Source organism: Gossypium hirsutum, chromosome A12, assembly GCF_007990345.1.
Source record: "Gossypium hirsutum isolate 1008001.06 chromosome A12, Gossypium_hirsutum_v2.1, whole genome shotgun sequence".
NCBI lineage: Eukaryota > Viridiplantae > Streptophyta > Magnoliopsida > Malvales > Malvaceae > Gossypium > Gossypium hirsutum.
Genome location: NC_053435.1, coordinates 87,190,880 through 87,262,968, shown reverse-complemented (window position 1 = coordinate 87,262,968; position 72,089 = coordinate 87,190,880). Strand labels below are relative to the sequence as shown.

Sequence of the window (72,089 nt, the reverse complement as noted above, 5' to 3'; positions counted from 1 at the left end):
AATAAAATTGGTGCACCCCAGTAAGAAAAAATCGATCTAGGAAAACCTCTATTTTTCAATTCTTGCAACTGAGCTTTCAACTTTTTTAATTCAGTCGGTGCCATTCTGTATGGAGCTATCGATATCAGAGTCGTTCCCGGCACTAAATCAATACTAAACTCTACTTCTCGAATAGGTGGTAAACTCGGCAATTCTTCAGGACACACATTAGGATATTCACACATAACTGGTACTGATTCAATCTTTCTTTTGGTCACTTTACTATCAAGCACATACGCAAAGTAAGCTTCATAACCTTTTCTCACATATTTCTGAGCTAACATTAAAGATATCACTACCGGTAAACCATTCATATCATCTAACTCAATAAGGATAATCTCATTATTCTAACATCTCAAATCAATCATCTTCCATTTGCCATTCATTACAGCATTATGCGTCGTTAGCCAAACCATACCCAGGATTATGTCAAACTCGTCAAATGGTAACAACATCAAATCGGCCGGAAAGCAATTACCCCGAATCATCAATGGACAATTCTTGAACACTTTATCAACTAATATACGCTTGCCTAAGAGGTTCAATACTCTAATTACTATTTCAGTAGACTCTACAAGCAAATTCTTACTGGATACTAAATTCACACATATATACGAATGAGTAGACCCTGGATCTATCAATGCAATAACTTTAGTATCATAAAGAGTAAAAGTACCGATAATAACATCTGGAGATGACGCTTCTTCTTGTGCTCGTATAGCATAAGCTCGTGTAGATGCTCTAGCATCAGATCTCACTGCAATGTCTCGCATCACACCTCTACCACCACTCGTATTTCTTGTGTTTCTCAGTGGTCTACCTCTAGCTGCAGTGTTACTTGGCCTCATATTCTGAGTATTATCTTTCTCAGCTAACTCTAGGTAATCTTTTATGAAGTGATCTCGAGAACCACAACTATAACAAGCTCAGCTACTAATTTTTCCCTAGCACTCTCCAAAATGCAGCCTTCCACATTGATTACACTCAGGCTTTTCATCCTTTCTATTACCAACACTCGATACTGAAGTATTCTGAGCTTTAGGATTAGTATATTGCTTTCCACAATCTCTAAACAGATGTCTCGCTGAAACTATCGATCGATCATTGAAATTTTTAGATTTCTTTGATGAGGAATGATAAGATTTATTCATTGATTGCTTCCTCAAATCTCTAGCCTCTGAATCAGCTTTTCTCTTTTCTTTACTGAGATCTTCAACTTTACAGGCCCTCTCGACCAGTACTACGAATTCTTTTAACTCAAGTATCCTGACTAACAGCTTTATATCTTCGTTCAATCCATCAACAAATCTTTTTTACATAATCTTTTCCGTAGACACGTATTCTCGAGCATACTTGCTCAAACGCACAAATTCTCTTTCGTACTTTGTTATAGTCCTTCGGCCCTATTTCAACTCCGGAAACTCTTTATTTTTCTGATCGAGAAATCTCTGGCTTATGTACTTCTTTCGAAACTCGGTCTGAAAGAATTCCTAAGTAACTCGTTCCCTAAGAACTACCAATGTCAAAGTTTTCCAACAGTGATATGCATTGTCTCTAAGAAAATATACTACACATTTGATACACTCGTCCAATGTACAGCACAACTCATCAAATACTCGAATAGTGTTCTCAGCCAGAACTCAGCCCTTCCAGTATCATCATCAGTCGTAGCCCGAAACTCTTCAACCCTATGTTTACGAATCTTATTAACAGGTGGCTTATTCAATCGAATCGGGTCTATTACTTGTGGCATATCCAGGACTTGTTGAGTAATAGGTCAGGGTGGAGGTTGTTGAGCAGTCGAATTTGTTCGTACGAAATTCGTGAACAACTCAGTCATCATTTGGAAGAAGGCTTGCTTAGCCTCTTCTCCCTGACTACTTGATATCGGTCTAGATTCAACCGATGTTGTCCCTTGAGCAGGAGCAGGCACATTGCTTTCAACATCATTAGCTATTTCTTGTTCGGGATCTATTTTCTATATGAAAAACACATTTCAAAAGGTCAAGAATCATCACACTATCAAATTTCATATATATGTCATGTATTGCTAGACTCACATACGCTATGGTAGTCCTAGAACCGACTAAACCATAACTCTGATACCAAAAAAATGTAACACCCTTAACCCGTATTCATCATCAGAATAGAGCTACGAGGTATTACCAAACCATACACAACATTCATACACAGATTCTATATATATGCATTCATAATCAAATTCCATTCAATCACAATTACATTGTCCCCTATACAACCCTATTAAGCCTTAGAACATACTTAAAAGAGGTTCGGGACTAAACCGACAACATTCAAAAACTTTAGAACTCTTGAAAATTTTTCTCAGTTGCACCTGTCACATGCCCATGTAAACAGGTCATGTGCCTCACACGGCCACCAGACACGCTCGTGTCTTACACCGTGTGGATACAAGGCATACATACTGACTTGCCCACACGACCAGGTCACACGCCCGTGTGACTAGCCCATGTAAAAACTAAGGGGGTTACTGACTTGGCCACACGGCTAGCCACACGCCCGTGTGCCAATCCGTGTGTCTCACATGGCCAGTAGTCACGCTCGTATGTCTAAGCCATGTCAAAACTGTAGGGTATAATGTCTTAATTCGAAAGGGTACCCCAAGGGCCACACGGCCATGTACCAAGGCCATGTCTCACATACGGTCGAGCCACACACCCTTGTGCTCAGCCGTGTGGAGTGAAGTTAGGCTTGGTTTAAGCCACACTTTTCACCCTGAATCAATCATACCTAAACACCACATTTCATACTAATTCCATACATCAATAGGCAACCAATTCAACCAATTCAATCATATTACAAACCATTCAAAATATCATCCAACTCACCACTCAATTTCACAACCAAAACATATCTAAACAATGTATTAAAATCATCACAACTTTCATAAATTTCAAATACATAACTTATTACTTTCTCTATTACCTTATACCACAAAATTAGCCATTTCAACATTTCATAACTAATCCATCACATATGCAATATACAAGCATTATATTAATTACCCATCAAACATATCATTTAGGCTAAAATAAGAGGCCATACATACCAATATTTACAAGCCAAGTCTCATGGCTAATATTCATGTCACAAAACATAGCAAAATGAAACCGATCTATACATGTCATATACCATATATACAACTCTCAAAATGATACCAAAATAGACGTTTGATAGTGTGATGACGTTCCTTGACGATCCCCGAGTCCAAGCTAGCTTTAAATATCTATCAAACACAGAGGGAGCACACAAAGTAAGCTTTTAAAGTTTAGTAAGCTAGTATGATAAAAACTCATCTATATATATACATAAACATTAGCAGTTTAAAATAACATACACATCCTTCGGGATTTCTAACAAACCTTTCACCAACTTATTTTTAAACTTGTACATACCCGGAATTTGTCGTTGCATAATCAATATCCTACAACCAAAGTATTGTTCTCAAAGTTTCGCACACTAAGTGCCTTCACAGATGTATCGCACACTAAGTGCCATCCTGGATGTCTTGCCCACTAAGTGCCATCTTCAATAATTTGCACAGTAAGTGCTATTTCTGGATGTTTCGCACACTAAGTGCCATCCTCAATAATTCGCACACTAAGTGTCGTTTTCACAATCGATATACTATCCACCAATCTAGTAACCAAAAATATACAAATTAACCGTTCTTAAAGCATTAATTATACAAAGAAATAATGCTCTTATAACATACTAACTTACCTCGGGTTTGAAAATGGCGAGACAAGTCAATTAATCGATAACTTTGTCCTTCCCCCGATCTAATTACGAATTCCTCTTTTCTTGATCTAAATGTATTCAAAATTAACTCATTTATTCATAAAATCATTCAATTTCACACAAAACACATAAATGGGCATTTTACACTTTAGCCCTTAACATTTCACATTTATTCAATTTAGTCATTATTTCACAAATACACAAAATACACAAAATTTCATACTTCCCATGCTTGGCCGAATACTCATATAGTCCATATAAGTCCACATATTTCATTATTTCTCATTTTAGTCCCTCAAAATATCATTTTCACAATTTAATCCAAATTACTCAAATTCATCAAAATCCAAAGACAAAACATGTTTATTTATCATCAAGATTTCATATAACATCAATTATTATCACAAAGCTCACTAAAGCATCAATGGAATATTTCAAAATTACCATCAATTTATTAAATTAAAGCATGGATTTTATAAAACACAAAGCAACGATCTCAAAAATGTAAAAATCACCAAAAATCAAGTTAGGAAACACTTACCAATTAAATATGCATTAGCCGAACCTCAAAGAACCAAAAAATGGTTTCTTCTTCTTCAAAATTCGACTCAAACAAGGTAATTTACATGCACTTTCTTTTGTTTTCTTTAATTTACTATATTTATTTCATGATTTACCGTTTTAGCCTGTAGTTATAAATCATTAAAATTCACCTAACATGTCCATAATTGTCCACCATTAACATTAATGGTATAATTGAAATGAAGGACTCTCATTTTGCTAAACCATATCAATATAACACTTTTAACTTATAGAAGGTAACTTTTGCAACTTACGTGATTTAATCCTTTTCTCAAATTAACCACTTAAACGATAAAATTATCACACCAAAATTTCACACATATAAATTCACATATCATAAGCACGGAAAATAATATTAAAATATTTTTCGGACTCAGATTTGTGGTCCCAGAACCACTATTCCGACTCGGGTCTAAATTGGGCTATTACAACTCTCCCTCCTTAGGGATTTTCGTCCCTGAAAATCTTACCGGTGAATAGGTTTGGATATTGTTTCCTCATAGTATCTTCGGGCTCCCACATGGCTTCTTCAACCCCATGCTGATGCCACAACACTTTCACTAAAAAAAATTTATTTATCAATTTTTTAACCTCGTGAGCCAAAATACGAATCAGTTCTTCCTCATAAGTCATATCAGGCTAAATCTCAATCTCTGACGGATTAATCACATACGAAGGATCTAACTGATATCGACGAAGCATCGAAACATGAAATACATTATGGATCTTTCCTAACTCAGGTGGCAATAACAGTCTATATGCAACCGGCCCGATACGCTCAATTATCTCATACGGCCCAATAAATATTGGACTCAATTTGCCTTTACGACCGAATCTGAGTATTTTCTTCCACGGTGAACTTTCAAAAAGACTTTATCCCCTATCTGAAACTCTATATCTTTTCGTTTCAAATTCGCATACGATTTCTAACGATCTGATGCTATTTTTAAACTTTCGCGAATCACTTTTACTTTTTCTTCTGTTTCTCTGACCAAACCAACCTTGTGGATCTTAATCTCACTAAGTTCTGTCCAGTATAACGGTGTTCGACATTTACAACCGTATAAAGCTTCATAAGGAGCCATTTTGATACTTGATTGAAAGCTATTATTGTATGCAAATTCAATCAGTGGCAAGTATCGTTCCCACGTAACTTCAAACTCAAGAATACAACATCTCAACATATCCTCGAGAATCTGAATGATCCGCTCAGATTGACCATCCGTCTGCGGGAGAAATGCAGTACTAAAGTGTAGTTTCATACCTAGTGCATCTTGCAATTTCTTCCAAAAGTGCGATGTAAACCTCAGATCTCTGTCCGAAATAATAGAAATAGGTACTCCATGTAATCTCACAATCTGAGAAACATACAATTCAGCTAGCTTATCAAGCGAGTAATCTGTATGAACCGATACAAAATGAGCCGATTTAGTCACTCTATCCACAATAACCCAGATTGCATCTTTCTTGCTCAATGACAACGGCAAACCAAATACAAAATCCATCATAACTCTGTCCCACTTCCATTCAGGTATCATGATCGGCTGAAGTAATCCAGAAGGTACCTGATGCTTGGCTTTTACTTGCTGATAGATTAAACATTTCGAAACAAAGTCAAAATATGCATCATTTAGCCTAATTTCACAAGCAAATCAATATACACAAATCAACCATTTGATACTCATAATGCCTATTACCATTAAGCATCACACAACCATCATTCAACACATTTCACAAGACATAGACACATATATAAATGTGAATCCAGAAAGATTATTGATACATGTATAAATGTGAATCATGAATGTTTTGAAGATAAACATATTCCTATTTTGGAAGCCAAGCACTTGAATATTCATTTTAAAATGTAAGTATTTTAATTCAGTTATAACTAATTTAATTTTATAATAAAAATGATGATTTAAATTTATATTTAATGCAGAAAGATTGCGGCTATTGAAAATTACACCAAAGGAAAGGTTTTAACTAAAGCGATATGATTGATTGATTGATTTTAATTTTGCAGAAAACTTTAATGGTCATGGCATTGCATGTGTTTTGATTGCCGTCGGAACTTTAATAGAATTAAAATAGCTTAAAGATTATTTTGGAATTTTCGATTCTAAAATACAAGGCAAAAAATTGTTTGCTAGAATAGCATCCTACAAGGTTTTTGGCGATAAGATGACTATTGATAAAAGTGTTGAAGTTTTAAAAAAATTCTTTACTTGATTGTATCAACCCATTTTTTAATGGTAGTGGAAATGGCTATTTTGGAACTCTGTTTTCAAATGATCAAGTCGGTGAATATTATTTAATATTGTTTACGAGCTTATTATAGTTTTTTATTGAATTTTGATATGATAATTTTTGTTAATTGGTTAGTTAGTTAAGGTACAAGTGGTGCGTAACAGAAGTTATTGGTTTTGGAAAATGAGGTATAGAGACCTCGTTTTCATAAACCGAGCTCATAAATATTAATGTTGAATGTCTATGGAGCTATTATAGAAGTGGATTAAAATTTAGTTCAGTAGTTTTGAAGTTGGATACTAAATTAAGGGAAAAAGACTAAATCGTAAAACTTGTAAAAATAAATCGATATTGCTTTTATTAAATAAAATACATGGTTAATGTTTGTTAAAGGGTTTGAAGGGTAAATTGGTCATTTTGTTAATATGGGACGGTTGGTGGACATTTTGGTTGTATTTTATATATTATTAAAGTTAATAAAATAATAAAAATATTTATATTATATTATTTTAATATTTAATAATTTTATACATTTTTTTATTTATTGAAATTTTTATATAGTAATCTTAATATTATTTTAATGTTTACATTAGTATAGTATTATATATTTAGTATGGGTCCATTTTTTCAATGTGTTCTAAATTACATAATATATAAAAATAGTATAATATAAAGTATTATAAACTTAAAAATAGGTTAGGCCAGGTCGGGCCTTAAATATTGAAACTTGAGACTAGCTCATATTTTAAACGAGCCTAATTTTTTTTTCCAAAGTCCGTTTTTTGAGTATAATATCTTTACCCAAACCCTCCCAAATTTCGGGCGGATAACCCAACCCATAAACAGATTTAGTGTGGACCGGATGATATGGATGAAAACCTTTGAATCTACAATTAAACTGTAATGTTAAATTCAAGGGTATTAATGATGTTTTTTTATACAATATTAGAGGTGGAGATAAGATAACACGATTCGAATCCATGCCAAACCTAAAAGTTTTAATCATCACTCCATTTAAGTTAAGATAAAGTATTGGTAATATTTTTACTTTGTTCACACAATAAGAATAATCAAATGATATTAGAGTGGATTCATTATTTCTTATGTTTAAAAGGTGATTCATATAATTTATATACATACATATTTTTGTATAAAAGCTGCTTCAGTTTAAAAAAATTAAAAATTGTAAATGTTTAGATTTATTGAATATAATCTATTAAATATAATTATAATTATATGAACTAATTAAAATAAACTAATATTTATAATATTTTAATATTAAGTGTGTGTAAGGTTGGGACCAAATGGACATTGTAAAACCCACCATAAAAGAGAAGTATTCCATATGACAATGAACAAAAGCAGTCCAACATTCAATCATGGATATCAATTCCATGTCTACAAGGTAGGATAAAAGATCCTGTTTATAAATCTAATATTTGTATCCGGGCATATTTAAATTTAAAGAAAATCATATCATGTCAATGAGAGCAGTACAAGGAGATTCTCTTGATCAAAACAGGAGTATATATCGTTTGGAAAATCATTTCTTATGTTCCAGTATGATAGAAAGTATGATCCTCGTATATATATACATAATATTGGATCCTAAATCTGGAAATTATAGGGTAACTAGTTGCTTCAACTTTGCTACTGATTTTTATTCAATATTTCTGCTTTGAAACCCAATAATAATCTGTTGGTACAAATTGTCTTCTTTTCTAAAAGTCATATCTTTGCATAATTTGCGGTACTTAATATCGACACATATCTTTTGCCTGTGGAGGGTCAGATTTTGTACTATAAATTAGTCCATTTCATGACAAAAATGTTAGGGTGATTACAAAGAAGTTAACAGAAAATGCTATTATTGTCGAGTGAAAACAATGGATTAAGAGGTTAGAGGGGTCTGCATCCACTGAACCAGAGCTGCTTAACTTGGACTGAATCGTTATGACACGTCCAAACAAAGCATTCCCAGTAGCATGCATGGCTATTGCAGCGGTACTCCACACAAGATTGAAAGTCGGAGACATGACTCAACTGTCCCTGTCCCACCTTCAACCATACGCCATAAACCAGTCAGCGATTCCATGAATGATTTGCTGCATGCAATGAAAAAAGGTTTTGCCCCGTCAACCAATTATTCAATAAAAAAAAAGTTATCATATGGCGTGTCTCAAAATAATGCATATGAAAACATTTGATAGGTTCTTATCACTTTACAAATATACTACATCATGTTGTTGATTACAATGATTGCAAACTTTATTTATTCTTTTAGGACAACCAAGCCATACGAAATCGGCGCCGCTGGAAAAAAAAAACCCAAAGTTTTAGCACACCGTGTCGATGATTTTTGGCACATGGCGAAATACAGCGGTGGTCGACACAGCTACAGCATTCGCTTGCAGACGTTCAAAGAGCTAGCTAGCTTCGGCTTGATATTGAGATGTGTTAAAATTAACGTCAATAAGAGTAATATAGAACGATTACAAAATAAAACAAAAAAGAAAAAGAAAAATAAAATACACAAGATTTTAAGTGGAAACTCATTTGAAAAAAAATCACGAGTAAAGAAAAATCTTATTCTAATTAATATAAATAGAATAAATGTAATTTTATATGAATTCTAATTATGTTGCATGGTTCGTACCAGTCGAGGATCTGTTAGGTCCGCCTCAGGACAACTCCAACAGGATGTGACTCTGACGGGCCACTTCAATTTTTATCTTCGATAGTTGGCCTACCATTTTGAAATACCCACACTCTAGCTCTCCACAGCCATGTTCTTTTGACATTTCTTAGGCGAATGTTTGGTTGCGTTGTCACCGAACTAAGGCTTTTGTCTTCAAGTCATGAGCTCACTTTTTTGGTAGAATCCAATTTGAGAAGGTTGAATGCTGAAGAGGCGCATGAAGCAGCTCAAATCACAGGAACAGGACTCCCAATGATGCCAATCTGTGATGATGAGTTGCCAAAGACTACATTGTCATTAATATTTATTCAAATATAATGACCTCAAGTTGTGTCTGAACCCCAGTACACCTTAAAATGCCCCACAACTACGCTCCCAGAGAGGCCTGATAGTCTAAATTCCAAAACCCAAAATTTTGCTGACCTTTTAGATCACCAATATAGCAAGTCAAGTCACTTGGAATACTATTAATATTGTCGTTGTCTTGTCTACAGGAAGACCAAAAGATAGGGGAAAAAAGGGCCTCGAGGATGCTTGGTTTCTCACTTGGGCAAAAGTTGGAAGGGGTGAAGAAAAGTTCAGAAGCAGATGAAATCAATTATCGAAGGGATTGAATACCTTAAATATTAGGACTAGTTTAGTTTTGTGTGGGCAAAATGGTGGGCTCTTTTGTACTGTGTTGAGGGACAAGGTGCAAGATAAGCTCGGATCATTCTGCGCAAAACCGAAAGATTTTATGCATATATATGAATGTAAAGCGGTACATTAACTTGGCTTTTTGATAGTGTTTGAAGCATAATCGACAGCATCACTATGTTTTTCTCTTCAGATTTGCTATAATTTTAGCTCTTGGTATTATCAATTTGCCAATGCATCAGGGATTTTTATACCAATAACCCTAAAGAAAATACATATACATACACTAAACTAACACAAGGGGAAATTAATTTACTGAACTAGTTCCAAAATGTCGAGAATTTTATTTAAAAATATTCTTTTAATTCTTTTTCCCCGTATTTGTGTTATACAATCCATTATTAGAAGCCTTAAAGCCCGAGGCCCAAGAGGCTCCATCACATTAACAAGTGTCCGACAGCTAAGGATTGACACTGTTGTAGTCCTGCCAAACACGTTTGGGCCGTGGGAACGAACCAATTTACACTGCTCCAAGCCAACCCTCAAGTACGAAATAAAAATATATTTTTCCTAGTCATCATCGTTCCCATTATTGTTATTTATTCAAAATAAAATAGTACTTTTCTAGCATAATTATACAATCATTTCTCTTCTTCGATGCTGCTTAGCATTTCAATTTTCCAGCGGTGGTAAACATTACTCTAATTGAATGGTGTAGATTAAGCTGTTTTGAGTGTAAAGCCTATAACGATTCTTAAACACATAAAAATGGTTTATTAATGAATTGGTACCCACGTGTGTTTAAGACGAAAAGAGATTAAATAATGAGAAAAAAATATAAAGTTAGCTTAGTGTGATTTAAGTTTAGAAACAGGTAATGTATTTAATAAAAAAAACAATTAGCACTACAACACTACAAAATAAAAGAGAAGATGATAAAATTTGTTTATGCAATTCATCATCCCTACGTTAGCTTAGTAGAATAATTCATTATCTTCAAATAAATACAACTCCCAGTTGAGATTTCTCACTCTTGCACCTTTGAAGACAAGCTCTTTCACCACTAAATTCCTCCTAATAATTTAGTTTGTAAAATCACAACACAAAAGTTTTTCAATCACAAATGCACCCTCACAAATAATGTTTCCTCACTTGAATAAATGAGTGCTCTCAATAATAAGTACATTAACTTATACAAGTATCTTAAATATACAAGTTTTTGAGACTTACTAACATAATAAAGATCTATCATAATCCTACAAAATAACACCCACACAAGCTTAATACGATATAATAATAACAATAAAGGTAAATAAGGATTGTTGGTAGCTAAGTCTTCAACGTCCTAACATGATTCAACTTTTTTTATCTAAGGGATTAAATAGATTCGATCTGATTCTCCAAATATATTTTTTTAAGTGATATATGGTGTTTATTGATATGCTAGATATAATCCATCATCTCAGTTCAATAAATTGACAATCTCCTAAATATGCAAAATCGTTGTGTGTCGGAATAGAGAAGAAGCACATCTTATTCATTCCATATTTTTCAAAAATTTATTCATACAATTTCATCAAATAAACATTACTCCCTCTAAGGGTATTCCCTTAATTTCAAAAACTTAACTTTGGAAATTAATTAAGTTATTCAACCAGTAATGTGGAGTTTGAAGAATACAATAACCATCATCCATAAAATCATCAATAGTATCCTCTATACAAAAAGTAGCAAATAAGTACATTCCTCCAAAAATAAAATAAATAAAAGTCATAAAAGTTTCAATAAAAAAACTAAGAAATAACGTGATTAGAAAAGCTAAGGCAAAATCTCATAAACGCCCCTACAGCACATGCACCTCCCCCTCAATAACACCACCACAATTTTGATTTTGAGCACGCTGAAAAAAGGAAAAGAAAAGTATGCCTTATTTATTTATTGATCTATGTTATATTTAAAATTAAAAATTTGTAAATTTATTTGGCTTTTGAGATAGGCATTATTATAATTTTAAATTTACTAAATTTATTTTCACTATAAAAGACACAAACCATGTACAACATTAATTTATTAAATTTTCATTTAAATCCTTCAAAAATTACAATGTTTGTAGTATGACCCAATATATTAAAAATTCTTAATTTAAAAACTTATGTACATGCATCCCAATTGTAGTAAACAATATATATATTAAATTAGTGTAAATTGTGAATATAAAACAAAGTAAATGTTAGAATTAAATAACCCGAATTCTTATTTAATAAAATACGATGGAAAATAAAATAAAAGTAAAATCCATATAGAAGTAGACTTCTTTTATTTTATTTTATTTTATTTTAGAATAAAGTTTTTAAACCTTATTAAACTCCATCTATTTTATATTGATTAGGATAAGGTGTTTCAATCCTACTAGAATATGGCTTTACAAGCCTATAAATAGATATAGTCTATTCCTCTTGTATTGAATTCAATTTTTCGATATAGTAAATTTTCTTCTCCTCTGCTCGTGGTTTTTTCCCGAAAGGGTTTCCATGTAAAATTTGTGTGTTCTTTATTTTTTTTTATTTTTTTATTTTTCACAAATTGGTATCAGAGCTTTCGGGTTGTTCATCTCAATCATAGTAATGGCATCTTTGAAGTATGAAATTCCGCTATTGGATCACAATACTAGATTTGCATTGTGGCAGATTAAGATGTAAGTAGTTCTTGTGCAGATGGATTTGGAGGATGCCCTGCTAGGGATAGATAAGATGCCTTCGACATTAACAGATGAAGAGAAGAAGCGTAAGGATCGAAAGGCGTTAACACCATTACACCTGCATTTGTCCAACGAAATTTTGCAGGATGTGATGAAAGAGAAAACTGCCGCTGCATTATGGAAGAGGTTAGAACAAATATGTATGTCGAAAACTCTAACAAGCAAGTTGCATATGAAACAGCGTCTTTATGCTCATCGTTTGGAGAAAGGTGCGTCTGTACACGAACACTTAACAGTGTTTAAAGAAATTCTCTCAAACTTGGAGGCCATGGAGGTTTAGTATGATAAGGAAGATCTTGGGTTGATTCTACTTTGTTCGTTGCCCCCGTCTTATTCCACCTTTAGAGACATGATTTTATATAGCCACCAGTCTCTCACAATTGATGAGGTTTATGATTCTTTAACCTCGTATGATAATATGAAACATCTTGTGGTTAAACCCGACTCTCAGGAAGAGGGTCTCATTGTTCGTAGGAGACAAGATCGGAATGCTGATGATGATCGTGGTAGGACACAGGAACGAAATCCTCGTGGTAAATCTAAGGGTAGATCAAAGTCTTCAAATAGAGGTAAAACTTGTAACTTCTGCAAGAAGAAAGGGCACATTAAATCTAAGTGTTATAAGTTACAAAATAAGATTAAAAGGGAGGCTGCGAATCAAAAGGGAAAACAATCAGAAAATTTCGGTGAAGCTGATGTTGTAGAAGGCTACAGCGATGGTGAACTTCTAGTCGCTTCTGTCAATGATTCTAAAGTAAGTGAGGAGTGGATATTTGATTCAGGCTGCACGTTCCACATGAGTCCCAATCGGGATTGGTTTACAACTTACGAAAGAGTGTCTGAAGGTGTTGTTTTGATGGGAAATAATGCTTTGTGTAAAATCGCAGGTGTTGGAACAATTAAAGTTAAGATGTTTGATGGAGTTATCAGAACACTTAGTGACGTACGGCATGTTCCAGAATTGAAAAGAAATTTAATTTCGTTGAGTACTCTTGATTCAAAAGGGTACGATACACAGCTGAAAGTGGGTTTTAAAGATTTCCAAAGGGTCCCTTGTTGTGATGAAAGGGCAGAGAAAAATTGCCAAGTTATATGTTTTGCAGGGTTCTACTGTTACTGGTGATGCAGCTGTCGCTTCCTCTTCCTTGTCAGATGATGATATTACTAAACTTTGGCATATGCGCCTAGGGCATATGAGTGAGAATGGCATGGCAGAATTGAGCAAAATAGGACTTCTTGATGGGCAAGGAATTTGCAAACTGAATTTCTGTGAGCACTGTGTTTTTGGGAAGCAAAAGAGAGTTCGATTCACTAGAGGAATCTATAACACGAAGGGAATGTTAGAGTATATTCATTCTGATCTGTGGGGGCCATCCAAAGTGCCTTCGAGAGGTGGAGCTAATTATATGCTAACCTTTATTGATGATTTTTTTAGAAAAGTTTGAGCGTTCTTCCTGAAGCAGAAAAGCGATGTGTTTTTCGCATTTAAGTCTTGGAAAATTATGATTGAAAAATAGACGGGAAAACAGATAAAATACCTTCGTACAGACAATGGCTTAAAGTTCTGTTTAGATGAGTTTAATAGATTGTACAAGTCAGAAGGGATCATGAGACACTTGACAGTTCGTCATACTCCATAGTAAAACGACATTGCAGAATGAATGAACAGAACGATAATGGAGAAGGTTCGATGTATGTTGTCAAATGCCAACTTACCAAAGTCATTTTGGGCAAAAGCAGCCTCTACTGCATGTTTTTTGATCAACCGATCTCCATCCGTTGTTATTGAGAAAAAGACTCCACAAAAGGTATGGTCTGGTAATCCTGCTAATTATTCTGATTTAAAGATTTTTAGGTGTCCTGCGTATGCTCATGTTGATAATGGAAAATTGGAACCGAGATCTGTTAAATGCGTTTTTCTTGGTTATAAAGCTGGTGTAAAAAGGTATAAGTTATGGTGTCCTAAAAATAGAAAAGTTGTGATTAGCATAGATGTTGTTTTTGATGAAACTGCTATGCTACCTAACTTATCTCTTAAAGACTCTTCCAATAAAGAAAACCAAAAGCAGGTGGAGCATCAGATTAATACAAAGTCAACTCCTCAGGCCATAACAAAAATTGAGAATAGAGTTGCTTCTTCACCACAATACTCTATCGCCAAAAACAGAACTAGAAGAGAAATTAAACCTCTAAAGAAGTATGCCGAAACTAATTTAGTTGCTTATGCTTTAAATGTGGCTGAAGATATAGATGTGAATCAAGAGCCATCTAATTATTCTGAGGCGGTTAGCTGTGAAGACTCAGAAAAGTGGATGTTTGCTATGCAAGAAGAGATGGAATCACTCCACAAAAACAGAACATGGGACCTTGTGAAACTTCCTAAAGGTAAAAAGGCTGTTCGTTGTAAATGGGTGTTTAAAAAGAAATAAGGGACTTCAAGAGTTGAAGAACCCAGATATAAAGCAAGGCTTGTTGCAAAGGGTTATAGTCAAATTCCAGGAGTGGACTTCACAGATGTGTTCTCTCCAGTTGTTAAGCATAGTTCGATTCGAGCTTTACTTGGTATTGTGGCCATGTATGATTTGGAGCTTGAGCAGTTAGATGTAAAAACTACATTTCTGCATGGAGAACTTGAAGAGGATATTTACATGCAACAACCAGAGGGTTTTATAGTCTCAGAAAAAGAGGACTATGTTTGCTTGCTGAGAAAGTCCCTTTACGGTTTGAAACAGTCACCAAGACAGTGGTACAAGAGGTTTAATTCCTTTATGACTTCTCATGATTTCAAAAGAAGTAGTTTAGATAGTTGTGTTTACTTTAAGAAAAACAGTGATGGTTCTTTTGTGTATCTACTTCTTTATGTTGATGACATGTTGATAGCAGCAAAAGATAAATGAGAGATAAGAAAGGTCAAAGCCCAACTAAGTGAAGAATTTGAAATGAAAGATTTAGGACCAGCAAAGAAGATACTTGGTATGGAGATTCTCAGAGATAGAAAAGTAAGTAAATTGTACCTAAGTCAGAAGGAGTACATTGAGAAAGTTTTTTGTAGGTTCAATATGCAGAGTCCTAAGCCTGTTAGTACTCCTTTAGCAGCCCATTTCAGACTTTCATCAGCTTTGTCTCCACAATCAGATGATGAGATTGAGTACATGTCACATGTTCCATACTCTAGTGCAGTGGGATCTCTCATGTATGCTATGGTTTTCTCACGTCCAGATTTATCATATGGAGTCAGTGTAGTTAGCAGATACATGGCAAATCCCGGTAAAGAACATTGGAAAGCAGTTCAGTAGATTTTAAGATACTTACGAGGCACTACTGATGTTTGCTTACAGTTTGGAAGAACTAAAGATGGAGTCATAGGGTATGTTGATGCTGATTTTGCTGGAGACCTTGATAGAAGAAGATCTCTCACAGGTTACGTCTTTACAATCGGAGGTTGTGCAATTAGTTGGAAAGCCACTTTGCAAACTACAGTCGCTTTGTCTACCACTGAAGCTGAGTACATGGCGATTACTAAGGCTTGTAAAGAAGCTATTTGGTTGAAGGGACTATTTAGTGAACTCAATGAAGACCTTCAAATCAGTACAGTATTTTGTGACAGTTAGAGTGCCATCTTCCTTAAAAAAGATCAAATGTTTCATGAGAGAACAAAACATATTGATGTTCGGTATCATTTTGTTCGTGATATTATTGCTCGTAGTGATATTGTTGTGAGCAAAATTAGTACTCATGAAAATCCTGCATATATGATGACTAAGTCACTTCCTATAACCAAGTTTGAACATTTCTTAGACTTGGTTGGTGATCATTGTTGAAGTTAAACCCTTAAGGGGTTTTATGGAAGAGGTGGAGAACTTGTTCATTAAAAGTTCGCGATGAAGAACTTGTTCATTGAGAATTTGTGTCAATGTGGATATTGTTAGAATTAAGTGACCCGAATTCTTATTTAATAAAATACGATAGAAAATAAAATAAAAGTAAAATCCATATAGAACTATACTTCTTTTATTTTATTTTAGAATAAGGTTTTTAAACCTTATTAAACTCCATCTATTTTATATTGATTAGGATAAGGTGTTTCAATCCTACTAGAATATGGCTTTACAAGCCTATAAATAAACATAGTCTATTCCTCTTGTATTGAATTCAATTTTTTGACATAGTGAATTTTCTTCTCCTCTGTCCGTGGTTTTTTCCCGAAAGGGTTTCCATGTAAAATTTGTGTGTTCTTTATTTTTTTATTTTTTTTATTTTTCATAGTAAACAACTTCGAAAAATTACAAATGGACATAATCATCGATCCCACAAATGTGTGCCACAACCAGGTGCGTGTAGGGTTTCGTCGCACTGTTTAGGTTGACGACTCCATTGGGACTTCGGCCTTGTCTTCATGTGCATGTCGGGGTTGATCTTTGGCCTCGTCTTCATGTGCACATCGAGGTTGATTGGTGACCTCATCTCCTCCCTCCGTGGATGATTGCGACTGTGTTACAGTAGCTCATAGTGCATCCCCTTGACTGAGCCGGCGATTGCAAGGACAACCTTTCTTCACATACATAGTTGAAAGAGAAGAGGCATGAATATTAATTTTTTGCAGGCCAAGATAAATGCACGTTGTTGGTTATGGCCGCTACAGTTTGGTCCAAGGTCTCATTCAACTCCAACATGTTTTGACAGAAACAATTCAAGACCTTTCTTAACATTTGAGGGTTGAATTCATACCACTTTCCACACACAAACACCTTTTGACGCAGCTTGTTGTGTATATCACTAACACTTCGAAGCAAATTAACATAAAATTCCATGACAACATTATGAACATATGGCTTAACATAACTCACTAAACCTATTAAACCATCATTCTTAATAAGTACATCTATTTTATGATAAACAAAACTGTTTTCCTCCATATTATGTTCTTCTATAAAACTCTTTTTAATCAAGGAAACATACCTTTTGGAGCAAGCAACATCCAGAGACCTTTATTTTTCATTTCTATCATCCTTTCCTCCTGTTTCTTGGCTGCTTGGGTGGCTTCAGCAAGAAGTTTTTGGATGTCCTCATCAGAAACAGAATCAATAATGGTTTTCGACTGAGGAACCTTTACCCCCTCCCCCCAAACTAATTGAAACCGTAACACCCCTATCCCGTAACCGTTGCTGGAATAGGACGAGACGTTACCAGAAATTAGGAATCAGATCAGAACAGTAAAATTTTGAACCTTTTCTTAAATAAAAGATCATTTATTTATATAGCTAATAGACACAAACAAAGATCGAATTTAAAACTTATAAAAGTAAACTTCCATAAGATGTCATATTCGCATGGCTTATATACAATAGTCAAAATATCATTCTACTTATAGTCTATCCTATACATGCCATAAGCTAAGTCCAAATCACATGATTACCACAATAGTAGATAGTGTGACGAAGTGCTGATGATCCCCGAGCTAATAGTAAGAGTCAACGATCTACAAAAATAAACAGAGAAACATAACATTCAAAGGAAGCTTTCATAAACTTAGTAAGTCTTAAGCAATTTAAACAGTTGAACTTAAAAAAAAATAAATAAACCAAATGTTCGAAATCATATAACACTTTCTGAGTACAATACTATTTGGCCGATTATGCACAAACACATATCATTTTACTCCGTTTATACTCAAACTCATATAAACATAGTATTTACAAGCTTCCGGATTAACTTTAATTATTTCAAATTTCACTAGTGTATCACTTCTTACCCACACTTACTTTCAACATTCATAGTTAAATGGCATATCGAAAACTATCTTGTAACTTTGCATAATAACTGAATGCACACATATACAAATATACATATGAATTTACAACATCTTTTCATATGCTTCTCATTACACATTCTTAATTCCCATCAGATCAATCTCACATATATAATATATATATCACATACCTGAATCACTTAATGTGTAATACGAGTTTAATTTATCATCTTAGCATAGGATCTCATAGTCATATACTTTATCAAATTCACTAGCACTTGGCCTGCGAGGTATAAAACCCGAACATAACACCAGCACGAAGCCTACGGAACTTTAAACCCGGATACAATCTCAGCACAATTTATTTTATATAGTTTTTACTAACTTTGGCCTCATCAAATATCTAATAATACACACTTTTCACAATTGGTCATTCGGCCACATTATATACACATAAACATATGTACATTTCACACTTGCCCATTCGGTCACACCACATACGCAAGCACATATATAAGATAATGCTTTTATCATTACTTGCTAATACATCATATACTTTGCTTTAATTTAAATAACCACTCAGCCATATTACATTTCTAAGTAACCATTCGGCCTCACTATACAAAGAAGATAGCACACATTTTCATAAAGGCCATTCAGATAACTTGCACACATTTAATAATAGCCATTTCGGCCTCACCACATATACATATCTTGTACATCAATTTCATCATATCAAAATCGACTAGGTATACTAGTCATTCATGGCTTATAGCCTCATTTTAATATGGATTCGGTACTTTGATTACCAATATTTAATCAAACATGTTCTTAATTACAATTATTTAACATTTTATTTTACATTCGGCAATGACATGTTCATCTCCAATAATTCAATACTTATAAACTTATAATTTCACAAATTTTAACATCAAAGATCCATCTAACACTCATATATCATTTCCTAACGTCACAATTCAAAATTCACATATGGTTTTAATCAATATCTTATAAGCAACTCAAACAGTTTTATCAATGTTTACAACATAATCACAAATTCACTACAAGCTGTATTCCTGAGCAACAGTCATTAAATTATTTATAATTGGAGCTACGAAACTCCAAATAAATTATCGTAAAATTTCCCTGAAAATAGACTCATATATCTTTTATCCATAAAATTTTCAGAATTTTTAGTTTGGCCAATCAATACCAGATTTTTCTTAAAGTTTCCCCTGTTTCACTGTTTGACTAGTCTGACCACCCTTTACTACGAATCAAATTTCTAATTGTACAGAATTCAAAATATGTTCTCATTAATTTCATTAGAAACTAGACTCATTAAGCTTTAGTTACATAATTTTTCAGCTTCTAACTCCACTCCCACAATTTATGGTGATTTTTCAAAATCACGTTATTGCTGCTGTCCCAAGCAGATCTATTACAATTTACTCTTAAATTTCCAAAAGTTCAAACACTTAAGAACTTACTAAGATCTCAATTTCCCTTCTTCAATTTCCTAATCACATTAATAGTTTCACTTACTTTGTAACATTAATCCACAATCCATCTCATAATTCATTCGGTAATTTCATCACATAATTTATTAAAATACCATTTCCTTATATTGATTTCAAATACATTCAAGAATTTAAAGCATAATTCCATAGCCAAATGTATTCACTATTCGGCATTTACAAGAAATTCATAGTATTTTATTCACGTCTTAACTCATGATGCTTTCGGTTATTCCATCTTATCTCATGTATTCAAAATACCATTCACACATATTAGTTCATAAGACATTTGGCTATCACACATAGTCCTCACTAAATTCATACTCATTCTATTTACCATTACTTAACCGAAACACAGAGATCATATATCATTCTCTAAAACTCTTTTAGCATATACCGCATTTCCATGCACAATTCAATCGAGTAAGCTAGCCATTTTCGGCTCATATTATGAACATTATTAATCATTCGAAAAAATATATATTTATATATCACATATACTAAAACTTTATTCTATATTCATTTAATCTTTAAACACATAAATTCAACTTAATCGTTTAAGAGCTTACCTCAAAAGTTATCGTACGGCTATATCGACTACACGACTACCTTCGTTTTTTCCTTGATCCAAGTTTGTCCCCTTAAGCTCTTGATGCTCAATCAATAATTTTAACTACTCAATTTACAAACGGCAATGTCATCACTTTACATAACAGAAATTAAATTTCATTACTTAAACTATCCACGGCAATCACCTTCCGAGCACCTTAATTTTCTTTAAGCTAAACCACCTCATAGCATACATATACACATTCGGCTAATTATAAAACAAAATCAGCACTCATAACCGAATCATTAACTAAAATCACATTTGGTAATATGCTTAAATAATCTTCAATATTTAATATCTAAAACTAATTTGCTTGAGGTGCCATGAATTATTCAAATTGGCCGAATATCATTGAATTTCTAAAATCATGCTTATAACCACTTGGCCAAATTTCACATATCAAAGCCACTTATATATATTATTCAAAGTATTTAACAACACTTAAAAGTCCAAAACCGAATGTTCATTATGCATTTCCTTAGTTCTAGATTCGGCAAACACATGTATAATTACTAAAACTTTATTATTATTATTATATATTTAAAAAAATCCAAAACCATAAAACTCAATTCATATAACACCAAACTCAATGCTAAATCACCCGAGGCACATTCAGCACTAGCACAAGCACACACACATTTAACTTTTATAAAATTCAACTTTTAACAAGCTCTCTATGCTTCCATGATAAAAACCGAATGCTCATCTTACCACCAACATGCATATTTAATTATCTCAAGCCTCTCTTAATCAATTTTATTCATAATAGCATGAACTCAACAATCCATTACTCATACAAAACAAACATAACCGAAAATCCCTTCATGAACTAATCACTCACATGTAACATACTTTTCAAAAACAAGCTTATAAACATATGAATTTTGGTATCAAATTGTCCATTGAACATTCGTTTACTATCTTCTATCCTCAACTCAAATTTCCTCACTCATTTTCACTAAGGCCGAATCTAAAATGTCTCATAAACTAAATTTATCAAGTGGGTTTCGGCTAGAAAAAGAAGAGAAACACAAATTCATCAACAATTTACAAAACCACATCAAATTACCTTCAAATTTGCCTCCAATTGACCGAACGGTCCCAAAACCATCCTTCACTCTTCTTCTTTTTATGAATTTCAGCTAGGTGAAGAAACAAGGATGAGTTCTTGTTTTCTTCACCAAATTCTTATTTTATTTTTATCAATAAACTATATAATAATGAATATATCAATAAACTACTTAAAAAAATATCAATTCATTATTATACATATAAGATATGCTTATTTTGCTCATCAAAACCATCATGGCCGGCCACTAACATTAAAAGTGGCAAATTGACATGCAAACCCACTTATTTGCATCATTCAATAATTAATCACTTAAAATAAGCCACACATATATTCAAAGCTTTTCACATAAGTCCTTTTTATTTAGAAACACATTCAAATTGACAAAAATCAAAGCATTCAAATTTCACACATGCATGATCACATATTTTAGACATAAAATATTATATTCAATTATTTCTGTGACTTGGTTTAGCGGTCCCGAAACCACTTCCCGACTAGGGTCAGAACAGGGCTGTCACAGAAATATTACACACAACCAAAAAAAAAAGGTTTTTGACTCATCAGACAAGTCATCAAAACTTTCTTATTGGATCTTTCTTTTCTTGCTCGGATTTACAACAACTGGGGCTTTGCCCTTGTCCATCTTCTTTGAGGCTGCGAGGTTTGCAAACTCGTCTGCCACAATCGAGTGTGTATGCATTTTTCGAGCCTGCACTTGGCCAGAGGAAGTGGGCCTTTCTCTAGTTATTTCAACTTCTGGGTCAAAGGCTCTTGTCTTGCTCACTTCTTTATCAGTTTGAACATCTTTCTTAGTATCTTCTTCAACCTATACTCGTTCTACCACATGTTCTTGGATGTTTGTGGTAAAAGCTTCTGTTGCCATAGTACAATCTAGATACGATGGTCCACATTCACTAATGTGTTGTCACTAGTTGGGATTTGTTCACTCTAATTTGTGATTACTTTGATAAAAATTAATTGTTAATATTATTAATTAATTATAAATTTTATCAAATCAACTTTAAAACTTAAGATATAACACTAAAAATGTTAAATTTAACATTATTACCTTTATCTATTAATATATAAAACTTTTGTCAAATATAAATATCAAATTACATAAAAACCACTATAGCAAAATTGACTTTTAGCAATGTTTTTTTAGGCCTTTAGCGGCGCTTTTAACCATCGCTAAAACTATTTGCAGCATTTTTACAAGCGCCGCAAAAAACACCGTTATAAATAACGCCGCTAAAGGTCATGGCCTTTAGCGGCGCTTTCCCCACAAACGCCACTAAAGGTCATGGCCTTTAGCGACGCTTTTATCACAAACACCGCTAAAGAACATGGCCTTTAGCGGCGCTTTTCCAAAAAACGCCGCTAAAGATCATGAAATTTAAAAAAAAAATTATACAGGTCATGAAAAATATAAAAAAATTAAAATTCATTATCAAAATATTGAGAATAATATTGTCCATGATATAAATATAAAAATTTTCTATTAAAATTCATTATCAAATAAAAATAAAAATATAGAATCAAAACTAAAATAAATAATAAAAATTAGATTAAATATAAATATAAATAAAATACAGCAAGTCCAAATACAACATCTTGTTTGCGAACCTAAACGACACTGAAAATACAAAGGTCTTTTTATAAAAGACAATTTGCTAAGTTTTGAACTAGAAATTCTAATACCTCGGATGACAATGCAAAGTTCAAAGCTTCGTAAACTACACTCTCATCAGGACAAAATGCTAATGAACCTACAAACAGAGGGGAAAAAATATTATAGAATTGAATAGTCTGAAAGTGTCTAAAGAATTTTTGTACACTACTCCAATCTGTTAATGCAGAAGTCGTTGAAAAGGTTGTGCATAATATGTACCTACAACATACAAAATAATGTAACGTGAAACCCAAATCCGTTAACTACAAAATTGTAGGAAAAGAGAGAACAGCTTAATATTTCGGTTAATTTGGTTGATTTTTGTTAACGAAACAAAATTAACCTTCAAAATTTTTTCAATGGATAATTCTATATATCCAACCAAAAATCAGAACAAATCAAAATCTAGAAGCATAATATAGTGAAGATATTAATGAAGGTAAATTAACACATACTAAAAGTTAAAAACAAATAAAATGAAGGTATAGAAACTTAACAGGACTAATCCTAACTAATAACCAAAATAACATTCAAATATCAAATTTTCTTAAAATCTCTTCTGTTAACCAAATTGAATTTTTTATGGTTAACCAAAAAACCAAATTTGGTCAGTTAATTCAGCTAAAAATAAAAGAATATTAACAACAAATTATAAATTGAATTTCAGGACGATGTCAAATTTTCCTAGAAAACTTCTAGTCAATAAAAATTTTGAGAAAGCAGTCCAAAAACTCCAACACTCAAATAAACTACATATGAAAACTACGTACAAATTGTTTAAGATAAGGATTGATTTATCAGTATCTTAACCTCAGTTTTCTTCAAGTTACATACACTCAACAACTCAAACAGCAAACAGATTAATGACTTACCTTCATATTAGGGAAGACTCCACCTCCGATTCTCACCATCCACAAAAATCTATTTCCCAATAAATATTTCTATATTCAGTCTAAAGAATAAATTCAATACTCTAAAACCCACCTAATCAACCAAGAATAAATTGAAGAGCTTCTCTGAATAGCAGTTCGAATGTCATCGTCAGTCAAGCCTTCACATGGATCAACCTCCTGTACAAAAATCAGTTAATCGCAAACTCAAAACCAGCATCAGGCAAAAGTATTTACATAAAGGCTCTTGTTCAGAGGCACGTCTGAGCAATTCTAGAGTTGCAATGTAAAACCAATGTCTGTGTTTTACATGAAACAGTGCCATGACAAAAGTTAGAAAGTTCTATTTTATTGCCAGAAAAAAGGGAAGGTGAGAAATTAACATCATGAAACCAGATAACCACTTATATTGATCAGGTTTTGTCATCTTTATTTTAAGCATCATGTCCTTGCAGACAACTTGTGCACAATCACATTGGCGAGTAAAATGCACTCATCACTAGAAACAACAAAAATATTAATGATAAAAGATAGTAACTAATGACCAACAGTTTGTACAATGATGTCAATATTAATAATTAACTGATGACAAACTTTGTACAATAATGTGATGAACTACCCTTCAACAAATCTTATGAGCATAGAGGCGACTTGATTCAGGTAAAAGGTACACTGAAAGCAGGAATGTTTGAGATAATATAAATAAGCATGCATAGTATTGATCTAGGTAGGCTGTAACGATCCAAAGTTCATAATAGGTTCATGTTCTAATCTAGTTGGAAGTTGATTGAGATTTTTTTTCCCCACCAAATGTGTAGCATAAACAAGGGAAATAAATACACGGACAGGATATGTAAATATTTATATGAAGTGAGGGCAAAGTAGCCGAAGGTTCATACGCAACTGAATATTTATAGCTAGAACAAAGCATTGACATGTGAAATTGAGTTATATTCCATTATATACCTACGTACAAATAACAAAAAAATAAGCAAATTGTCTGGAAACTGTATCAAACCATGACCAATAGTTAAAGGTTGGTTTAGCCATACTGGACAACTACGGAAGAACTTTTCCTCTGCCACAAGGGCATCATTGATACTCCGGTTGAGTAAAATATACTGTTTAAAGAATAAATTGCACACTGGTAAAATAAGATACTTGAGAAGCAGTATATGAATATAAGATCAAAGGAGAGATCATCAAGAAGCAAAACTATGATTATTTTGTGGAGAGAAAGATATAAAAGGGTTTTCTGAGACAGTGAGTTGCCCATAAAAAAGCTTGTGTACAATTTTTCAATCGATTCCTGATCTAGTGACCAGCCCATATAAAAGGCTTTGCCTTGATCTATGCTAAACATACTTAAGGTTGCCTAGAACATAAGTCGAGGATATCACACACCATTTGAAACAAATAGGGAAGTATGGCATATGACAATAAAAGAAAATGACAGGACATGTAAATAATCAGGAAGATCCTACCATCTAAAATCGCAGGAAAAACCAATATATGTTCCTAATTCGAGGAAACAATATGATGAAAGACCAAAAAGCCTTTAGAGCATCTTGAAGTAAAGAATATGGCATAAACTTTAGAAAACTCTAGGAATGATAAATCATACGCATTAACAATGTACTCAGAATAATTTATTTAAAAGGAGTAACAACATCTTCAATTATGTAAGGTTATATATTTACCTCTTGACTACGATTCACAACACCTATGTAACCAAGTCGAAGGGGAATCACTTTCCCAAGTAGCAGATTACGAGCATCAGTACCTCTGTCCATTATATCCAACTGATTCATAGTCCAAAAGTAATCAGAAACCTAGAACAGCTAATATAAGTCACGTCATTAATTTTAAAAGAGATTTCATATTCAAATGTGCACCTTTGTGATTACACCAATGGTTCTATAACATGCCCAAAAGAAAATTTGCTAAAGAATCCAATTAAAAAATATATTAAACAACAACTCGAATGCAGAAGTTGGGAGTTTGATCATATAATTTACCATCAGGATCAGCATTTCCAGCAATTTAAAGCGCATCAGAATTTGCAGGAGTAACAGCTATAATCAGACAGCTTGGCTGTTTAATGTATGACATGATCATTGTTCTTATTCGAGCTTCAATGTCAGAGGGCTAGTCACCCACAGAAACCTTTGTGATTCCAGGCAAATCCACAAGAGTGATATCAAGAACATTTGGTGAGAAAATCTTAAGTCGAATCTGCTTGTCAGAAACACCTTTGTTTCCTCCAGCCTCCCTATCCGTCTCAGCCTGCAATTAATTGAGACTTCAGACATTTTTCATTTTTTAGTATTTAAACACACGCATGTACACACACACAGAAATGCCTATGGAAATTAAAAGGTTGTATTTTCCACTCACTGTGACTATCCACCTAAAGCCTATAGAAATTGGGTATCTTTCTTCTATAACTCAACGGATTTTATGTGAAAGCAAAAAATAGCAGAGGCACCTCTAGAAACCAGAAATTTCAAACGTCACCCAATTAAAATGTTTCTGGCTTCAATGTTTTATCTTACAATTCTAATAAACCTTACAAACAGTTTGAAAAGGGGAAAATGATAATAAAATTGCTAACTTCTGCTCTTCTCAATCATAAAAAGCAAGACAGAACCTGAATCTCACTGCGAATCTCAGAAAAGTCATAGAAGCGCTTGCCAGGCAAGTGAAGAAACTCGCCATACTCTTCATCACAACCATCAGGTTTACGCTTGGTCTGGAGAAGCTGAAGGACAAGAGGGCGACGCGTGCATATATCAGAACCACGAGGCAAGAAATCACGGCCAACTAGCGACTCTAGCACACTGGACTTGCCACTGCTCTGGCTTTCAACCACCGCCACCTGCAGCAACTCTATAGTGGACTGGCTACCAAGTTTAGCGAATATGTCTTGTAGCTTGTTCACTAGCGGTATAACGGAAGATCCCAAAGGTGGCATAGATGATTGAGGCGGCGTCGATGCTACTGCTGCTTCTTCGGCCATTGATTTAAATGATTAACAGATTCAAGTTTAGAAAGTGAGGAAAGGGTGTAGCCGCTAGGGTTTTTTCTTTTTCTATTTGAGAAGTGAAGTAGAGCATGTTGCATAAACTCTATTGCTTTAGGATTTCTTTGAGGAGGGGGGAGGGAACCGATTTTGGGAAAAAGAAAGGAGGGAAAAAAGAAAGATTTCATGTCAAATTTTGGGATTTCGGGGGGAAGGGGGAACCGATTTTGGTAAAAAGTCTTAAGGGTAACAAAACGCCGTTTTGTGTAAGATTTTTTGCGGAGTTTTTTTATTGCCTACCTTTTGTGGCGTTTTTTTATAAAAGCGTCGCAAAAAGTCATTTTACTTTACATAAAATGGTGTTGTTTTGCTCCTCTAAAAATTTCTTATCTTGTTTTAATATATATAAACTTCTATCATTATCTCTTAAATAATTTAAACTATATTAATAATTTTAATATATTAAAATAAATATTATCTTCTTTACAATTATATAAGAAATAAATTAATATATAAATTAAAAAATCAATCATATACAAAAAAAAACTTTAAAATTATTTTAATTAATAGTATTTTATTTTTTTCATTTTTTACATGTATTTTTTCTATATTTTTATTTTTAAAATTTTTCTCAGTAAAATCCAAATGTTGCTTCAATTTTCCAACAGTGAACCCTAAACCATAAACCTATATCCTAAACCCTAAATATATATATTACAATGGATAAAAGTAATTAAAAAATAATCTTATTACTTGCCTAAACCCAAAAATAATTTGATTTTTTGTTATCTTATTAAAAACTCTAACCCTTATACCTTAATAGCCTAACCCCTAAAATCATGAACAATAATACGATCCTAACTGTAAACCAAAAAACCACAAACTCTAAATCATAAACCCTAAACCAAAAACAATAAACATTATATCATAAACCTTAAACCCTTAAACCATGGACATTAAACCTTAAATCTTAAATCATAAATCCTAAACCCCAAAATAATAAACATTATATCATAACCTCTATCCCCTCAACTTTAAACCATAAAACATAAACCATAAACCCTTAACCCCAACCATTAAACCATAATTAGATATTTAATTATATGTATACACCTAAATTTTGATAGAGATACATCTTAGAATTATATATGAATTTCAATTTAATGTGTAATTGTAGACGTGAAATTCTAATTGTGGTTTAAATGTATAATTGAAACTTTAATTTTGATTTAATTATCATACACATTTAAAAAAAATAAACACATCAATATATTTTTATATTGAATAAATATAAATATTTATGTATGCAATATATAAATATAAAATGATGTCATATCAATAATTTTGTTCATAATTTATGCTTTTGGGATTTAACCCATTGCACACTAAACCATTGTTCATGTATACTTTTGGGATTTAACCCATTTTGATATGTATATTTTTTAAAATAATAATTTATATTTATCTTATTTAGATTTATATTATAAAAAAAATCCAAGAAACACAAGTTAAGTAGTTTACCATATTTACCTCTAAACTCTAAACCTCAAACCCTAAACTCTAGGCCCTAAACACTAAATCATAACCCATAAACTAAATTACTTTTTTTGCGGCGTTTGTCCAGAAGCGCCACTAAAACCTCGATCTATAGCGGCGTTTTTGCAAAAGCGCCGCTATTGTTCAGTTTTTAGCAGCGCTTGGACCAAAAACGCCGCTATTGCTCAGTTTTTTGTGGCGTTTTATTGCAAACGCCGCTAATGCTCAGTTTTTGTGGCGTTTTATTGCAAACGCCGCTAATGTATAATATTTGCAGCGTTTTTTGGTCCAAACGCCACTAAAAACGCTGCTAAAGCCCTATTTTCCTGTTGTGAACACATACCATATTAAAACATGTTTGAACTTGTACACTAAATGATCTTCTAAGCCATATATTTATTCAATGGTTGAATAGATGCAGTGTGAGTCTTGGATTAGAAGGCAGGCAAGTCCATACTACTTCTTTATCTCTAAACATATAATTAAGTTTATTATTAATTAATCTTAAAGATAATAGTAAATGGTCCACAAGCCCCAGCACATTATGATTTGTACCATGATCTCATTCACGCCGTTATTCGTGGTTGATTTTGTTTAAACGGTTAATCAAATCGAACTAATATTAACTAAATCTTTTAATCATTAGTTAAATTGAAATTTTTTCAAAAATAATTAACCGAACCAAATTTATATGGTTCTTTTTTGTTAAAACAAGTATAAAACATATAAGAAAATTAAATTGATAATGTTAATTTATCTGAATTAATAATAATCTAATACATATAATATAAAATATTATTTATTAAATTCGATTAATTACCTAAATTGAAATCGAATTAACCGTTAATTAAAATTTTAAAAAACTTTTAACTGAAATCCGACCGAATTAAATCAATTCAATTGAAGCGAAATTTAAAGATATAGGTAGGGAACCTTTCTTGGGAGGGCTCACATTGTAGAGAATAAGAAACCTAATAATAAAAAGTTGCATCCAGCCCCACACTTGAGGGGGAGATATGTAAGAAACTTGATATCTAATTTTCATATTTAGTTTTGGCGTAGACATTTGAAGTTATAACAATCTACACTCGCGAAGGGCCCGTTGTTTGGTGATTAGGTCGAGAGTTGTTGAGAACTGCAATTCACGCGCATTCAATAAGAATTTTTTTTAATTATCTATTTTTATTTCCATATCCTTTTGTGGGTCATTTTATTTTTCTTGTTTCAAAGTAAGCTTTTTTCTGACCATTAAAGTAAGCTTTTTCTACCTCTCCCTTCGAACTCTCGTGTATTTCAAGTATCCGGAGTATATATTATTTTTCTGCTTCTTCATTACCGGTTTTCTGGGTTTGATTAGTGAATAGATCTGGGTGACAACTTGGGATAAAAAAGCTGATTAAAGCTTAATTTAACTGCTGTATATATATTTTTCTTGAATTGCTTTTGTGTCGGTTACTATTTCGTGCTGTATTTGCCCACCTGCATTTGCTGTGTTCTTTTCTTCAGTTGATTAAGCCAACTTGGATCTTCTAGCACCAAACTGATTCCTGTTTCTGCTCTTTTTTCTTTTCACTTTCATATCATTCCTTTTTTGGGGTTGAAGGGGGTTCCTATTGATAGTTCTCTACTTTGTGACAAAATAATGTTCTTTTTGCTTGGAACCCATGTTTTGTTTTGAAGAGAATTTGGCCTCAGATTAAATGTTTCTCATACATTTAAGAAGGCGGTTTTGGTTTTGGTTCTGTTTTCGGACCTCCCTGCTTCTTTTTGGTCCTATTTCCTAATAATAGCGGTGGTTTTTTGCTTGAATCTTCACGTATCTTGGGTTCTTTAGCTTAATCTTGAGGCGGACTCCAAATGAGAAAGCTTTATAGGAAACTTGAGTTGATAAGAAACCCGTTGACAAGTGTGAGGAAAAATGTCAAGGGAAGGGTGTTGAGTGATAGAAAATGGATCATCCCATTTTTTGCAAGCTTACTTGTATCGATCACTTTGTTTCTGTCTGCCATTTTTGGGTTGTTCAATACTCCTAATGGTGGGGATCAGTTGCCATTCGACATTATTTCCTTTGCTAGAACGGAGGACTCTAGTGGGTATTTTGTAGAATCAGATTTAAAGAAATCGTTTAACACAAGTGGGTATGCAAGTATGGAAGCACCTAGATTAGCATATCTTATTTCGGGGACAAAGGGAGATAGTCATAGGATGATGAGGACCTTGCAAGCAGTGTATCACCCCAGGAATCAATATGTTCTGCATTTGGATCTTGAGGCTCCTCCACGTGAAAGGTTGGAATTGACTAATATGGTAAAGATTGATCCAACTTTTCGTGAAGTGGAGAATGTGCGTGTAATGGCACAATCCAACTTGGTGACATACAAAGGTCCTACGATGATTGCCTGTACCCTTCAAGCAATTGCAATACTTTTGAAGGAGAGCTTGGACTGGGATTGGTTTCTAAACTTGAGTGCCTCCGATTATCCCCTTGTGACCCAAGATGGTTAGTGCTAAGACTTTGCATTTTTATCTTTTTTATCGTCAAGGCTGCTTCTTGTTATCCATTGGTCTCTGCGATAGGGCTTTTTCTATAGTATGAGGGTTTAAAGAACAGTGTGCTTATAGTACGAATTTTAACTCTAAATTGATCGTGAACTTTGCTTGCTACCTCCTACTTTTATCTGAATTGCTAGAGTTCTTTACAGCATTTTTGGAGAGAATTACATGCCTACTTCCATCTTAACCTTATTTCATATTACTATGGGAATTTTTAGAACTTAAAGCCTGGACTGTGAACAGGATTTGTAAAGGAGTAGATAATTTTAAGTTCCACTCAAAATTATGTTTATGAGAGGGCTCAATCAATTGGCAAACCAATGAACTGTCTTTTACAATGGGGTTTATGCAGTTTTGTTTAATCAACATAATTGTTTCAGACCTTTTTGGCTGTGTTTTTAGAGATTAGGTTAACTCATTTGTTGATTTCTACTACCTGGCCTTTTCATAGGCCTATTCGTTGCAACTTGTACTATCGTATTGGTTAGATTAATGGGTTAAAATGTTTGAAGAAGCTCCATCTGTGTGTTTCTTATTGTCTCTACTAGATGCATTTGTTGTTCAGTTGTGAAGTGTTTTCAGAAACTTAGAGGTCTGCTAAAAGGTTTGTGCTCTTTCAAGCCTGCTTACTGGAGAACACATCTGATACGTGTTTTACTTGTGCAGATTTGCTGCATGTTTTCTCCAATTTGTCAAGAAATCTCAATTTCATTGAACATACACAGATTGCTGGTTGGAAGCTGTAAGATTAATACCTAGTGTTCATGCTACTCTTAGTGTTCCTTTCTTATACCTTAATGTAACCCACTTTCCATGTGTATTTATGTTATTTTGCAGTAACTCGAGAGCAAAACCAATCATTGTTGATCCAGGCCTTTACTTGTCTAAAAAGTCTGACATTGCTTGGACCACACAACGCCGATCACTGCCCACATCTTTCAAGTTGTATACTGGTTGGTTTTTATTCTTCTTTATTTTATTTTTATTAGCACAACTTACCGTAATAGTTTCTCAAACCATAGGTTGATTGTTTTGCTCATCACCACTTAGATTAATGTCAACAGTGTTATCTTGAAATCTCATATGGTGTGTTGTTTTGGACTGATATGGTATCAGCATGTTATTGAGCCAAATAAGGATAACCTGTAATAACCTCAAATGGTGTTATCTTGAGTATTGTGGTATTAAATCTTATTCCTGTAAGAAACTAATTTTTGCATTTTAGAATCAAGTCTTCCATGTTAGGGTTCCTTCCTACCCTATTTTCATTCTAGGAAACTGAAAAGCTTCAATCAGCCGGAAGTAAACCTGTTGAAGCAATTTTTTTAAACTAGGTTCAGAGGATTTAGTCAGCCTTTAGGTGCTGTTAGCTTCAAGCATGAGGCTGTACGCCAATATTCTCCTTCGTGTTTGACCTGCTTTTTGCTTTTGTCACTTGCCAGAGACAGACTGAAGGCTGAAAGATCATGTTTACCTTGATATTGCTTGACGTTTGCAAAGCTAAACCCTCTTGAGACTTAACCTGGCTCTCAACAATCAATAATTGCTTGATGCTCAGAAATCAGCTTGAACAAGCTGCTTGCAAAATTGCCAAGCAGCTAGCTCCCATAATGCAAGCTTTAAATCTAATGATGTAACTATTTCTTTGATTTTCTACATGGACCTTTGAGATTAAGGAGAGAATAGAGCTTAGTCCAGGTGAGACGAGCAATGTAGGATGGTTTCTAACTAAATGCTGCTTAATAATGTAGGAAAGGAGACGAGATTCTGGTTTTAAGCATTGTATCTAAACTCATTGCAACAAACTTGAAGTATGCAATCTTTTCAGTTTCATTTTGGCAGTGCTAGAGATCAAGATGTCATTATTATGTAGCCTAATTTATCTCATACAATTAATTTAGTTAATTATGAACTATAGACTGTAGGTATTATGTGGCTATACCATACCCCATTTCATCTCGAATAAAAGATTGGTTAATGTCTGTCTCTTTCTAGAAATAACAAATTTGAGAATCTTCCGTTTCAGTTGGCTCCCCTGAGTATTGGTTTCTTTGAGTCTATTGGAATGGCATGAAGAAATCAATATATTGTTCATTTTATCCTGCCAGTAATTAAACCAGTATAATGAGAAAGCAACTACTAAGATCTATAAGAATCATAATTTCCTGCAGATGTCCCAGAGTTCTTCTCTAGTGCTGAAAGCTTCTGAATAATCAAATTTTGTTGTAGGGTTCCCATAAACTTGCTAGTTGGGGATTCTATGTGGACATAGATCAGTTCCTTTTTTCTTTTGCCTTTTCTGGCTTTGTTATCTTAGTCTTTGTTGCTTTCTATTATGCATTTTACACAAGAAACTTTTGCATTTTATGTGCATTAAATTGAAATCTGGGAATTATGTCGCTATTAATGAATTAAAAGAAAATGTTTAATGGTTGCTTTGCTTTGTGCATTATCTGCAGGTTCTGCATGGGTAGCGCTTACTAGAACTTTTGTTGAGTATTGTATATGGGGGTGGGATAACCTCCCACGAACCATTCTCATGTATTATACAAATTTTGTTTCCTCTCCGGAAGGCTATTTCCATACCGTTATTTGCAACACTGATGAATTTCGTAGCACTGCAATAAGCCATGATCTCCACTACATTGCTTGGGACACTCCTCCAAAGCAACATCCTATCTCGTTGTCAATGAAAGACTTTGATAAAATGGTGAAAAGCAACGCACCCTTTGCCCGGAAGTTCCATAAGAACGATCCAGTCTTGGATAAAATTGATAAAGAACTATTGGGCCGAACTGGTCGTTTTGCAGCTGGAGCTTGGTGTATTGGGAGTTCAGAGGGTGGAGCTGACCCGTGTTCTGTACGCGGCAATGATTCGGTGTTTGCGCCAGGCCCTGGTGCCAAGAGGCTACAAGTACTGTTAAAAACTCTAATGTCTGAAGATTCTGGGAAAAAGCAGTGCTCATGATGGTTGTAAAGTGTTGGATAACTCAGAGAGTGCAAATGGCTGTATTCGTACTTCATTGATTATACGGTTGTCCAAAGGGCGGCGGAATTTTGTTTGTTCACATATAAAAATGAACCTTCATTTTATAACATTGTTTATTTTGCGACATGCATTCCCAATTTTAGGTGCAACTGTTATTAATAGAGTATCCTCAAATTATGCATATGCAGCCTTTGACCATATCCTCAAGAATCATTTCGGCCGGAGAAGCGGTGAAATAGCCCTTTCTCGTATTACATTTATTTTGTATTTTATTCGATGCCTATTTATATATTTTCCACCACTTCTGTGATATTCTTTAAATAATATGGTGTTTTCTAAATGGAATGACACAAATCGGAAATTTTAATTAATATCTCAATTGGAACTGGTTCTTGAGTTTCTGGCTTTCTGCCAGCTTGTTTGGATTTCCAATTTGCTTTGTTTTGTTTTGTCTTTTTGGAACTTTTTATATCCGTTTTACGGTCTATATTGCTTTGTTTTTTTTGTCTTTTTGGAACTCTTTATATCCGTTTCACGGTCTATATTCGGGGTTTGTAATTCTTCCCCTAATAATATCATCTTTAAGATTCAAACATCGTTCTTTTATTGAGAGTGCTTCCCCTAATAATATCATCTTTAAGATTTAAATCTCGTTCTTTTATTGAGAGTGTAATGTACCTTGCTGTTATTGTACTTAACATTTGTTAGTGTAGATAAAGTTATTGGAAAAAATAGAAAAATTTATAATCTTTAAAATTTTTATTTCACCAAATAATAATCATGGTTTGTGACTTCCGGTTTATGTCTATTTTGCACTGAGCACATATATATATATTAATATTTACATATGACACCATACTTTTCATATTTACATATGAAATTACTTATAAAATGAACGAACTCTTGCAAAAGAATGGATATTATTTTTTTTCCGTTGAAAACCCAATAAGCAAAGTTACAAGAAGATGTTCCAATCAGCAAGGAAATTAATCACCCAATCAATTGGACAGTTTCCTCTCCTAGTACAAACAATTATCCAATCAACAAGTTGATTTTCATTTACAGGAAATAAAAGTAGAATTATGAAATTTTCAAATAAAATCCACAATCGAAGATAATCGCCGTGAGATCCCATTGTCATTGACATAAATTTGGTTAATCACCATCTTGCAATCAGACTTATAATAACATGAGACCCAATTGTTCCGATTGATAAGCAAGCATGCTTCTTTAATAGCTAAAGCTTCGACAACCTCGACCGAGCCCGCAAGAGTTGACAGTTTCTACCATCAACTATGATGCCATTAAAATCATGGAAAACCACCGCAATACATTTCACGAGACGTATTGCAGTTAATTGGAAAAAAAAAAAACATTCCCAAGAGCAGATTTTCAAAAATTATCTACCTGAACGAATACATTTTATTGTGAATGGAAGCGAATGTTTTATTTAATAAATAATTTTATATTTTATGGAACAGTTGAGAATAGAAATTTTGTTGTTACAGAAAAGGTCGTAATTCACAAAGATATGGCTTCCAGATGCCATGCCCATATAAATAGAACATTACTATAAAGAAGAATCATCTTTTATCCTTTATAAAAACAAAAAACTTAAAATCAAAGTAAATGTTAATGGATCAAACGTACCAACTGTGGCCTAGTAAGTCAAAAATTGGTGTCCTGCTTTTTAGGTTCTTCAAATCCATATAAAAAGCATTGATTTTATTTTCACGAGGAGCATCCAGAATGTGAAAATAAAATAAAATAAAGAACATACAGATTTTTACGTAAAAACTCTTTCGAGAAAAAAAACCATGGGCAGAGGAGAATAAAATTTACTATGTCGAATTGGAATTTTAATTATAAGAGGAATAGACTATATCTATTTATAAGCTTGTAAAGTCATATTCTAGTAAGATTGAAACACCTTATTCTAATCAATATAAAATAGATGGAGTTTAATAAGGTTTAAAAAACCTTATTCTAAAATAAAATAAAAGAAGTGTAGTTCTATATGGATTTTACTTCTATTTTATTTTATCACTGTATTTTATTTAAATAAGGATTCGGGTTATTTAATTCTAACACTCTCCACCTTGACACGAATTCTCAATGAACAAGTTCTTCATCACGAACTCTCAACGAACAAGTTCTTCACCTCTTCCATAAAACCCCTTAATGGTTTAACTTCAACAATGAACACCAACCAAGTCTAAACAATGCTCAAACTTGGTTATAGGAAGTGACTTAGTCATAATATCTGCAGGATTATCATGAGTATTAATTTTGCTCACAACAATATCACCACGAGCAATAATATCACGAATAAAATGATACCGAACATCAATGTATTTTGTTCTCTCATGAAACATTTGATCTTTTGTAAGGAAGATTGCACTCTGACTGTCACAAAATACTGTACTGATTTGAAGGTCTTCATTGAGTTCATTAAAGAGTCCATTCAACCAAATAGCTTCTTTACAAGCCTCAGTAATCGCCATGTACTCAGCTTCAGTGGTAGACAAAGCGACTGTAGTTTGCAAAGTGACTTTCCAACTGATTGCACAACCTCTGATTGTAAATACATAACCTATGAGAGATTTACTTCTACCAGCAAAATTAGCATCAACATACCCAATGACTCCATCTCTAGTTCTTCCAAACTGTAAACAAACATCAGTAGTACCTTGTAAGTATCTTAAAATCCACTGAACTGCTTTCCAATGTTCTTTACCGAGATTCGCCATGTATCTACTAACTGCACTGACTGCATATGATAAATCTGGACGTGAACAAACCATAGCATACATGAGAGATCCCACTGCACTAGTGTATGAAACATGTGACATGTACTCAATCTCATCATCTGATTGTGGAGACAAAGCCGATGAAAGTCTAAAATAGACTGCTAAAGGAGTACAACAGGCTTAGCACTCTTCATATTGAACCTGCAAAGAACTTTCTCAATGTACCCCTTTTGACTTAGGTACAATTTACTTGCTTTTCTATCTCCGAGAATCTCCATACCAAGTATCTTCTTTGCTGGTCCTAAATCTTTCATCTCAAATTCTTCACTTAGTTGGGCTTTGACCTTTCTTATCACTCATTTATCTTTTGCTGCTATCAATATGTCATCAACATAAAGAAGTAGATACACAAAAGAACCATCACTGTTTTTCTTAAAGTAAACACAACCGTCAAAACTATTTCTTTTGAAATCATGAGAAGTCATAAAGGAATCAAACCTCTTGTACCACTGTTTTGGTGACTGTTTCAAACCGTAAAGGGACTTTTTTAGCAAGAAAACATAGTCCTCTTTTTCTGAGACTGCAAAACTTTCTGGTTGTTACATGTAAATATCCTCCTCAAGTTCTCCATGCAAAAATACAGTTTTTACATCTAACTGCTCAAGCTCCAAATCATGCATGGCCACAATACCAAGCAAAGCTCGAATCGAACTATGCTTAACAACGGGGGAGAACACATCTATGAAGTCCACTCCTAGAATTTGACTATAACCTTTTGCAACAAGCCTTATTTTATATCTAGGTTCTTCAACTCCTAGAGTCCCTTCTTTCTTTTTAAACACCCATTTACAACGAACAGTCTTTTTACCTTTAGGAAGTTTCACAAGATCCCATGTTCTGTTTTTGTGGAGTGATTCAATCTCCTCTTGCATAGCAAACATCCACTTTTCTGAGTCTTCACAGCTAACCGCTTCAGAATAATTAGATGGATCTTGATTCGCATCTATATCTTCAGCCACATTTAAAGCATAAGTAACTAGATCAGCCTCAGCATACTTCTTTGGAGGTTTAATTTCTCTTCTAGTTCTGTTTTTGGCGATAGAGTATTGCGGTGAAGAAGCAACTCTATTCTCAATTTTTGTACTGGCTTGAGGAGTCGACTCTGTATTAATCTGATACTCCACCTGCTTTTGATTTTCTTTATTGGAAGAGTCTTTAAGAGATAAGTTAGGCAGCATAGCAGTTTCATAAAAAACAACATCTCTACTAATCATAACTTTTTTATTTTCAAGATACCATAACTTATACCCTTTTACACCAGCTTTATAACCAAGTAAAACACATTTAATGGATCTCGGTTCCAATTTTCCATTATCAATATGAGCATACACAGGACACCCAAAAATCTTTAAATCAGAATAATTAGCAGGATTACTAAACCATACCTCTTGTGGAGTCTTTTTCTCTATGGCAACGGATGGGGATCCGTTGATCAAAAAATATGCAGTAAAGGCTACTTCGGCCCAAAACGACTTTGGTAATTGGCATTTGACAACATACATTGAACCTTCTCCATGATTGTTCTGTTCATTCATTCTGCAATGCCATTTTGCTGCGGAGTATAGTGAACTGTCAAGTGTCTCACGATTCCTTCTGACTTGCACAATCTATTAAACTCATCAGAATAGAACTCTAAGCCATTGTCTGTGCGGAGGTATTTTATTTGTTTTTCTGTTTGTTTTTCAATCATAATTTTCCAAGATTTAAATGCAAAAAACACATCACTTTTCTGCTTCAAGAAGAATGCCCAAACTTTTCTGGAAAAATCATCAATAAAAGTTAGCATATAATTAGCTCAACCTCTCGAAGGCATTCTAGATGGCCCCCACAGATCAGAATGAATATACGCAATGTTTCCTTCGTGTTATGGATTCTTTTGGTGAATCGAACTCTCTTTTACTTCCTAAAAACACAGTGCTCACAGAAATTCAGTTTGCAAATTCTTTGCCCATCAAGAAGTCCTCTTTTGCTCAATTCTGTCATGCCATTCTCACTTATATGCCCTAGGCGCATATGCCAAAGTTTAGTAATATCATCATCTGACAAGGAAGAGGAAGTGACAGCTATATCACCAGTAACAGTAGAACCCTACAAAACATATAACTTAGCAGTCTTTCTCTGCCCTTTCATCACGACAAGGGAACCTTTGAAAATATTTAAAACCCCATTTTCAGCTGTGTATCTGTACCCTTTTGAATCAAGAGTACTTAATGAAATTAAATTTCTCTTCAATTCTGGAACATGTCGTACGTCACTAAGTGTTCTGACAACTCCATCAAACATTTTAACTTTAATTGTTCCACCACCTGCGATTTTACACGAAGCATTATTTCCCATCAAGACAACACCTTCAGACACTATTTCGTAAGTTGTAAACCAATCCCGATTGGGACTCATGTGGAAGGTGCAACCTGAATCAAATATCCACTCCTCGCTCACTTTAGAATTGTTAACTAAAGCGACTAAAAGTTTACCATTGCTATAGTCTTCTATAACATCAGCTTCACCGGAATTTTCTGGTTGTTTTCCCTTTTGATTCGCAGCCTCCTTTTTAATCTTGTTCTGTAGCTTATAGTACTCAAATTTAATGTGCCCTTTCTTCTTGCAGAAGTTACAAGTTTTACCTCTGTTTGAAGACTTTGATCTACCCTTAGATTTACCGCGAGGATTTTGTTCTTGTGTCCTTCCACGATCATCATCAGTATTTCGATCTTATCTCCTACGAATAATGAGACTCTTTCCCTGAGAGTCGGGTTTAACCACAATATGCTTCATCTTATCATACGAGGTCAAAGAATCATAAATCTCATCAACTGTGAGAGACTCGCAGCTATATAAAATTGTGTCTCTAAAGGTTGAATAAGACGGGGGCAACGAATAAAGTAGAACCAACCCTAGATATTCCTTATCATACTGAACCTCCATGGCCTCCAAGTTTGAGAGAATTTTTTTAAACACTGTTAATGTTCGTGTATAGACGCACATTCCTCTAAACGATGAGCATAAAGATGCTGCTTCATATGCAACTTGCTTGTTAGAGTTCTCAACATAAATATTTGTTCTAGCCTCTTCCATAATGCAGCGGCAGTCTTCTCTTTCATTACATCCTGCAAAATTTCGTTGGACAAATACAGATGTAATTGTGTTAATGCCTTTTGATCCTTACGCTTCTTCTCTTCATCTGTTAATGTCGAAGGCATCTTATCTATCCCTAGTAGGGCATCTTCCAAATCCATTTGCGCAAGAACTACTTGCATCTTAATCTGCCATAACGCAAATCTAGTGTTGCGATCCAACAGCGAAATTTCATACTTCAAAAACACCATTACCGTGATCGAGATGAATAACCCAGAAGCTCTGATACCAATTTGTGAAAATAAAATAAAATAAAATAAAATAAAGAACACACAGATTTTTACGTGGAAACCCTTTCGGGAAAAAAAACTATGGGCAGAGGAGAAGAAAATCACTATGTCAAATTCAAATTTTAATTATAAGAGGAATAGACTATGTCTATTTATAGGCTTGTAAAGCCATATTCTAATAAGATTGAAACACTTTATTCTAATCAATATAAAATTGATGGAGTTTAAGAAGGTTTAAAAAACCTTATTCTAAAATAAAATAAAAGAAGTGTAGTTCTATATGGATTTTACTTCTATTTTATTTTACCACTGTATTTTATTTAAATAAGGATTCGGGTCATTTAATTTTAACACAAAATTTTATGCGTTCTTAATTAAGATTGATGATAAAACAGGAAACAAGATGATAACAAGGAGAAAGACGGCAATTGCAAAGGCAATGCAACCCTATTTCTTTGAGCTCTTCTGATATTCCTTGGCTAACTCCAGTTGGTCAGCCCCTCTCATGACAAAAGAACTGGCATGAGCCACGTGGCTCTCGATGTCATTCAGTTGATATCCCTGTGCCTCCATCAAGACTGTCGAGTCTATGAATAGTTGGTGAAGCTCAACCATCCCCTTATCAATTTCCTGAATAGCATCATGCCTCTCTTGTATATCTGACATTGTATCCATAATCTGCCCTCGCCCTTGTTCTTGAATTGCCTTTTCAAATAATGTTTCACTTTCTCATATCATCATTCACATTGTCTACATCTTCAAAGAAGTTATCAAGGTTCACTGTCTCTTCCCCAACCTCTACATCATCCAAGTGAACTTGTTGCTTAAGATCTAAATATTTCTTGAATGAACTAGAAGACAGATCATTCATTGCTTCAGCCTTGATGGGGTCAATGTCCAATGCAGGGCTTGAGTTTGGATGACCTTTCCTCCTTTGATCGCCTGCTCCTGCTATAAGGTAGGTTCGAACGTGAATTTGTAAGCTTCTTGTGGAGGAAATGGCAACAATAAGGCAAGCTCTTCATCAATGGAGGCGCACGAAGGTCGATCTTTTGTAATTGTAGGGTAGCACTAATTGATATAGTTGGACTTAGAACATGTTTATAAATTATTTAATTGTCAGCTTTTCTGACCAACAAATTTAACATGGATTAGGGTGGTTATTATAATACACCAGACAGTTTGAATTATATATATATATATTAATTAACTAGTAGTAATAGTAAAAATTTTAACCAAGTTTTACTATATGATATAAAGATTAAACTTATGGTAATTGTTTGTTTAATCTTATATAATACAAATGTATATTATCCATATACATTTTTTCAAGAATTAGTACATATCTAAATATAAAAAAATATTTGGTACACTGCTAGTTAAATATTTAAACTCCATAAGTAAGATAGAGGTTGACAAATATTTTATAGGGTATAGTAAAATAGTTAAAAAATAATTATTAACAAAAAAATTCATGTCGAATTTTTAAAATTACTTGTAAAATAAAAATATATATATAAATGGTTAGCATATCAAAATTTACCCTTTAAATATATAGTTTATTTATAAAAAAATTAATAAATTAAAAAATAAATTATTGTAGATAGTTTATTTTATTTTTGTCAGTAGACCGATTTAAATTGACGGAGGAATAAATAGGTGAACAATATGAAAAATACCCATTTAACAATAAAAGTAAATTAAAAAAATCCAAAATTCAAATGCAAAAATAAATTTATATATTTGAGTAAACTGAATTTATATCTTAAAAATCAACCGACTGTAAATACATGGACGAATCTTTTTAAGTATGTGATTTAAAAATAAAATTCAAGCCCTTCATTTAAAAAAAAAACCGATACGTATCAAGAAGGGGAGAAAGGAGGGCTGTTTTTCTATTTAAAGAAAAAATATAGATATCAAACATGCCAAATGACAACTTCTCCTTTCTGGAATATTTTTCATATTGTGTTCCGACTTGGTCTTGCCTTCTTCTTCATTAATAATTAAGGTCAAAGTATCTGCAATTAACGGTCTAACAACAATTAAGAAAAAAAAAACAACATTTACATAAAATGCCAAATTTAAGTTAATTTTACATAAAAGACAAGTTGACTTTTTCTGGCAATTATTTCAGGCAGTATAAATGTTTTCTGTTTTTCCCCCTATTTGCAGATGCATGGAAGTACTTCTTATGCTGTTTGTTGCTGTATCTGCCTTTGCTGTGAATTGAGTTCAATAATACAGCAAGTTAAGCTCCTCTCCTGAATCTGCTGGATTTAACACCAGTTCACAATCATGTATATTCGATTTTTGAACAAAATATAATCTAAGAAAAAAAACAAACCATATATTAACTACTACTTATCACAGTCCATATAAACTTTGTAAGGTCTTGTCCACTTCAACCCATTAAATTTAAAGTTTTATACATAAAAAACATGTCATATGTTGAATATGATGTGTGAATACTTATATTCCCAAATTGCTCCTAAAACACATTCGGATTTATGGTTCCTCTTGAAAATCATGACACTATGTTCACGCAAATCTCACCTATATGTGACTTAACTTTAAGTTACACTTCTACCTGCAAGGGTAGTAGGAAACTGAAAGGTTTAACGTACTGAGAAGTACAGGAATCCTTAGCTGGCTTTTAATGGTTAAAAGAGTAGGCTGCAGCTCGAGCTTAACGTATTTAGTTTGATTATTCAATATCAAACTACTGTTTTCTGTTCAATTTATGTTATGACATGTAGGTACAACTAATCAAAATTACCTCTAGAATAGATATCATCTTGAAAAGTTCAAGGCACTCCTCCAGCAGTAGCTTTTCTTGTGCAACCACCTCTGCTAGTTCCGAAACCACTGATACGGTCTTCTCAATCTGAGGTACCATCTGCAAGGTAAGGACCATTGCAAAACTACACTCTACATATTGGTTTAGCATAACATGTGAAAATCTCCATACCCCTGGTGAGGAAACTGTTAGCATTGTCTTGATGGAAGCTGTGAGATCAAATGCATGTCGAAGTGCCATTGAAGCTGATGGTGCGTCAACCTGCACACCCGAGCAATCATAAATGGATTTGTATTATAGCTAAACATAAAAGGAACAGCTGAAAATTCCTGGTGGACCTTTGCTCCTTCTACGAGAGGCACTTTACAAACAACAGAATGCAGACATTGTTTAGTCATGGAAATAGCTGACAAGTGCTGCCTTTCCATATCTGCCCAACACTCTAATGCCTTCATCTGCAGATAAGATTAGCAAATCAATTGACATGAAAACATTTTAGTAAGCATGATTAAAGAGGTTCCAGCAGGCACTGACTTGAGATTGAAATATAGAGTCCATCTTGATCTCAAGCTTTTCCTTCTGAAGCTTTAATTTCTTTTGTACCGCGGAATGTTGGAGCTTCACAAGACTATTCCACCCGGATAACAGATCGTTCTGTAAAATCATTTAGTGCAAATTCTCAAATGACATTACGGTAACACATATAATCACATCTATGTGTAGTTAAAGAATGGATCCATGTCCCAAAATTCTCTATTTTGTGGTACTAACTTGGTTCGGGTTACAAAGAGTTTTGTGAAATTGAAGTATCTGATATTCAATCTCCTTTGAAAACCTAACTTGTTTATACTAAAATCTAATATAAACCTGCCCATTAAACCTTATACTATACTTTCATTTTGTTGGTATGAGAAACAACACAATATAAGATACATACCTGAACTAGACTATAAATGCTCCTATTCACCGCATCGGCTTTAGCATTTGCATACCGCCATTGTATCAAACTGTTATGGATCAATCTCAATTGATGGACACTTTCCACATCACCCGAACACACTTGCAGAGGAGATGACTTCCTGCTCTTGAACAAATCCATTAATCCCAAATTCAAGAATTTCTCCACTCCTCTGGTCCTAGAAGGACTAGTAGGTGGTTTCAAGCTCGAAAATGACATCGGTTTGATCTTGCTTTCAACTGACATTGGTGGTGACCCAGACCGCCCCGGTGACAATGCCCACTGAGACGGGGAAGCGCCATGTGAATTAGTCCTTCGTATGACATTTTTAATGGCGAACTTTTTAATCTTAGGAGAACTATCAGCTGACACTGGATTGAGACTATTTGAATCCCAAGTAGTTCCTCTCGATCTATTCCTTGATGGTACATCTTTCAAATACTTGGAACATACTTCTATCCCTGATTTTCTATCGCTCAAAGAAGAATCAGTTTTAGCCATAGCCGGAGAATCATTATTCGATGCTGAACATTGATCACTAATCTCAGGATCAGAATCAAGAACATTAGAATTATCAGTCATGGAATCTGGTTTTCTCTGAGAAGATGATGTTTTTTTATAAAGAGCACTCTCGTCAACAGAAGACCTTCCAGGTATAATATTGGGAGACGAATATGATGAAGTAGAAGACGAAGAGGAGGAGGATTTTCTGGAGAAACCCAGCTTGGATGTGTACCTCATGGATCCTCCCACAGAAGGCCTATGATTTTCTTTGGCACTAATTTGCTTGTCATTCTCAACAAACCTACTGAATTCTGAATGGCTTGTTTGCTTGGTAAGTGAAAAGGGGCCGCTATTTGTTCTTTTCTCATAGCTCTTTCGCTCGATAAGATCTTTTAGCCTCTCGTTCCCAAGAAAATCGGCGAGAGTATCAAGCTTTTTCGGGTTAGATGAAGAAGAGGTAGTGGTGGTGGTGGTAGTAGATGGAGGCCAAAGGCCTCCAAGTAAGGCGGAGGGAGGGTCTTCAAGGCTGCGATGCTTTTTGGGGTCAGTGGAGGTGGATTTGCGACGGAGAGGGGATAAAGGTTTGCTGGGAGAGTGGAGGGGGGAATCATGGGTGGGTGTGGAAGTAGGGGAAAGGAAGCGAGAGGCAACCTCACGGGACTTGGATCCTCTGAGTTTGGGTGGATCAGTGGCGGTGTTCATGGTTTGTGGAACAAAGGCCCTGATTTGGAATGGGGGAATCAATGTTTTTGAGGTGGAAAAAGATGAGAAGAAAAACAAACTTTTGAAAATGGCGGCAAACGATAGATAATAATGAGATTAGTTTAGATTAGATATGAAGAGTTTGGCCGGCGAATGATATGCCATGTAATTTCAAACTGTGGGCTTCCCGTTACCATGATTGGACTTTCTTTGTTTACACTCAAAACTATCCAAATTTTAATTTGGAACAACACTAATTACAACTCTAAATACAGGTAAGTGAGAAGATAATCTGAATTTATTCACTGCCAATTATTGCAATCAATAAATAAGTAAAATAAAAGCATTGGGCATTAGCAGACAAGTGTGGGTCTGGGTGTGTGAGTCTGAGTCTGTTGCCGGCATTCTGGACGCTATGCCATATGGCTAAATAACTACTTTCTTTTTTAAAATTTATCATTTATTCTAACTTACGTTATAAACAGAGAAAACTCTCCACCTATTTTAATTTTATATTTTTGGAAAATTTATTGTGTTCTACACTTTTTTTTTTTTAATTTAACCTTTAACCAAAACAATATCATATCTACAACATCTTTTAATAGTTGAAACAATTCAAATTTATTACCCTTTTTTTTATCATTTTGGATTCGTGCTTGTTGTTTTAAAATTTAAACTTAAATTTTTTATTGAAAATATAAAATAATATTTTTTACTTAAATTATTGAGTATAATTAAAATATATTAACTTATCAATTCAAATATTATAATAGAATATTTTTAAATAATAATTAAAACATTTTTAACATATTCAAGGGATAATACAATTTTTTTTTGTGTATTTAATGCAAAGTAACATTATTCAAAATAATAACTAACTAATTTAATATTAATTGAGTGATAATTAAAATGCTTAGAATTCTATTAAAGTAATAATTCTATTTTACATCAATGAAATTAACACAACTTTTGTTTAAGTCAAACTAATCTTTGCAAATTTTAATTTTAATTATCACAACCTTATTCCCATATTTTATGTTTAGAGTTGTATTCATGTAAAGTTAGCACAACTTTTTTAACTAATAATTGTATATCACAATTTCTATTTTATTTCTACTTTTTAAACTTAAATTAAATATTATAATTAATTTTGAATGTAAATTTAGTAATATGATGAAAATAAAGGGTATTCTCGTTAGTTCAAAAGTTTTTCCAAACTTGTCCTTTTATATATACTAATTTCTAATGTCACATATGATGCATGTGAATATATACGTGTAACACCTCACACATGGTCTAGACATTATGGTCAAATCTTGAGGAATTATATAAACTCGTTTTAAAACTCTAGATTTTAAAGTTGTTACGTATATATTTCAACGATATTAATTTTGAGAAAAACTCTTACAAGTTTTTAGTAAACAAGCATAGAACTTATTTATTTTACAGAAAAACACTTAATTAGTTACTTAGCTCTAGCAATGGATATTTTAAAATTGTTAGTTTTGGAAATCGTGTTTCTAGTTAGAGAAAACATGCAACTTTGCAATTTAACACCACCATATGTCAAAAACTAGCGGAAATAATCAAAACAGAGAAAATAAAGTCTAAAACATTTTTACAATCCAATAAAGTTTGAAAAAATAAAGTTATGATGTACGCAATCTACTAGTACGACCTAACTTTGTTTTTTTTATGTTATACTCAAGTGATATTATTACTATGAGAAATATTTTTGTTAAAATAACAAATGCCCTCTCAACCACGTTTCAAAGTTTTAAATGTATCAAATTAAAGAGTTCCCAAGTCATCTTCGGTGCTTGTGTCTAGCCTTATTCTCTCAAATGATATCATACCTCATGATATGATGCAATAAAACCTTTTGTATTTACCACATAAAATTTGGATTCATGCTGCAAATAGCTTCTAACTTTGATTATAAAAATTAATATAAATTTAATTTCTCTACTTATACTATGTTATAACCTTTTTTACAATATGTAAATTAATTTTAAAATAATATAAAAATTATAATATATATCCTTTATAAAAAGAGGTTTTATAAAGCGTTGAGTAACTTTTATATCACTTATTATAAATAATATAATTATTTGTCATAATTTTAGAAATTTTTTTCATAAATAAGTTACGGTATTTTTATAAATAAATATATTATAATATATAGCATTAACATGTAAATAAGCTATACCCATGCTTTTTTGTCATAACTTTTTTTATAAATCAGTATATTATAACAAGTAATTTATTTTTATAATATTCTTTTTGGCCATAACTTTAGAATTTTTTTTTAAGATTTAAATAATATAAATTTTTGTTATCACTTTATAAAATACACATATATTATTTTTATAATATATTTTTTTTAAGATTTATAATATAATTCTTATCATTTAAAGTTGTATAAAAATATTTTTTTAAAAGTTAAATCATGTATGACTGTTTGGGAAGTCATGAGGTAGTTGAATTAATTCTCACCCTCCTCTTAAAAATTGGAAAATGTAATTGGGGCGTTCCAATTACACCAAATTCAGTGAAACTCACCAATTACAATGATGACCCAAACACATCATCCTTGTGTAATTACAAGTAATTATACTAAAATTCAATTACTATGTGGCTTTTTAAACATTACCTGAATCAAAATTTCATGAATATAATTTTACAAAATTAAAATTCATGTATTGCATTGCACATTAAATCAAACATCACTTGTAATTTTGACATGAATCCTTATTTCTTTTTGTATATAATTTACAATTTTAGTTATAAAAAGACAAATATGCACAACTGAGCCAAATATTAGTTCATTATAAAACTAAATTTATATTTATAAATATGCTTAAAATAACATTTGATATCACCTCTCCTCTCTTTCTTTTTATTAACATATCACATTTAATATCAAAATAATAACCACGTATCATTTCCATGCACTTTTAATGGAATAAACATTAAATCCTTTAAGAAACTTCATCAACATTATTTTGAACTTTACCCAAATGCATAACTTCGCTATTCTCTCTCTTTTAATGTGAACACTAATTAAGTTTACAATAAACTTAAATTGTTATGAGGTTGCTTTATTAATTTCATTAAAAATTCATGAAAAAATTTGAAAATTTTAAACTTGAGGTGATTAGAATTTGTGTAAAGGACTAAAATGAAACAAAATGAAAATAGGCTAAAAAAAAGGAGATGAAGGGTTATTTGAAAGAGATGAAAATTCAAGAGGCTTCTCCACTTTTCTACAGCAAAAAACCTAGTTGATTTAATATGTTAAATTATTAATAATATTTAATTTTAAAAAAAAATTCTAAACATCATCAAATACTTCTAGTTGCATACATTTAATTTCAATCTCATTCACAATTCTCAACATTTTTTTGATTAAATTGCACTTCGAATCCTTTCTCTTTTTCCCATCAATTTAATTCAATCATTCTTATTTTTAATTTTCATACTTCTACCTCAATACTTTTCACACTATTACAATTTAATCAACATCTTAAATTAATTTCTCTCAATTCAAAAGTCTTTTTTAATTTCCTACGGTATCCAACTGCCTTCTCTAATGATACTCATGAATCCTATTTTATTTACTTCAAAAATTCTAACACATGCAAATCCCGAAATAATACTATTCTCTTCTCAAGAGGTATTAGAAATGTTACAATTAATGTATGATTGACATGTGGAAAATGACATGGTATTTTTTTAATGTTCTTTGCTTTGCTTTTAATTTATTTATTTCATTTTATTAATTTAAAATAATGAAATTCTTTTATTTTGGATTTTTAAAACTCTTGTTCAATATTAATTTGTTAAGTATAGTTTAATGCATAAATTTTCAACAAGAATTTCCTCTAATAACAACATTATTTTTGTAGTAGAACACAAAAATATTTAACGCCATTAGTATTTCGGGGTAATTTGTAAATCATTTCACAAGTTTGAATATCAAATTGAAACCTATAAAACAATTAAAGTACCAAATTATAAAAAAGGGCCAAATTTAAGTATCAAATTAGAAAAAAAAAACTTAAATACAAAATTGGTTAAAAAATTAAATACCAAATTAAAAAAGAGGGTGAAATTTAAATATAAAATAAGAAAAAAAAGGGGTGAAATTTAGATATGAAAGGCTTATAAATATTTAAAAACATAGTGAATTACAATTGAGTATTTTCATTTAAAAAGTATATACATTCATTTTAATGGGCATGGATAAGAGCTTAAGAGAAAGACTTGTTGCTGGGTTGAAGGGCCCAAATATAATAAAAGTTTAGACCATCAAACACCAAGAACGTATCCTAACTTACCCAACTCTAGTTTAGGGTTTTAACTTTTACAATATCTAGGGTTTTCAAAAGGAAATACCTCTATATAAACCCTTCAAGGTCGCCTCTTTTCTTCATCCTCTCATCTTAGAACTGCCAGCCCCCCCAAAGGTATGTCTCTAGTTTTCTTCTTTTCTATCGTAGCATAACTGATAGACTAGATGTTGTAAGCAGTCCGGTCATTGTCTGCGAGACTTTTTTCCTTTGCACGAACTCTCCCGGGCTTATCTGAATTTCTACGTATGAAGATCAAAGCCCCAATGTTGGTGCTAAATCCATGCCGTTTTACGTGTTGCGGAGTAGCCTTTGCTTATCGACTGGCTCTTCTGTGTCAAATCGGCGGCTACATCTCCTTAATGTGTTGCCTCACTACACCTTTAGCTTGCTTTCAACCAACTGTTTGGAAATTAGGCTAGTCATAGAGGCATATATTCAATCTGGCGGTGTTACACGTGGGGGCGTTTCCTTTCATGATTTCGCCTCTAAAAACATCCGCTATACCCTTCTTTTCCTTATTTTTTTGTGTCTTGGCGATGATTACATTTATTTTATCCGCGCTTCTGAGAGCAATCCATGAAGCATATTAACGATAAAAATGGTTGAATTTCTTGATATGAGCCAATCTGTTTTTTTTTAGAAAATGTAGTAACTTATTTTGGGAAATTAATTATGAAGTTGGCTATGAAGATTTATATACAGCTTTTTATGCCAGTTCTGCTTCAGAGAATTCTTGATTGAGAAGCTGATTTGTTGTCTGAGCCTCTCTAATTAACCAACTAAGCCCTATTTTCTGTTAAAACCTATTTGGGGTTCTGCATCATTCATGAAACTACATTTTCCTGATACTTTGTTTTAGATAGTTTCATGAAAGTAATAACTTTTATTAATTATGTATATATATTTACAATATGTTTAGTTCCAGTGAGCCAATGATGATATAATCCACTTTGGATGAGGTGCAGTGGAGCCAAGAACGAACCTACTTGGCAGAAGCTGCAATTCAATGGTTTTAATGGATTCAACTGAGGCTGCGTCTTTTTAATTAAATGCTTTTAACTTGGTGTTTCTTGGGTTTGGGTTTGGGTTTGATTGAGTTTAACTATACCCTAAACCTTTTGCTATTAATTTCGGTATAGGGTCTGAAAAACTCATATAGTCATGTGTTGTCATCAGCTTCTTCTCTTGCACTTTTCACGAGATTGGAGTTAAATAACAGCACTACATTTTACTTTTGTTTATTTTGCAGGTGTGGCATGAATTCTTAGGTTCCTGAGAAGTTGGTTGACTGTTTCCACTTTAAAATTGTGTATTTTGTAGGCCATTGTATTATTGTGTGTTTCTTATTGTAATGAAGTGCAAAGATTATCTGTTACTTCTTAGCCGGAGCTCTCTCTACTGTGTTCTCTATCATGTTTTTCACAGCGCAATAAAAATAAAAAGAACTGAACTAAAAACTGAAGTTTATCCGAGGTGTTTAAAGTTACTTTGGAAAAACTGATCTAAAAATTAATGAATTATTTATTGTCTAAACTATTAAATTTTTTTTTGATTGAACTGAAACAATATCATACCTATTCCCAGCGGCTTCCCAGCAAAGCTAATGTTAGCACCTCCACTATTAGTTGCTGAATGTCAGTAGTATTGGCAAGATGTATTGTAATTACACAGTGAGAAATTTCTTCAATATGAAAGGAGTTGCGGTTTAAACCGTCTGAACTCCAGGCAAAGAAGAATATTAAGAACTGAATCATTCATTTTTGTAGACTTAGAATCGCGAAGTGCTCAACTAAAAAAAGGGGGGAAAAGACCAATCAATTTTAGTCTAGAAGATGCGAAGAATTGAACTTATTTTTGCATTTGCTATATTTTGGCGAGCGAAAGGGAAAAATGTGTTTGAGGTAAGGGCACTTTTCAAGTACATGGAGAGATGTATCCATCCTAAGATAACAAGTCGTTAGAGGCATAAAAATATGAAACGTTCGACGATAAAACAGCTCTTACTGATTCTCCAAAGGTGAATTTATTGAATAAAAATCTCACTTCATAGAAAATACAAATAAAGAAAAGTGGTACCACCACCCTCTCTCTCCTTTTTCGCTTACCCTTTTTTCCTTCTTTTCAGTTTTCCCATCCACACTAGCTCTCGCCATCCAAGAGTTAAATGTCCATCTCCATCATTCTTCTTCTCTATTGATTCTTAACATCAACAATTGATGCATTGAGTGTGGACACTCATGGCTTGTCTAGACCTAGATATCTCTACCATTGGAGAATAAAATCCTTGCCATGAATAGCAACAACCTATAAAGAATCCTCCCAAGACCAACACCAAACGAACACAACAACCCAAGATCCCCACTATACATATTAACGCACACCCTCAATATTATCAATTCCCACCATCCTAGTATTATAACAAACATCCTCAAAGCCATGCTAATGCCCCACTTGGCGAGCAAAACTCACAGAATCCTCAATTGGGCTTTCCACAGTTTACAAAAACAATCAAATTATTAATGACCGGACAAAACTAAGAAATAACCCCTCAAGTGCAAGATTATAGAAGACCCCTTCGATCAACCAATTCCATCGAATTGAGTATGATTGTATGTGAGATAGCATCTACTATACTAGGAATATTAATAAACCCAATTATTACAATTGCTCATGATACCTTTTTTTTTAGTTTAGCTTTTAGTTAGCTTATAGAATCTATCTCTTAGTTCAAGATCTGCTTTACTAACTAGAATGAAAGAATCAGTAGATCTGTTTCACCCAAAATGGGAATGGGCTAGGGTTATGAACTTATAATCTATGACTTGATGAGCAAGTCAATTCCATTATTTTAAGTTCATTTCATACCGAAATAGGGCTATATAAATTCTCATTATGAGAAAGGTTAATTCAAGCATATCTATATAGATACTATGTTTACATATGGACCCCTACGTCGTTATATTCTATTTAGGATTAAGAATAGGCATAATCGAACCTTCTTTTTACATATCTCTCATTATTTGGGACACTATTAACCTTTTTTCTTCTTTTTTTTTCTTCTATTTAGTTGAGAAATAAATAGGTTTGATTATCCATCTTTTTAATATAACCAATATATATTTAATATAATCTTAATATATATAAATACATATATATGTAAGACATCCTCTGAATACTTCAAATCGAAACAATTAAATGTCTGACTCGAGCCTATATGACATGACTGATCAATAGAAATACTCCAACACTCCATGTATTCCATATATCACATTAGATAGATATCATATTCACGGAATATGATTCACTTTTAAGATGTCCTGGTGGTGAAATGGTAGACATGTAAGACTCAAAATCTCGTGCTAAAGAACATGGAGGTTCGAGTCCTCTTCAAGGCATAATATTGAGAATGTTCATTGAATTGGAATAAGTTCGGCAACGGATCATTAGATCTTGGTGATCTTCTCTATCTAATGAACTAAGGAATGAGCGAAACGAAAAGATCATTGAAAAGTTAAAATAGATAGGAATGCTCATTGACAGAATCCCCAAGTATAGGAAAATGAAACGACACAATCCTCTCATAGGCAATAACACAACCTCTAGTAAGAAGATGACGTCGCAAACTAGAGATGAAGGTAGAACCAATAGGGGAACAAGGATGTGTTTGAAGAAAGAATGCAAGCATTGAGTGTAATGGCCTAATTTTCAGTGGTGTCAGAAACAGTGATTTGAGATCACTAAATTTGAAAAATAAGATTGAACAAGATAGTAATTTAATATTTATGAGTCAAGTAAGAATTTAGAAGAATTTGTGAATTGGTGAATTTGGTGAATTAAAAGAATTTATTAGGTCAAATGAGTCAAAAAAAAGGTATCGAGACCTTGAATTTGAAAAACGAGCCATAAATATTTTTAGAAATATTTATGGAGTGTCATTAAGTTAGTATTAAATTTTGGTTGAGAAATTTTAACGTTTTGGTAGTCAATTAAATAAAAAGGACTAAATTGTAAGAAATGCAAAATTTGCTAGAAGGATTAAATAGCTCAAGTGTTAAAATAAATAGGATTTAAAGGGAAATTAAGCCTAAAAGTGAATAGGCTGGGTGGAAAGGGCAAGAAAACCAACAGAAAAATAAGGGAAATAAGGGCAAAATTGAAAATTTTACAATTTTAACATATAAAATAAGAACAAAATTGAAAAATCTAGAGATCTCTTCATATTTTCTCCAAAAAAAAGCCATAGGAGGTCTAGATAAAGCTGGTTTTTCATATTTTTACATCATGTGAGTTTAATTCTTGCTTTTTCTTGATAATTTTTATATTTTTATGACTTTTACAATTAGGTCCACCTATAGAATAGTTTTTGATTTGGTGGGTGAAATTGGAAGTTAACCTGGTTGATTAAGGGAATTTTATGATGAATTATTATGAAATTGAAGTTCTAATTTCATATTAAAGTGGTTTTATTAAGTAATTTTGATAGAAAATGGTATTTAGGACCTAATTGTGAAAAAGTTATGAATTAGAGGTTGGTGTTAAAATTAAGAATATAAAAGGTTGTGGAATAGTTTATAATGATAGAATAAAGTGTTAATTGAGAAAAATTAATTCAATTGATGGGTGAATTGAGTGGGGACTAAATTGTTAAAATTGTAAATTTTGGGGTAAAAATGAAATTTCAACAGTTGAAGAGCATAAATTGTGAAGTGAAATAGAAATGAAATAAATGCTAATGAGTGGAAATATTTTATATTATAGATCAAGAATCCAAAGACGAACGAGGAAAAGAAAAAGTTACGAAATAGTTCCTAGATTTCGAAATCTTCTACAAATCCGCCGGGTAAGTTCATATGGTTGAATTTACATGTTTATTTATGAATGATTGAATAATATAATGTGTTATTATATATGAATTTGTTGTGGGATTGTGAAAATTATGTTAAAATGAAAGAATAAAGGTGGAAATTCAAATTAGGAAAAACGCAGGATTGAGTACGTTCGTATCATGACATGTGATGAATTGACAGATAAGACGTATCATCCATACTGATTTGTGAAACGTAGGTATGGTAATAACCATACTGAGTTGTGAAACGTAGGTATGGTATTATCCATATTGAGTTAAGAAACGTAGGTATGACATTTCCCATACCGAGTTGTGAAATGTAGGTATGGTATTTCAATAAGGAAAACTATACTGAGTTGTGAATCATGGCACTGAGCAACGGCGTACTCAATTTCATAAGACTTTTCCTAATTTGATAATAAGTAATATATGAGGTGTGAACTAAAATGAAAAGGGACCGTGTAGTTGCTAATGTTGAGTTCAACTATGTGAAGTATTATAACAATGGTTGTGGATTGCAGGGAACTATAGTAAATGTTTTGTTATTGTTTGGAAATATTATGACTGGTAAGCATTACTTTTAAACCTATGAACTTACTAAGATTCAATAAGCTTACTTGTGTATGTTTGATATTTTATGTAGATTGAATTAAAGGGAAGTTGGTAGATTGGATCATCACAACAAAGCTCACTATCTAGATCAATTTCGGTAGCTTTTGTTTTATGTTTAAAGATTTATATGGCATGTATAGAGTTTAAATGAAATGAAGTAAAGATGTTATAAACTAGTTAACAATATTTTGTACTAAAACAGTTTTTGGTTAGTAGCAGTAATTCGACTTTGAAAATTTACCATAAATTATGGAACTCTAATTAGAAGTTGAATAAGATATGAAATTAAAGCCTATTGAATCTAGTTTCACATAGAAGAAACGGTGTAAGAAAAAGACTTTCATATTAGGAGATATTTGAATTTTTGTGAGACAAGGTCAGAGTGATTTCGAGCTCCCCTATTCTGACTTTGGAAAATCATTAAAAATTGTACAAAAATAATTATGGGTTATAATTTATATTCTTAAAATACTTCATAAGCCTAGTTTCAAAAGAAAAAAATAGGAACATTACCCGAATTTTGTACTATGAGATGATTAATTTTTAGTAAAGAAAGGTTGAAATTGTCAAATAGCAGAACAAGGGTAACTTTGAAGAATAAACTGTACTTTTCTGCTAATCCATCAATTTTGAAAATTTTATGGTACAAATATATATGAGTCTAGTTTCAAATTATTTTTACGGATCTTAATTTAGAATTTCGTATCTTAAGATATAAATAATTTAGTGACTATGACTTAAGTGGACAGCTTTGATGTGAACATAAGTAAATAATGGAATTTTTGTATAATTATTATATAAACTTCGGTAACATCTTGTAACCCTGTTATGGCGATGGATGTGGGTTAGGGGTGTTACATTGAGGAATATCCTGCAAGATTTTCAAAGAATGGATTTAACTAACTTGCCTCATGCAAGATTTTCAAAGAATAGATTCAAATAACTTGCCTCAAAATTATTCCTAAAACTTTTGGCACTAAAAGTGCTATAACTTCACATGGCCCATGTGTTTGACTTTCTTAAATTGATGTATGATGGTTGTGGAAACCCACAAGACCAACTAACGCACTACAATGATTATATGAACACTCTGAAGGTTTTATATGAGGTTAAGTGTCACGTATTTCATATGACACTCAAAAAAAATTATAGGGCATGGTATTTATCACTCTTAAATGACTCTTTTTCCACATCCAAATAGTTAGTCGATTTGTTTATGAGTAGGTACTTGGCCAACAAGACATTTGAGCTTGGCCAACAAGACATTGCAACAATCCTAGATGTACTTTATGTCAATCAAACAATAAGAAGATAAGTCCTTTCGAGAGTCCATCAAGAGGTTTAATGCCTTAATAATGTTAACAGAGAACGTGTTAGAAGACTTTTCTATCCAAACATTTGTGTCAAGTACAAGCCATGAGTTCTTAAAGTTTAACTTGATTAGTAAGCTATCTTTCAAATTACCTTTCCTCTATGAGATGGCTCATAAATTCGTAGAAAGCAATGAAATTTAGAAAGTTAACACCCAAGCTCGTTGCAAACTTCCATGCATGCCTAAAATCTTTAGTAGTTTGTATATGAAAGACTGCCACTTGGTGACCGACTTAAAAGAGAGTAAGAGACTATAGGCGGAACACACTCCGATGGCGGGGGAAAAAATATTATAACCCTGACGAATTTTCGCGTTACATTAGGTGATCTAGATATGTCAAATTAGGCTCTTTAATACATTCTATGAGCTTATTCTCAAGCAATTTAAGTGTTTTTTTTATGATTTTGTTGAGTTTTGGATTTTACTGTCAATAAAGGTTTTAAAGTTATATATATTAATAGATCCCTAATCCAAAGACTAATCATCAACATGAAAGTCAACCAACCGCTTGTGTGTCTTGAATTGTTAATTGTTTAATTTTGTCTGGTTTACAACTTAGTCTTTCTTAGTGTTAGATAATCAATTAGTGTAATTAATTTTGATTATAAATTACCATAATATGATGCTTAGTAAGTAGTTAACTAGACTTCCTCTTGCAAACTTTGTTCTTATTAATCTCTTTAACCCCAAACTCTCTTAGGTTCAATCTTTGGAATACTCAAGTATTCTATTGTAACACTATAAATATTACAACTCGACTTATCACACTTGCAACATATCGTTAGATATTTAAGTTTAATTTGTTGATTCATAGTCTTAGTGCACCCACGCCGAGGTGCGATCAATAGGTCCATTAGGGATGACAAACAAAATTAGCAAACACCAAAGATGATAAGTGTAACACCCTTAACTTGGTTCGGTCACCAAACCTGAGTAATAGGATGCTACAAGCAATTACAATCAATTATTGCAATTTATATAAATTCCATTCACATACCATACAGTGTAATAACTTAAAGTTTACAATGGCTTAATTGTGAAATTTAGGCATGAAATAGGATTGAGTTGTAAAATTTTAAAATTTTAAAGTTAGTATTGACAGTTTAGTTGGGTATTGATACCGTATCGATACCTTATTAAATAGCGATACCGAATCACAATTCTGTTTGTATACAAAATAAGGGTATCAATATTTATTTTCTGGTATTGATATTTTATGAAAAAGTATCGATACTTATATACATATCCATACCACTTTGGTATTCTATTTATTCTAAAACTGTACATATGGTCAAGTATCGATACTAAATGCCAAAATATCGATACTTAAGTTTAGAAATGATAAAGTCTTATCTTTAAATATCTATTTCATGCCAAAATCACCCAAAATTCAAAAAGCACCCTTTAGATACAATTATAGACATGAAAATTATCAACTAAGGACATTCCTATTCCTATCCAACTTAATCACATACTCATAATTTCACAAATAGTTCAACAATATCAAAATCAAACCAAAATCATCATTTATAACAACCAAACCAATATGCCACATTCATACCATCCTAATGAACTTTCTATGGCACTTTTATTATCACTTAATCAAGCATAATCTAATCATTTAAGCAATCTCATGTTTTAAGCATTCAACTTACCAAATCATTTCCGTATCCATGTATTAACCAAGAACACATCACATAGTATATATAACTCCTTTAACCATCAAGCCTTAAGCATTTAGCTAAAACCACTTAGTAAAATAATCAACATGACCAAATACATTATATACATGATCTTCAATATGCTAACAAGAATCCAAACCAAAACATTAACCACAAGTCATCCTATGTACATGCCAAGACCAAAATGAACACATCACCAACAATTGAGTCTAAGATTTGCTACTGGATCCTGTGTTGGTGGTCGAGTCGTAAAATACCTAACCTGGGCATAGAAAACAAAACCATACGTTGAGTATAACTTAGTGGTATTTCTATAATCTCAACACTATAACAAAACATAAGATATTTGAGTAGCATAAGTTAAAAATGCATGACATTATGCAATTCAATATGTCATCTAACCATTTTTAATTCCAACTTCATGTAGTTAATGAGCATGTCTAACATTATGTTAACACATACCCCAAATATACATCACTTTTTACATATCACTTTTATTCACTATCCATTTGCCATTTCGATATTAATTTCATATCTTTTATAAATCATTCAATCACTTAAATTCTCCATGGGCATGTTAATGCACCATACATGGGCTTCGGCATGAATCCACTGAGGAATAAGTGTTGCAATGTTCGGTGCAGAATACGACATCCACAAGAGCAACATAATATAACATAATGAGTCAAGTCACATCACATACTACAAGTGGATAAGTTAAATCAACATTATTTATACCATATTAATATATATTACTTTCTCTCTAGCAGAAGCCTCTACCATTTGGCAGTAAATGATTAATGCCTGGCTCGCACCAATTCCCGGAGATGTAACCCATCTGAAATCAAAACAAATATGTAAGCACTTAAACTTGGGAAAATATTATCCACACTTAAGAGTCGTTAAATGTTAAGTATAATTTTGTTTTTACCTATCTACAAGTGGTCACTAATATGGTTAGTGCCGAATAGCTGCTAGAAACGACATCTTATATAGAGCCTAGGATTGCAAGAGACCCAGACAACCAGCCATGTTAGTAACCCCATGTTTTGTTGCTCGGCAAAACTCACGGTATAATATGGCCAAAATTGCTGATCCCCAGCTATAAATATCGACACGAAAGAAATCCTCCAATAGAGGAAAGTATTTAAGTGGACCCTACTAAACATGTTGTCCGACATAAGTACCCTTCCGATCAGCTGCATAATATAGGCTCAAGCAGCACATATCACCTCGTGCTCAGTGGCGGTGCTTGACAACTCCTTAAAATTTGCTCTCAACCATGCCAATGTCAAGCATGTGCAATTCTGTTCCCCATAATTAGGGGACCTTTAAACAATCTGTGGCATAGTACTAAAGGTTCCAACAGTTTGCTTCGAATTTTGACACAACACCGTCAACTCATAATCCAAGTTACATAACGACGTCTTCTAATGTGATAGTGCACTCCCCACACGGCATAATAAAGTTGTGGGTCTATGTACACCATCACTCAACCAAGGCGGATATTAAGTTCGCCCTCAAGTCAAACCTTCGGATCAATGCGACGTCCCCAAATCCCGCCAACTGTAAATATGGCATGATTCGCTCGTCTGAATCGTACTTCGAAAAATGAAACTGCAACCTCAAAACCCAATACTCATCCTGTATGGTAAAATTTTTATAAAAATATGATAAATCAATTATCTATATAATTTAAAAACATCAACGTAGCCATTCTAAATATTTTTTTATAAAAAAATGATAAATCAATTATTATAAAAACATCACACTTAAATTATACCAATGTAGCCATCCTAAGTATTTTTTATTTAAGTTAAATTAAATTAGTAATAAAATATTAATAATAGAATGAAGATTTATCATAAATGTGATTTCCAAATTAATAATAATAACACTTATAATATGATATATACATTAGTTGAAGCCAAATTAATATATATTCCTAGTTTCCTCGTGTGAATGCGATTTTTAGTTTTTATTTAGATGGTGTCAAATTAGTAGAAAACAAATGTAATTTTTTCGTACCCCACAAATGGAACCAAGCATAACAACAATGCAAATTAAGCAGAAATGTCATCATATTAAAAAAATTAAGATATAAATTTATGAATGTGTCATAAATTAAAAAAAAATATTATTAACACATAGAGATTATTTTCATGCAAAAAGAAGTTAAAAAGGGTTAATAACAACCAAATAGAGATCAATTTCATGCAATCAAAACACGTTGAGCAAAAAGTAGCGTTGAGCAAGAAAAAATGAGAAACTAAGACAATTTTTTTTTATTTATAATTAATTTTACTGTTTCGTTGATCCTCGATAAAGTGTGATCCGTATTTTCTCAAAAAGATATTTTGATATCTATATAATTTTAAAAAAATTACATAAATTACATAAATTAAATATAATTAATTATTATATTACAATAACTATAAATACAAAATACAAACTATAAATACCTTACTGTTATAGAAAAATTAATAAAACAATAAATAAAAGAGGATGAAAATACGAGAGAATTTCATTATTTTATTTTCACTTACAATGTGCTATTTATAAGTTCATTTACATTCAATTAATAAAGGTATTACATTTAATGAATTAAAGTTTCTTAATTACTCTATTTAATAATCTCTTGATTATAAATTAAGTAAAGAGTTTTATCTCATTACTTTAATATGCTTAAAGGGGGTTATGACATCCATTTAATTTACAACACTCCTCCTTGGATATCTTTTAAATAAGAATGTGCCTCATTAAAACCTTTATTAGGAAAAACCCTGTGGGATAAAAACCTAATGAAGGAAAAAGAGTACACAATCTCCTATTACAAGTTGCCTCGTTAAAAACCTTTAACAGGAAAACCCAGTGGGACAAAACCTTGGTTAAAGGAAAAGAGTACAACATGTTTTAGACTCCCCCTAATGGCGACACATTATATCTTTGAGTCGACGCATTCCAATCTTGTTTCGTAGTCTTTCAAATGTTGAAGTTGGCAATGCCTTGGTAAAAAGATCTGCTAAATTATCACTAGAACGAATTTGTTGAACTTCTATGTCACCTTTCTTCTCAAGATCATGAGTGAAGAATAAATTTGGTGAAATATGTTTTGTTCTGTCACCTTTGATATAACCACCTTTTAATTGAGCTATACATGCTGCATTATCTTCGTATAAGATAGTTGGCATATTTTCCTGTAAAGGCAAATTACATATCTTCTGGATATGTTGGGTTAATAACCTTAGCCAAACACACTCTCGGCTTGCCTCATACATTGCAATTATTTTAGCATGATCTGAAGAGGCAGCAGCTAATGTTTGCTTTGTCGAACGCCATGATATGGCAGTACCTCCACATGTAAATAAATATCCCGTTTGAGATCGACCTTTATGTGGATCCGATAAATATCTAGCATCAGCATAACCAACTAATAGGGATTTTGAATTATTTGAATAAAATAACCCCATATCAATGGTCCCTCTAAGATATCTAAATACATGTTTAATTCCATTCCAATGTCTACGTGTTGGAGAAGAACTAAATCTTGCTAACAAGTTTATAGCAAAAGCTATATCAGGTCTTGTGTTATTTGCAAGATACATCAATGCTCCTATGACACTTAGATATGGTACTTCATGACCAAGAAACTCTTCATCATTCTCACAAGGACGAAATTGATCTTTATTCACATCTAACGATCGTACAACCATCGGGGTACTCAATGGATGTGCTTTATCCATATAAAATTTATTTAAGATCTTTTTCGTATAAGTTGACTGATGGACATGAATTCCATCTTTTAAATGCTCGATCTGTAGGCCAAGACAAAATTTTGTTTTTCCGAGATCTTTCATCTCAAATTCTTTCTTTAAATAATTTATTGCATTTTGAAGCTCTTTAGGAGTTCCAATAATATTTAGATCATCAACATAAATAGCAATTATCACAAAGTTTGATTCAGACCTTTTTATAAAAACACATGGGCAGATTGGATCGTTTTTATAACCTTCTCTTAACAAATATTCACTAAGACGATTGTACCACATACGCCCAGATTGTTTTAATCCATATAAACTTTTCTTTAATCTGATTGAGCAATTTTCCCAGGAAACTCTATATCCTTCAGGGATTTTAAATCCTTCTGGGATTTTCATATAAATTTCACTATCAAGTGTACCACACAAATAGGTTGTAACAACATCCATTAGACACATGTCAAGTTTTTTACGTACTGCCAAACTAATAAGGTATCTAAACGTGATTGCATCCACTACAGAAGAATATGTCTCTTCATAATCAATGCCGAGCCTTTATGAAAATCCTTGTGCTACAAGTCGTGATTTATATGTTACAACTTCATTTTTCTCATTTCGTTTTCGCACAAATATCCATTTATATCCTACCGACTTTACATATTTAGGTGTTTGAACTATAGGTCTAAAAACCTCACGTTTAGAAAGTGAATTTAATTCTGCTTGAATTGCGTCTTTCCATTTTGGCCAATCTTTTCTATTTCTACATTCCTCAATAGATTTAGGCTCAGGATCCTCATTTTCTTTTGCTATTTCAATAGCAACATTATAAGCAAAATTGTTCTCGGCAACTATATTTTTTCGGTTCCATCTTTTTCCTGAAGTAACATAACATATTGAGATTTCTTCGTTATCACCATTTTCAGGTACCTGAACCTCTTCTAGGGTTTTTTGATTAGTTATATCTTTGGCCTCTTCTGGGGCACTTGCCTCCACAATATTACCATCTTGAATAATTGATCCTTTCCTTTTATGAGGATTTTTATCTTTGGAACCGATTGACCTTCCATGCTTCAGGCGTGGATTACTTTCTTTTGCACTAACAATTTGCCTTATTGGGATATCAATTCATATTGGAGCATTTTCAGCTGGTATGTGAGATTTTGTAATTCTCTTTAGGTCAGTAAATGAATCTGGCAGTTGATTGGCAATGTTTTGTAAATGTATAATCCTTTGAACTTCTTGTTCACATTGACTTGTACGAGGATCTAATTGAGATAATGATGATCCATTCTATGTAATTTCTTTGACCAGTTGTATTTTCTCTCCCCCTAATGTTGGGAGTATTGTCTCATCAAAATGACAATCAATAAATCGTACAGTAAATAAATCTCCAGTTAATGGTTCAACATATTTAATTATAGAAGAAGATTCATAACCAACATATATTCCCAACCTCCTTTGAGGACCCATCTTTGTACGTTGTGGTGGAGCAATTGGAACTTATATTGCACATCCAAAAATTCTAAGATGGGAAATATTTGGCTCCTGACCAAAAGCCAATTGTAATGGGGAGTACTTATTATAACTTGTTGGCCTTAAGCGCACAAGTGCTGTTGCATGCAAAATAGCATATCCCCAAGCTGTAACAGGGAGTTTTGTTCTCATAAGCAATGGCCGAGCTATTAGTTGGAGGCGTTTGATAAATGATTCAACTAAACCATTTTGTGTATAAACATGAGCTACAGGATGTTCAACTTTTATCCCAATTGACATACAATAATCATTAAAAGCTTGGGATGTAAACTCACCAGCATTATTAAGACGAATAGTTTTAATTGCATAATCTGGAAATTGTGCTCTTAATCGAATTATTTGAGCAAGTAGTCTCGCAAACGCCAGGTTGCGAGTCGATAATAAGCATACATGTGACCACCTACTAGATGCATCTATTAATACCATAAAATATCTGAATGGTCCACATGGTGGATGAATGAGTCCACATATATCACCTTGAATACGTTCTAGAAATGTTGGAGATTCAATCCCAACTTTAGCTGGTGATGGTCTAATAATCAATTTTCCTTGAGAACAAGTGACACAAGATAAATCCTTGAATTCAAGAATCTTTTGGTTCTTTAATGGGTGTCCAATTGAATTCTCGATGATTTTTCGCATCATAATAAATCCGGGATGGCCTAATCGGTCATGCCAAATAGTAAAAGTATGTGGTTCTACAAACTTCTGATTTGTAGTAACATATGATTCAATTGCATTAATATGTGCATAATATAAACCTGATGAAAAAACAGGTGGCCTTTCCAAAATATATTTCTTTCCACATTCAACATTTGTAATATATAGATATTTAACATTTTTCTCATTCATAGTCTCAATATGATATCCATTAAGACGAATATCTTTAAAACTCAATAAACTTCTTTGAGACTTGGTGGAATATAAAGCATCATCAATGATAAATTTTGTACCCTTAGGTAATAATATAATAGCTCTTCCAGAGCCTTCAATAAGTTTTGAACTACCCGATATTGTATTAACATGGGTATTACTCATTGTCAAATGAGAAAAATATTTTTTTATCTTTGAGTATCGTATGTGTTGTAGCACTATCTGCAAGACACAGGTCTTCATTGATTTTGGGTCTATCGAAATTTTGTTGAATATTCATATTCTTCATAAAAACAAACAAAATATAATATGAGAAACATTAAAAATATTTATTAAATATATAAATTATTTTTTTATGCAAGAAAACAAAATATACTTAAAAAAATATCAAAATAACATTAATTTTTCTAATGATTCTCAAAGAAATCTGCCACATCTAGGTGAGTTATATTATTAAGGTCATTAAATTTATCATCCTCGTAGGCATGGTCAGTTTTATTATTATAGTGAATATCTTCATCTTTTGCCTCTATTTCATCATTTTGGGATATAAAATTTGTCTCCATATACTTTCCCTTCCTTTTAATGGATGCTTGATAAAGTTTCACTAAATGCTCAGATGTACGACAGGTACGTGACCAATGCCCCTTCATACCACATCGGTAGCATATATTCTCAACAATCTTTGAAGGATTATTTTGACCACTTCTTTCTTGTCTTTCATTGTTATTCTTTTTCTGGTGGTTAGAAGTATCATTGTTATGACCACCATGATAACGATTACTAATACGTCCTCGACCATGTCCCCCACTACGTCCACGACCACGGCTGCGACTTCTATATTTTTTATTTTCATAATTATTGTGTACTGCTACATTCACTTCAGGGAATGGTGCAGAACCAGTGGGATGAATTCCATGATTTTTCATCAATAGCTCATTATTTTGTTCAGTCACCAAAAGGCATGAAATCAAGTCGAATACCTTTTAAAACCTTTTTCAAGGTATTGCTGCTACAGGAGCACATTAGTAGCATGAAAGGTTGAAAATGTTTTCTCTAACAAGCCCTCATTAGTTATGTTTTCTCCACATAATTTTAATTGAGAGCTAATTTTGAAAAGTTCTAAATTGTATTCACTTACAGTCTTAAAATCTTGCAACCGTAAGTGCATCCAATCATAACGAGTTTTAGGGAGTATCACAGTTTTCTGATGGTCAAATCGTTCTTTCAAATTTTTCCACAACTCAAGAGGGTTTTTCACAGTGAGATATTCCACTTTTAATCCTTCATGCAGATGATGACGGATGAAAATCATTGCTTTTGCCTTGTCTTGATTAGACGCTTCTTTATCTGCTAATATAGTATTTCCTAGACCTTTAGCATCTAGGTGAATTTTAGCATCTAACACCCATGACAAATAGTTCTTGCCTGAGATGTCTAAGGCCGCAAATTCAAGTTTGGCAAGATTTGACATTATAATCACTTGAATCAAAATAAAAAAAAATATTAGTAAATTAATAAGTATTCTCAATCGTAAAATAATTCAATTATATATACCAAATTTGCTAAATAATAATATGTATGTCAAATATTGGCATAAAGAGGAATAGTCATAATAATAACTTAACACAAATTAAATTAATTGAAATTTCTTTAAATAAAAAAAAATATGTATATATAATTATCATTATTAGATTTTAGTTGTAAAAATAAATGTGCAAATGTTACCCAAAGCAAATATTTCATCTAGAAAATAAAAATAAAAGAATTATGAAAATACTTATACCGTATATAGTTTAACGGGAGTTATACGGGCAAATTATATAAAGTCGAAATGACATGAACTTCACTATGAACTCGTAGAAACTCGTGCTGATAACGTGTTATAGAAAAATTAATAAAACAATAAATAAAAGAGGATGAAAATACGAGAGAATTTCATTATTTTATTTTCACTTACAATGTGTTATTTATAAGTTCATTTACATTCAATTAATAAAGGTATTACATTTAATGAATTAAAGTTTCTTAATTACTCTATTTAATAATCTCTTGATTATAAATTAAGTAAAGAGTTTTATCTCATTACTTTAATATGCTTAAAGGGGTTATGACATCCATTTAATTTACAACACTTACAAGCTTTTTTTTTTCTTTTTTCTTCCTTCTATTCTTCTACAAAATACAAGATATTTGAAGGGAACCAAAACCTCACCTTCTTAAATAGAGTCATTCTTCTTCTCCCATTCCATTTCTTTTTTTTAAACTAATAATTATTAGGCTTTTTTAACCTATTGACTAGTTATATCACTGATGTCACTGATACGATGTGACCTGTCTATGATATGTATTTTTAATTCTTTAATATATATAAATTTTAAAAAGGCCATATTTTTTAATATATAAATCCTTATTTATTTATTTTTTTCCAATCAATTCAACTTTCACTCTTTTTTCTCTTTTTTTTTGGTCCTCCGTTTTTTATTTCTATTAAAAATTTCCCTTTAATTTTCCTGATTTCACATTACATACCTTCAATTTAAAAAAAAAACTTTTCATATTCATGTGTCATTGAAAGGCTTATATATCAGTAAATTTTTTTCCTTTCAATTCAGATTCATGTGTTATTGCGAGAGGCTTATATATAGAAATTTGGTCATGCCAAATAGAATAACTCCACCGAATAAAATATTATTTTTTTAAAATTTTAAAATAAAAAGAATTTTGAGAAACGTATTGGTGGCACCATTTAGAATGGCTCCACAAAAAAATATACATAAAATATTATAAAATAAATAGAAAAAGGATAAACAAATAAAAAAGTAGAAAAAGGAAATAAAAAATAAAAAAAAAGCATAAAAAAGACAATAGGCAACATAATAGGGCGTTGGAATAGGATGGCGCCAAATTATTTAGTTCCATCAGAAAAAGGTAAATTTGTTTAAAGCCCCCTTTTTTTCAAAAATTATAGTATTTCTCTAGTATTTATATATTTGACGTCATTCTACATGGCTCCACCAAAAAATTAATTTTTTTATCCTGATTGCTGACATGGCATGTTGGTGGCGCCAAACACTTTGGCTCATCAACTTTTATTGTAGATTTTAGGTCATTTTGTATATTATAAAAAAATCATTTATATAATTAATTAATTTTTTGAGTTAGTTTTATAAAAAAGCCGGGTTTTTTTGGGGGGATCGTAGGGTCTTGTCCTAAATTGCCATAAACAGAATTGATTTAGGTAGGAATTCGACTATTTTACCCAAATAACCTCAAAAAATAATTAATTACATAAATTACTCTGATTAAAAAAAATCATCTAAATAACCTGAAATGAACAATAAAATTGGATTGTGGGGACTAGATGGCCGGCACCACTATTTTATCTATTAAAAAAATAATTTTTGAGATTTTGGACACTAGATGGTCGACACCCATGTATTCTTTTAAACCGTATTATATTGATATATATTTACACCAATATTTAAAAAAAATTGGGGTACTGACACACTGATGGCCAGCACCCTTTTATTTGATTTAAAAAATTTATTTTTTTAGGGTGTCAAGTGCTAGCCAACAAAAGCCCAAACTCACCCAACAAAAGGGGATGGGAATATTGCAACATTAATCCCTCTTTGTTTTCTCATCTTTTTTATTTCCCAAATTTGATTACATATTTTATATTTTAAAATAATATTGGATTACTTATCATGTTTTTAATTATTATTGCATCACTCACATTATTATTAAATTTAAAAATTAATTTAAATTTAATATGCAAAATTAAACTAGATTTTTTTTATAAAATTTCCTACTTTAATTATTTTTAATCTTTTATAATAATTCAAATAAAAATTATTAAATTATTGTTTCTTTTATTTTAAAAAATAATGTGTAATATATTTATAAATTTAGAAACAATTAAATAGTATTTAAAAAATTTAATTTTAAATAAACTTATAAATTTTAAATTTAGAAACAATGTGTAATATATTTATAAAAGAAACTTATCTTATAGATTAAATTGATTTATAAAGTTTAAAATTAATTTACGTTATTTTTATATTTTAAAATTTAATTTTATAAAGTAATTTTCCTATAAAGTAAGTTTCTTTTATAAATATATTACACATTGTGCACATTTAATTTAATTTAATAATAATGTGAATATTAAAATAATTGTGCATATTAATTTAATTATGCTTATTAAATTTAAATTAATTTTTAAGTTTAATAATAATGTGAGAGATGCAATAATTAAAACAACATGATAAACAGTTCAATATTATTTTAAAATATAAAATATGTAATTAAACTTAAGAAATAAAAAAAGATGGGAAAACAAGGAGGGGTTAATGTTGCAATATTCTCATCCCTTTTTGTTGGGTGAGTTTAGGCTTTTGTTGGTCGGGGTACCTGACACCCCTAAAAAATAATTCTTTTATTTGATAAAGAGGTGTCGGCCATCAGTGTACCAGTATCCCATTTTTTTTAAAAATGCTGATATAAATATATGTCAGTATGATACGATTTAAAAGAAAAATACATGGGGTGTTTGTCATCTTGTATCCCAAACCCCAAAAATATTTTTTCAACAGAAAAAATAGTGGTGCCGGCTATCTAGTTCCCATAACTTAATTTCGTAATTTTAAATTTTCTTTTGCGAACTCAATATAACCCATTTATAAATATCTAACATTCCCTACAAATTCAAATTGAGACCAATCCAAACAAAAAATCACAACCAATCCAATTTACCTTTAAATACACCTAAATTATACCTAAAACATTAACTTAATATTTTAATTATATAAACATTCATAATATCATTCAAAATTTTACTAACTAGCTTTATTCATTTTTCTTTCTAAGTTTAATACCAAACTTACCAAATTTGTCAAACCATTTCATTTAACTTAGTACCAAAATACCAAATATCATTTATTACAACTAAAATCATAAAATATTTTAAAGTGGCCATACAACACTTATATACATGCCACTTTCTTTTAAGGAAGAAAACATCACCAAAATTTTTGTGTTGGAGTCGGGATCGTTTGGATGCTAGACCGGGACTCTGGACTCCTATCAACCTGCGCACGGAAACAATCGTACCCTGAGTATTTCATACTCAGTGGTATTACCAAAATTCAAATTATAATAACAATAATAGAATATAATTATCAAGCATGTAACAATTAAATTTCTCAAATATCAATTCATTCTTAAACTTTCATTTGTTAACAATAACAATACAATTTTTTTTTTAGCTATTCTTCAATTTCAATCACTACATGAACATTTACTTCATGCCTTTCATTTCTAATCTCAAATTCAATCCACAATTCAACTTTCTCATTTCTTTTAATATTTTCAATAGTATAATCAATCAATTTATTTTAAATTTCTCATTTCAATTGTTCACCCTATTAAAAAACCCGGACCTGGGCAGATACACGGATTCCAACTCAAACACACCAGTACAGCACATTGTGCCTAAAACGGTACATAGTACCTGATCAGTATACGACACATAAGTGCCTGAAACGACACACGAGGTGCCTGAAATACGACACATAAAGTGCCTGATATACGACACATAAAGTGCCTGATCAGCAAAGCCGATAAATCTCGTACTCTTCCAAATCATATGGCATGCCAACTATATTAATAAGGTATGTCAATTCTCAATTAAATTTTCACTTTCATACCAAATTTAAGTTTACTATTCAATTTCAATTTTAATTTCAGAAATTGTAGTATTTCCCTAGTATTTATACAGGTGACGTCATTCTACATGACTCTACAAAAAAAATTAATTTTTTCCCTAATTACTGATGTGACATGTTAGTAGAGCCAAATTCTTTGGCTCCACTAATTTTTAAGTGTTAGGAATTAGATGATCAATACTCTTATATTTTTTTAAAAAAAATTTGAGTTGCCAACACCCTTTTATTAAATTAAAAAATATTTTATTTGAATATTGGTATATTTATGACCTGACACCTCTTTTAAAATTAAAAAAAAAAATTGGATGTTGAGATATTGATGGACGAGATCTCAAAAGAAATTAGCGCTAGGATACTGATAGCAGATACCTAATGCCAAATGTAAAAATAATTTGGGTGCTTCTCAAAGGCTGAAGCTGGCCATTTAAAAGCTAGGCCCGCATCTCAAGACCTAATGTCGACCATTCAAGGGCTAGGCGCGCGTCTCAAGGGCTGTAAGGTCCAATCAAGTTTTTAATTTTTTTATTTCTTTAATTCTTCTATGTTTATTTAAATTAAATTTATTCCTTAATATTAATTTTTTAATTAAATTAAATTGTTTATTTTTTAAAATTTTTTATTTCTTTAAATATTTCTTTATTTAATTTTTTTATTTAATTATCTTTTTTAATTAAATTCTATTCTTTTAAATGTAAATTTATTCATTTAAATTAATTTTTTAGTAAATTCGATTATCGGTCATTAATGTCTTAGTACTCAAATCTTTTTTAAATCTGGTATTGGAGTATCGACCATCAATATTCGAGCACTCAATTTTTTTTAAATTTGATACAATAGTGCCGACCATTAGTGTTTTAGTGCCTAATTTTTTTAAATATTAATATAAACGTATACTAATATAATACGATATAAAAAATACAAGGGTATAGCCATTTAGTCCTCAACACTCAAAAATTTATTTTTTTAACACCTAACATAATCATTAGGTAATGGTTGTGTTAGAAAAATAGGTGATGCCAGCTATTTAAGTTTCCTATCCTATTTTATTGTTTATATCAAATCATTTGGATGATTGTTTTAAAACTAAGGCCATTTATATAAATAATAATTTTTGTTGTCATTTGGTTGCCATTGTTTACTGTTGTAAACATATCATTTTGATAAAATAATTATTTATATTATCTTAAAAAATATATTTATTTTTTTTGGTAAAAATGCTATTGTTAAAAATGAATATTTTATGGCTAATTTATAGGTGAGATGTTGAAAAATCATATGTAACGTGAAACTCATTTATAACATTTAAAATTCTGGAAGATAACAACACATGGGCAGTAAGGTGTCAAGGACAAATGACAATGTTAATTTAACCCTTTTATCATTTAAAACCATAGAAGAAACACGTGACATAAGCTGTATGTGTAACATCGGTTTAATGTCTGGTTCATTTTTTTAAAATTTTCCATAAGCCCTTGACTTAAAGTCGAAATTAAAGTTTTAAGATTTTAGGTTGAAGTCTATTTTACTTGTCTCATAATTTATTTGGTCATTTACTTTATAAAATAACTCAATTTGGTTAATTATTTTTTTAAAATTTTTTAGCCTTTAAATTTTAATTATTTATCAAATTATCTCAAAATAAATAAAAAAATTATCATCTATTAATTTTGTTAACGTAACATTCATGTGGAAGTTCATATATATGTCACGTTAGCAATTAATTATTTTTTAAATTAAAAAATATTTTTTAATTTTTAGATAATTTTTATTTTTTTGAATTTTTATATTAAAAATAATTAATTTCTAACGTGACATCATATGGACACCACATCAAGAA

The 72,089-nt window shown here is 32.2% G+C and overlaps 3 protein-coding genes, 1 long non-coding RNA gene and 4 other non-coding genes across 15 annotated transcripts; 6 read left to right on the top strand and 2 right to left on the bottom strand.

Annotated features, from left to right (window-relative positions):
- Positions 1-23,236: 23,236 nt before the first annotated feature.
- On the bottom strand, positions 23,237-27,525 carry LOC107932606 (dynamin-related protein 3A). Of its 8 annotated transcripts, none has more exons than XM_041082979.1 (5): positions 26,904-27,525; positions 26,272-26,539; positions 25,954-26,085; positions 24,236-24,433; positions 23,237-23,582 (listed from the first exon to the last, which is right to left on the bottom strand). In XM_041082979.1, exons 1-2 carry the CDS (start codon positions 27,270-27,272, stop codon positions 26,402-26,404), a joined length of 507 nt encoding a protein of 168 aa, XP_040938913.1. In that variant the 5' UTR covers positions 27,273-27,525; the 3' UTR covers positions 23,237-23,582; positions 24,236-24,433; positions 25,954-26,085; positions 26,272-26,401. The 8 variants fall into 8 exon arrangements, with proteins under 8 accessions (XP_040938913.1, XP_016720155.2, XP_040938916.1 ...); XM_016864666.2 differs by having other exon boundaries at positions 24,348-24,433; XM_041082982.1 differs by having other exon boundaries at positions 23,237-23,460; positions 24,348-24,433.
- A 2,334-nt stretch (positions 27,526-29,859) lies between these two features.
- On the top strand, positions 29,860-34,477 carry LOC107932629 (beta-glucuronosyltransferase GlcAT14A). Its single transcript, XM_016864689.2, has 4 exons — positions 29,860-31,311; positions 32,031-32,106; positions 32,202-32,317; positions 33,824-34,477. Exons 1-4 carry the CDS (start codon positions 30,669-30,671, stop codon positions 34,330-34,332), a joined length of 1,344 nt encoding a protein of 447 aa, XP_016720178.1. The 5' UTR covers positions 29,860-30,668; the 3' UTR covers positions 34,333-34,477.
- Positions 34,478-42,485: 8,008 nt separating this feature from the next.
- LOC107932614 (QWRF motif-containing protein 3) lies at positions 42,486-45,781 on the bottom strand. Its single transcript, XM_016864673.2, has 6 exons — positions 44,266-45,781; positions 43,863-43,982; positions 43,667-43,783; positions 43,500-43,589; positions 43,308-43,415; positions 42,486-42,798 (listed from the first exon to the last, which is right to left on the bottom strand). Exons 1-6 carry the CDS (start codon positions 45,490-45,492, stop codon positions 42,721-42,723), a joined length of 1,740 nt encoding a protein of 579 aa, XP_016720162.1. The 5' UTR covers positions 45,493-45,781; the 3' UTR covers positions 42,486-42,720.
- Positions 45,782-49,860: 4,079 nt separating this feature from the next.
- Positions 49,861-51,314, top strand: LOC107932608 (uncharacterized). The gene is made up of 2 exons (XR_005906230.1): positions 49,861-49,961; positions 51,097-51,314. It is a non-coding gene; the product is annotated as an uncharacterized lncRNA (long non-coding RNA).
- LOC121211616 (small nucleolar RNA snoR134) lies at positions 50,055-50,201 on the top strand. The gene has a single exon (XR_005906835.1). It is a non-coding gene; the product is annotated as a small nucleolar RNA snoR134 (small nucleolar RNA).
- Positions 50,379-50,471, top strand: LOC121211614 (small nucleolar RNA U36a). The gene has a single exon (XR_005906833.1). It is a non-coding gene; the product is annotated as a small nucleolar RNA U36a (small nucleolar RNA).
- LOC121211598 (small nucleolar RNA Z223) lies at positions 50,524-50,615 on the top strand. The gene has a single exon (XR_005906818.1). It is a non-coding gene; the product is annotated as a small nucleolar RNA Z223 (small nucleolar RNA).
- LOC121211611 (small nucleolar RNA snoR97) lies at positions 50,969-51,076 on the top strand. Its single transcript, XR_005906830.1, has one exon. It is a non-coding gene; the product is annotated as a small nucleolar RNA snoR97 (small nucleolar RNA).
- Positions 51,315-72,089: the final 20,775 nt, after the last annotated feature.

What these genes read in the sequence shown, in the direction of transcription:
- LOC107932606 (XM_016864664.2), bottom strand. Translation starts at nt 27,272, where the DNA reads ATGGCCGAAGAAGCAGCAGTAGCATCGACGCCGCCTCAATCATCTATG. An exon ending in AGATTCGCAGTGAGATTCAG is followed by an intron (nt 26,540 to 26,903) that starts GTTCTGTCTTGC and finishes AATTAATTGCAG; the next exon opens with GCTGAGACGGATAGGGAGGC.
- LOC107932614 (XM_016864673.2), bottom strand. Translation starts at nt 45,492, where the DNA reads ATGAACACCGCCACTGATCCACCCAAACTCAGAGGATCCAAGTCCCGT. An exon ending in GCATTTATAGTCTAGTTCAG is followed by an intron (nt 43,983 to 44,265) that starts GTATGTATCTTA and finishes ATGATTTTACAG; the next exon opens with AACGATCTGTTATCCGGGTG. An exon ending in CTCTCGTAGAAGGAGCAAAG is followed by an intron (nt 43,590 to 43,666) that starts GTCCACCAGGAA and finishes TCGGGTGTGCAG; the next exon opens with GTTGACGCACCATCAGCTTC.
- LOC107932629 (XM_016864689.2), top strand. Translation starts at nt 30,669, where the DNA reads ATGAGAAAGCTTTATAGGAAACTTGAGTTGATAAGAAACCCGTTGACA. An exon ending in CAGATTGCTGGTTGGAAGCT is followed by an intron (nt 32,107 to 32,201) that starts GTAAGATTAATA and finishes GTTATTTTGCAG; the next exon opens with TAACTCGAGAGCAAAACCAA. An exon ending in ATCTTTCAAGTTGTATACTG is followed by an intron (nt 32,318 to 33,823) that starts GTTGGTTTTTAT and finishes CATTATCTGCAG; the next exon opens with GTTCTGCATGGGTAGCGCTT.